The sequence below is a fragment of the Corvus moneduloides genome, chromosome 2 (genome assembly GCF_009650955.1).
Source record: "Corvus moneduloides isolate bCorMon1 chromosome 2, bCorMon1.pri, whole genome shotgun sequence".
Classification (NCBI taxonomy): domain Eukaryota; kingdom Metazoa; phylum Chordata; class Aves; order Passeriformes; family Corvidae; genus Corvus; species Corvus moneduloides.
In genome coordinates, this window is record NC_045477.1 from 106,517,718 (window position 1) to 106,589,806 (window position 72,089).

Below are 72,089 nucleotides of genomic sequence, written 5' to 3' on the forward strand. Positions count from 1 at the left end.
AAGATAAAAGTTTCTCTGTTCTGGGCTATTCCATGAAGTATAATCTGTGCATCCAATACTGACCTTCTCATGATGGGGTTCACATGGCAGTAGACCATGCAGGAGTACTTTTCTTTACAAAATATGGAAAAGTGAGTTCCACAACCTGAAGGTTGACACAAAAATAAACTCTGCTTGTGAAGGCCCACAGTCTATAATTCCAGTGTAAGGACTAACAGCTACTGACTGGAATGCAATATTACTTTGGATATGTGAATGGCTCTTGCCTGGAATGGCCATATTTTTTTCTTTCTGACACTGTATTAATTAAATTGTATGGAAGTCTGCACCCGGACGTGAAGATCAAGTTGCTGTATGTGTATAAATTAATAGGAATAAACAAAACGGAGAAAAACACAACTATTGTATTCCTGCTTTGAAGAGAATGACTGCTTTTTCCAGAATCATTATGGATATCTGTAATAGCTGTTATATTTTGTGTTTTCTTAAAATGAAATCCTACTTTTCATTGCTGAAATAGATAAGCTTAAGATGGTGCCTTCCCTAAGAACACTGGAAAAATACCATGATGAAATGTAGCATACCAAAGAAAGAAATGATTGAATTTCTCAATTTAGACTTATAAATAGTTTAAAGGAAGGTTAATATTATGGTACTTCCTCTCTTGAAGGGAGGATGAAAGTTATAGTTATAATTTCCTAATGAAATAAGATTACAAAACACATTTGGCTGTTTTTTTCAAAACTTTCACAGGTGTCATGGCTCATCAGTTGTTAAATGCACAATACTGCCATCTTCTGTATCCAAGAAACAGCAAATTATGTGTTATTTTACATGTATGTTCTGCACAAGAACAGTGAAAGTACTACTGATGACAACTCCTTCATTTTAAAAGAGAGTCTAGGATCTGGCACATGGTTAAGTAACAGCAGAGAGGTCACGGTCTGAATATTCATTGGTCAAGTGGCAAATGTAACTGCTGACTGTAGCAGTCACATGCTCGCTTTGAATAACTTCACTGAGCTTCAACCTAAGAGGATACTCATTATGCTGTTAACGAACAGCACAGTCAATTAGTCGGATTTTGATGGAGCCTGCTGTGGTGTGCTTCACCGTCAGCAGCTCTGGCTGTTTATGCAGCGTAGTACCTCTAGGATACAGGAAATAAGCTCACACATTGTGGTTTAGGAGAATAATTTAGACCTTAATCAACAATGTACATTATTAATAACTATGCAAAACATGCCCAAATGAAAGCTACAAATACACTGCCTCCGAAGGCTGCAATCTAGCACTCGTGTCGCAGAGGAATTGATTACTGACAACTTGCGTATTTCCATCCATCATACCATGAGGGTCTGTGTGGAGTAGTTTCCTGCCATGAAATGCGTTTATAATCAGGTCAGGTACTATGCCTCAGAGACGATGATGGGAATACATCAGCAGTGTGAGCTAAATTGATCTATGTACCACTCCGGTGTGTTGCTGCTACTGCTGCTGCTGCACTGGAACTGTGACTTCCCTCAACTCTGAGAGGCTGTGGGCCAGGGCAGCCATGCTCACAGCAGCCAAGGGACACACTAATAGCTCACCTCATGGCAGGCACCGAAACCCCCGTTCCCACACACAATTCCCAACACAACCAAGACAGCTCCCAGAGCACAGGCTGTGGGCAGCCAGTCACTGCCCGGAGCATCACTCAGGCACTGCCATGAGCAGCAACACCCCAGGCGAGCTGAGACTGCACAGGCACCCAGTTACCCAGCAGGGCTGAGGACATTACACAGAATCACGAAAGGCCGAGGGAACTGGGCCTGTTCACCCCTGAGAAGAGACAACTGAGAGACCTCATCAACACATTCGAATATCAAAAGCGGGGTGCCAGAGGATGGATCCAGGGGTGGACCATATTCAGGGGGTGCCGAGCAACAGGACAAGAGGCAATGGGCAGAAACTGATGCAAAGAAGTTCCACTTGAACATGAGGAAGAACTTCTTTACTGTGCGTGACCGAGCACTGGAACAGATTGCCCAGACAGGGTGTGGAGTCTCCCTCACTGGAGATATTCAGGAACCGTCTGGACACAGCCCTGTGCCCTCTGATGGCCCTGCCTGAGCACGGAGGTTGGAGCAGATGATCCACTGTGGTTCCTTCCAACCTGGCCAATTCTGCGATTCTGTGACAAAAGAGCGTTCAGTGCACTCCCTCGCTTTTGGTCTTTGAGAGAGTTCGGTAAATGGGACTCCCCAGTGCCGCCTTTCCGTGCCCTCGGTGCCTCGGCAGCGCTCCGGACGGAGCGGCCACACGAGCCCCCCCCCCGCCACGCGAACGCGGCGCGCGCCCGGCCCGCGCGCGGCTGCCGGAACCGATTGCGCGCCCTTCCGCCGCGGGGTCACGTGACGTCCCGTCGGCACCGCAAGATGGCGGCGCCCATGTTGGTGCCCGAGCCCCCCCTGGGGAAGCCGAGGTGAGGCCGCGGCCGGGCCGGGGCCGGGACCCCCCGGGGCAAGGGGAAGGGCCCGCGGGTCCCTGCGGAGAGTCGCCGCCTCGTCCTGGCTGGGACCGCCCGAGCGCACGGCGGCCGCGGCTGAGGCCGCCCCGTGGCCCGGCCCGGCAGTGGCGCAGCTCCGCGCGGCCGGGGCCCGGTGGGGCGAGGGGAGCCGGGCTCGGAGATTCGCGGGACGGGAGCGCGGCCGCCCTGGGGGCGGCGAACGGGCCCGGAGGCAGTGGAGCCGCGGGCGGGGGGCGCTGCCGGTCCCGCCCCCGGCCGGAACCGGGGGAGCGGGGCCGCTGTGCTTGCCCGCCCGAGCTGTGGAGGGGCGGTGCAGCGTCCCGAGCCCGGGAAGGCGGCGGCCGTGGGTGGTGCGGGGAGCGGCGGAGGCCGCGGCGCGGAGCGGCATGTGCGTGCCCGGGCTGAGCCCCGTCCAGCCCCGGCGCGGAGGCTGTGGGCCAGGGCAGCCACGCTCACAGCGGCGTTCCCCGGTCGGGGTGTCCAGGTGTTTGCCAAGGCCTCGCTGCGGTGTCGTGCGGCTGGAGGGAGAGGCGAACCCCGGCACTGCAGCGGCTTGGGCTACGCTGCTCCTCCTCGCGTGCTAGCCTGAGAGTAAGGGGAGTTCCTCCGTCCTTTCCTTGGGTGTCAAGAAAGGGAAGTTCCCAGGGAACTGGAAAGGAGGTTATCGCTTGTCAGCGCCAGGCACCTGCTGAGGGATGCGATCCGTTTCAGGCAGGGACACGAGGTGAGAAGCAGCCGGGCTGGCCGGGTCAGAGGCGGAGGGCACAGGTGGGGACATTGGTTTGTGCGGGCAGGCGCTGCTGCCAGAACACGCACCGTGGTGTCACCTGGGCACGCAGAGGTGTGCAGGTGGTGAGGATGTGAGCAATCCTGAACAGGATTGGAGATGTGGGTGAAGTTCTGAGTTACGCTTGTGGAATCTTTAAAATTACACGCTCCAAAAGGGGAAGGTTTTGATCTCCCGTCAGCATTTGGTGTGGCACAAATAGCAAGAGCTGAAGATCGTCCCTCCCTATTTATCCATTATGAACTGGCTAGGAATAGGAAAAATAGAATGAAACTTGAAAGAAAAGAGCCTGATGTGAAAAGGCTTTTAGACATTAGAGGCATTTTAACCATAGTGAAAACATGGTGCTGCTTGTAGGCAGCTCTTCAAAGCTGTCAGACAAGCAAGGAAGAGTCTGGCCAAGCTTCTGTAGCAGAAGAGCAGAGCTGAGCATTGTCTGTGGGGGCTGTGGAGTGTATTTTGTTAGCTGTGCATTGGGACTGCTGCCTGTGGAGAATATCAAAGGAGAAGAGAAAGGACTTGAAATTTCATGTCCTGTAAATAAAAGACTAGAATGTGCTGAAAGGTGTGCCAAAATTGTAGGGTAGGAGATCTCCAAGCTTTTCTCCCTGATCTTATCTAGTGACCAAGTTTTAGAAGCTGAGTGAGATTTCATGGAGTTGGTGATGATGTCAAATACTGCACAACTTAAATAGGATTAGACCCCATGTGCGGTGTCTTCTTGCTGCTGCCCACATGCAAGTCTTAACAGCACAGCCACAGATTTACAGATGTCCTTGTCACGTCAGATGCTGCCGTGGAGTTACTGTTTCATATAAGTGCCTGTTAATTGTGCAGTTTGTGGGATTTTTCTATTGCTGAAGGAAATTAAGTGCACATATGACAGTAAAAATTATTTGTTTGGCTGTTTTAACATAAGGAATGTTCTCTCATCTTCAGCCATCAAAAGTACAGAGCTATTCTAAAGAAGGAGAAGAGGAAAAAAAAGCGGCAGGCACTTGCCAAACTAAGGGACTCAGGTAACTGAATTTGGTACTGTCAGTGGAACTAGAAGTGATTGGGGGTTTTTTGTTTCTTTAAAAGATATCACTTTGTGTATCTTTGTTGGCTGTAGCATCATGTAGATGTTATGTAGATGCATTGAACTTCTCATGCGTTTTTTCTCAGAAGCTGCAGAAAAAGATGAATCTGTGTCAGAGGAGGAAGAGGAGGAAGTGGAAGAAGAGGAGGAAGAAGAGGAAGAAAAAAAACTTGAGGCAGAAAGGTGAGAAATCTAGAAAATGCCATATATGCAGTAAACACTTGTAATCAATTCCATTTTGGTACTTTGAAAAGTTTGAATATATTCCATGAAACACAATCTTTATTGAGTATGTCAGGCTACACCGTCCTTTTCTCTAAAGCCTGAATGATTCCTATGGAATTTTCTCCTTTAAAGAAGATTAGATAAGTTGCAGTTATTACTATAGTAACAAAGTTGAGTTGTATTTATGACAGTTGCATCAGTTATGGGTAGTCATTAAGTGGGTGGTCTAAGTGGTGTCTGGTTTCTTTGGTAGACAAAAACTACATGAGCAGTGGTTGCTGAGAGAAGAAAAGGCCCAAGAAGAGTTCAAGCTAAAGAAAGAAAAAGAAGAGGCTGCAAGAAAGCGTCAAGAAGAAGAAGAGGTATAAAGATATAAAAACTTAGAGTTGGGCTTGGCAACAAGGTAGACTTAGTATACTACCTTTTATTATTTTGTGATGGACTCACTTTTCTTGATGCTGTTGTGTTTGGAAGCATAGGCTCTACTGTCTTTTGTATAGAAAAGCACAATGGAAAAGAAAAGAAAACAACTCCTAAAATGGTTTTTGTCAGAGATTTAGTTGCTTCTGACTGGATGAAAACTTAATGGTCAAGGAGTTGTAATGCAACATGGTAGTTTTGACTTTGACTGATTGTAAAACCTTGTTCCTTAATTTTTTTTTATTACAAAGAGGAAGATCAAAGAAGAATGGGAAGAGCAGCAAAGAAAAGAGAGAGAAGTGGCACAGCAGAAGCAACAGGAGAAGAAAGAGAGAGAGGTGATTCCTGGTGGTGGGAGGATATACATATTATATATCCTGTGACATGATCAGATGCAACAGTTATGCATGTTGAAGAGGGATTTTGTTATAATTAGCAAATGCATTAGTTAACCCATTCTGTCTAAGTTACTAAACTATTGTTCAGTGTTAAAGAGCATCCAGGGGGTCCAGATACCCTGAAGTAACTCTTGGTAATGCATCTGGTTGTTCACAGTATGTAATTGTTTACATCAGGTAAATATGAAGGCACTGTGCCAATGCAGGTTCTGATAAGTGCACTTTCTGCATCATGTGTTAAAGATAATCCTTCCTTAATGTCCCAGTTGAACACAGTCAGTGCTGAAGAAAATGCTCAAAGAGGATATGGAATATGGAAGTACATTGCTGCTGTTCCTTAACACAGTTCTTAATCAAAAGATGTGTTACAGCTCTTCTTTACCTGACTCATCCAACAGGACGTATCTTTTTTTCAGAGCTCCTTGGGTGGAATAAAAAATGATATTGAAGATATAAGTCATTGATAACATTTCTGTTAACAATACATTATTCTTAAACTTAATATTCTAAGTTTTAGAAGTTCAGTGACCTGGATATAAGATGTCCTGTACAGTAATGCAGTGTGAGGACTGGTCTTATTGCCACTGAAGAGTGACTGCAGCTTTCTAGGATCTGGTCATTTTAGATTCTCCACAATCACAAAGTTTCCAGTCATTTCACTGGGAGGTGTGTTGTGGCTGTGTCTGGTAGCCATGGCAGGAGAAGAGCCATGAGCAGACAGTTCTGTCTCTCTGCAGTTAATAGTTGGTTGTGCCACTGATTATGTAACAGTTGAATAAGAGGTGCCAAAGAACAGCAGTTGTTGTATTTTCTGTCTTACTCCCTCAGGTACTGAGTGTCCGTTTCTCTTTTTGCAGAGTAGGGAGAGAAAATGATGCTTGTGTCCTTTATTTAGGGTTGAGATATAGTTTGAAGAGAGTTGAACCATGATAACAGCAAGATTTTATTCCTCCCCTCTGTCCACGTGTCTGGGTTTGCCAAGCCTTCAGTGGGATAACTTGTGTCCCTGAACTAGATGGACGCAGCTTTCTTTTTTGCTTGGTTGTTGGATTCTTTGCTTTTTGTTTTTCTGGGTTATTATTTACTGGGATAGTGAGTTGTTGGCTCATAGAGGGCATTGACAGGCACCCAGAGGGAAACTGATACCCAGCTAAGAGTGGAGTCACCCATTTTAGCAGCAGAAAGTTAATTGGTTTTGCCTGTGTCTTGAAACAGCAGTTTATTCAAATTGTAACAGTGATAAAAAAACTAATTTTCCTCCCTAAAATGAAGAAATAGGTTTTCTGGTTTGATGGATGGTGGTGGTTTGAGGCTTTTTTGGAGAGGGTGAAGGAGTGGTTTTGGCTTTGGATTTTTGTTTGTGTGGTTTGGGGAGTTTGTTTGTTCTGTTTCATTTTTCTTTATTAGGGTGGATAATATCTGACATCCTTGGTGATCAGTACCAGATGCTGTCTGAGTCCTCATCTTGAATTACATTTTTAATTTTTATTTCCTCTTTTTTAATTTAATTAATTCTCTTTCAAATTAAATCGGTCCTAGCATATTTTCTTGTATTGATTATGTTTAAATGTCTTTTTCCTAGGAATTTCATAGAACAATTTGTTAGAAGTAGTGTCCAGCCAGTTTTGGAGAGTGATACTGTTTTACTCAGCCCGCTTAGGAAGAGGAAGGGAAAGAATATCCTCATTGCTTTCCTGTATTTGGAGAGCTAGATGTGGTTAACTTATGATGTTTAAGTTTCTTAAGAGTTGCATCTCTTGTTTCAACAGAGGCTCACTAAGCATTGTGTTTTTCTGTGTGTTCCATAAAATGTGTAAGTTAAAACATTTAGTGCAACTAAACCATTATGGACTTAACTGTAACCAGGCTGTGTACTAGAGCAGGAGACAGATTTAAGCATCGATAGTTCAATGATAGTTTTAAAAAAGAAAATTAAACTTTGACATTGTCTATCATTTAGTTTGGAAAATAATCTACATGAGGGTCTTGTCTGATGTATCCTTTAACAGCTTTGTAGTACATGAATTGCTACAGAGCCAAAGTAAATCTCTTGTTTTTAAAGCAAACTCCATCACACTTTCATTATACATAATCACTGAGCATTGTAAATTAGGTTCTTAACGAAAGAAACCAGATGTTTTGCGTGTCCTCAGGGTTTTCACTAGTCCTGTGTTTGCACCATTTATAGGCAGCTGTGCAGAGGATGCTGGATCAAGCTGAAAGCCAGGTATGCTCAGAGACTTTTTGAAAAAAGAACTGAAAAGTGATTTAATTTCCATCCGGTGTTTGCCTTCTAGCATGTTGTCCATCTGCTCTCGAAAACCTAAAGGCCTGAATAAATTTAATATATAGTGGCTTGCATGAGCTGTAAACAATTATTTACTGGGTGGAACATAATTAAGCATATTTCTGGCTGGTTGGTGGCAGTGCAGTTGTGCATGCTGATGACTGTTCAGGAGGTCTGAGTCAAAATGAACCTGGAAATACTGCTGGGTGCTATTAAAAAACACTATGCATGATGGTTTATTTGTGAATTGTAATTCTAAATAAATCTGTCAGTCCTGGGTGGCCAGATAAACTTGTCTTTTTAAGCAGATGTCAGGCTGTAAATAAGAGGATTCAGTGGTAGAGGAGGGCACAGATCTTTAAGGAAAAGATAAAAAGGTGGGGGAGGGAGAAGCTTAACTGCTTGGATGTCTGGAAGAGCATGGATCTCAAGCTGGCAGTGTGTAGCAAAAAAACCTGCAGTTTTCATTTGAATCTTAGAAATTGCCTTAAAGAATAATATGGCTTTTATCCCTGTCATGTGGTTAAACTTGTGAAGATTCTTGCTCTGTTTAAACCACTGCATGAATCTGAAAAAATGTTTTAACTTAGTTATCCATTGTTTATTGACTGCCATAGCTACATTGGAGTTACATTTGGTTCCAAATCATGTTTAAACAGTTCTTTAGGGAATCTGTTTCATAAGATGGGTAGGAAAGTGCTCTGAACTGCTGCCTGCCCAGAGCTCAAGATGCATTAGCAGTCATGTCTGTGAAGGAATAGTCAGAAATGTGGTATGTTAGAGACTGCATTAGAGTATCAGTTCAGGGTTCAGTTACTGCTGATATAACAGGGCTGTTCTGGTGATAGAAAATTATGGCTGCAAGTCATGAACAGAACTGGTAGCTAGGTCAAATGCTGCTTGTGAATAAAAAGAGTTCTCAGTTGATTTAAAATGAGAACTTAGGCCAGTCAGCTTTACAGATTATTTGGTTAGAATGAAAATTCCCTTTTTTAAATATGTGTCTGGGTTGTAGTCATTCAAGGCTTGCAACTTGGTAAAGCCATTTTGAATTATAGAAATCTTAATGATCCAAGATGATCAGTGTGGACACTTTTACTTCCAGTTTTAACTATGAATTTAATTTTTTTAAGTTCTGGCCTTTAGCAGGTTACTTTTATTTTAGCCTTTTCTATATGCAGTTATATACTTAACAGTGATGATGCTGAGCTTTGGGCTGTTGCAGAGAAAAATAAGTAAATAGTTGTAGCTTTCTCTCTGCCAGGTTATGGTGGTTTTGGCTGGGGTAGAGTTAATTTTTTTCATGGTGGCTAGTATGGGGCTTCGTTTTGGATTTACACTCAAAATAGGGTTGAGAATGTGGAGATGTTTTTGTTATGGCTGAGCAGGGCTTACACAGAGCCAAGGCCTTTTCTGCTTCTCATACTGCCACGCTGGTGAAGAGGCAGAGGGTGCATGGTAGGTTGGGAGGAGATACAGCCAGGACAGGTGACCCCAACTGACCAAAGGGATATTCCAGACCATTGATATCATGCTCAGTATATAAAGGGGGGAGAAGAAGGAGGAAGGGGGGGGGAACATTTGGAGTGATTGAGTTTGTCTTCCCAAGTCACTGTTACACATGGTGGAGCCCTGCCGTCCTGGAGATGGCTGAACACCTGCCTGCCCGTGGGACACAGTGAATGAATTCCTGGGTTTGCTTTGCTTGTGGGCCTGGCTTTTGCTTTCCCTGTTAAATTGTCTTTATCCCAACCCACGAGTTTTCTTTTACCCTTCCATTGTCTCCCTGATCCCACTGGTGGGGCTGTGAACAAGTGGCTGCACGGGGCTTGGCTGCTGGCTGGGATTAAACCACCATACAGGTGTACAAGGCAGAAAAACAATGCTTTAATTAGGTTCAGCCTGCTTTGTAGAAACACAGTGCTCACAACTGCATGTGAATTTAGTTAGTTTTATTTCTTTACTTGTCTCTAACTTCTGTGTACTTTAATGTTTCTTCCACAGCTGGAGAATGGTGTGAGTTGGCACAACCCAGAGCCCCCAGAGAATCTGGGAACAGAGAAGGACAGAGCGAACTGCCCATTCTATATTAAAACAGGTTCCTGCCGATTTGGAGACAGGTAATCCATTGAATATATACCAGGATAGAAGTGTGTTAGGGAGATGAAAGGGAGGAAACTTAATTAGGTCATAAGCAAACGGAGGAAAAATTGCCACATAAAATACTTCCGTGGATGTGGATGTGGATTGAGAGCAGAGCATTGCCTGGCTGGAATTGAGCTGTTTATTGTTATGGCATGTTATTGATGGTGCATTCTGGCTGTGTTCTGGTTACACTGGTCAGAATGAGTTTTCCTTAGCTTAAACGCCTGCCAGAATGTATACGGTCTGTTATTAGTACAGGTTTGATATGTCATATGTTAGATTTTTTTTATTTTCTAATTTGCATCTGTTCGAATCCCAAATGGACTAAAGTAAATTAAGGTAAATCTGCACAGTTGGGAAAGTTGTCACGTAGCTTCCAGAGTTCTCACTATTTAAATGTGCAATACATTCATTCATGATTCTGGTACGCTGACAGGATGCCCTATTTCAGGAGGGAAGTGTAGTAAAAGGCAAGAACAGAGAAGCTCGTCAGGATGATGGGAGATGAGCAACACCCCTGTAGAAGTGGCTGACAAGTCCAGATTCTGCTTTCAAAGAGGGAGATGGAGGAGGGCTGTGGTAGATGAACAGCAAACTCAGGAGTAGGGTGGGAGTGATTATTTGCAGTTTAGTTAGGTGTCTCTGAATGTTTACCAGCTTTGAAAAAGAAAGGACTTTCTCATATGAAACAAATGGCAAACGTGTTGCCAGAGGACGTAGAGGAAGCCAGAAGTATAAATGAGTTTGTGGAGTACATGTTCATCACCGACCAGAGACAATGATGACCCAAATGCAGCTTCTGGCTGGAAAATCCCTGATTTTTTTTGTGCTAAGGAGAAACAACAGCTTAGCAGAGAAGTACTCTGATATTTATTACATGAATCTTCAGCAAAAACTTCTGAGGTTATTTTACTAACTTATATCACTGAAACATGTGTGGTCCAGCTATTGTAGTTTTCTTTATCCTAGGAGTAGTTTGTTCCAGTGTGATGTATACTGTGGATAATTACAATTCAACTATATGGAAGCTTCAAGTTCACATCTTTTTTTCTATTCTTAAATATGTGTTGAATTCTATAATAAAAATTTCACCAGCTATGTCACTGTAGACAGCATTCTTTTTCAAATGTCTAGGTCTTTGTAATCTTCACAGTGTTTTTGTTTCAGTGGTCTTTAATGGAGATAGCCTCCACGGCTTATTTATGGATTGCATAAAATTCAGTTTTGCTTTGAACTTTGCATTTGAACTATGAATAACCCTTGGAAAATAAATACTGAGAAACATACTCTGCCCTTCTTCTTTTAACCCCTGTTGATCTCAGCTACCTCTCTTTCATCTTCTTTCTTTTTCCTCACATACCTGCTTCCTTCATAATCTGGTCATTGTAATGTCTAGTGCTGTCTGTGAGTTGAAGGACTGGTACAGCTAGGGTAGGACTGGAAGGATGGGTTGGAAGGAGTTGTGCAAAACTAAGAGCCAGTGTTATCAACAAATAACTGCTGAATCTTGTCTAAGTTCACTATGTCTTGAAGAAGCTAAAACCGGCTGAGTTTGCTACTACCAATTTCCCCAGTAATTCAAAACCTAACGTTTTGCAGTAATGTTGGATTCTTGAGTCATTCATTTTCCTTGGGGTTCCTTTTGTTCTGTCATGTGAATGTATCGTTTTATGTACAGACAATATTGGTTGGGTTTGTGTTCTATTGAAATTGAACAGCAAAAGGAGGCAGCTTCTAAAATGTAAAAAAATAATAAGCATCAAATTAATTGTCTTCTGGTTTAGTTTTGGGTTTGGAGATTGGATTTTTTTTTGTTGTTTGCTTTTTGAAGTCTAAGGTGTCAACCAGAAGGTGAGAGTCCACTTCTGACTGACTGGGTGCAGAAAAGCTTCCTAGCTGGAGTCTAGGTTGTAGTTGCCCATTTTGAGACCTGACCTCCCTGCAGTTTGTCTGTGCTGTCCAGTGACATAAAGAGACTACTAGTCTGGATGTTCTTCTGATCATGTCATGACAAGGAGAAATGCGTTGGAGAGTGTATGACCCCATTGCTTGGGGACATATTGCATGGGAATCATAAAGCACAGTGAAATAAACATGGAGAACATCTGTGTTCTTACTGAATCTAAAGGTGTGTAGGGGAGAACTGTATTTCAGCATGTTGGTAAGGTAGCCTGAATATGATGCATGGTGAGGGAGACCTAATACTTTTATGGCTGCCAAGAAGATGCAGATCAAGATAAGACTGACTTAGAAGAACCTTTGTAATTGTTTCATGTGGTTTCTTGGTTTTTTTTGTTAGAAGTGGAAAAATACCAGTCTTGTACTCATCCAGATGCAGGTCTAAATGTGCCATTCTTCCCTCACTCCTGCTTTCCATCCCTATATGATGAAAACAACTTCAGTAAAAGTTGTTCAGTTTGCAAAAAGAAGAGCAGGGACTTGCTTTAAAATCTCTTTATAGAAAGACTCCTGACAATCTTTTAAGCCCTTCAGAAAATGGGGACACATTAACCCTAGTAGCCTAAAAGAAATTACTTCAGTGCTCATTGTGACACTGATATTGATAGCTTTTGTAGTTGTGGTTTCTTAAGCAAGAACGTGTTTGTTAATGGCATTAAGAAAGCATTAAGGTTATGTACAAACTCACTCCAAAAGATTTGGTTTAGTAATTGTAATATCTTGATCTTCCACTAATGGATTTTCTTTTATAGTAACTGTAAGTGAAAATGGCAAATGTTTGAAGCTTTCACAAGTGTTTTTTCTGCTGAAAGTGCCAATCTTTCCACTTCTCTTTCTTCACTACACCTGTCCAGGTGTTCTCGCAAGCATAACTACCCCACATCTAGCAAGACACTGCTCGTGCGAGGGATGTTCATCACTTTTGGCATGGAGCAGTGCCGGAGAGACGACTATGACACAGATGCCAGTCTCGAGTACAGTGATGAGGAGACCTACCAGCAGTTCTTGGAGTTCTATGAGGACGTGCTCCCTGAATTTCAGAATGTGGGGAAGGTGGTTCAGTTCAAGGTATGCATCCAAGTATGGTTCATGAGCCTTAAGAGAAGTTCTGTCCAGCATGCCCCAGCCAAAGCCTGTGTACACTAGGGAACTATGCAGCCATCCTTACAGCAAACTGCATCTCTCATGTCACCTGTAAACTTGTCACTACTCTTACAGAGCACCATCTTACTCTGGGTGAATCTTCTCTCCCATTCCCCTGAACTGTTACAAAAGCTTGTGCTTCTATATTGCAAGTTATTCACACTGCTCAACAGTCCACTTATTCCATTGTTCTTTCTTTTCTTACCCTGTGCTAAGCCCCAGAGGGTCCACTAAGACTGTTAGACAATATAAATACATCTGAGCTACTGTATTTGGGCCTAAGGAATGAAATAGTGGGGTATGAAATGTATTTGGAGTGTACACCCAAACAATGTCATTTTAGGACTGGCTGAATAAAATAAAATCAGATTACAATGAACTGAAAAGATAGCAGATATTTCAGTAGGATGAATTACAGAAAGGTAAGTTACATAAATCGTCTTGAGATTTGTCATCCATCGTTAGTTTGTGCATTTGGTTTGCTGAATGTTTTGTACTGATTTTTTTCCCATTTATATTATGATTTCTTATGGGGAAAAAGAGGGATCTGTAAATGGAGACCTCAGAGATGACAGATGTGTGTTGACAGTCCCATGTTGCCCCAAAATATGCAGCCTGGATGGTGCAATCTCCTTGTATCAGAATCTATTGCAGCATCCCTTTCTGTTTGCCATTGCTGAGTGTTTTCCTGAAGTCACCAGGAGGCACATAGTGCCTTTTCTCCTTTTGTGTTCGTCTACTGACAACTGCCTCAGGACTGAGATAGCATTAGCATTTCAAGCAAGATGAAAAGTAGAAAGAGTGAGTTTTCAATAGTTGCATTATGAGCTTCATAGGTAAGAAACCTTCACTTGTTTGGAGGAGTGGAGTATCCCCTCCGTATTTTGACTCATGGGATATTAGCAGGCTGTCCTCTACTAGAACACAGGATGCAGATTTCCTATGGAGCATGGCTTGAAAAGCCTTATCAGCAAAGTCAGGTCCTTGGCTTTGTAGTGGCATTCTGTGCAGCCGTGCTAAGCTGCACCTGCTTGGGTCCCTGTTAGTGTGGCATTTCGTGGCTTCTTAGACAATTGTGCAACAGCAAAGTGATTCTCATGGACATTTTAACTACATTAGAGATGCTACGGAATGACATGTTGGCTGCAGGGATCTTAACTGTGACTGAGCTGAGACTCTGTGACCGTTTAGAATCAGATTATACACACCTGTCTTTCAGCTGATTTCCAGTGTAGTCCAAGGTTTTGTTTTGGCTGTTTTTTCTGGGAAGCTGCTCCAGAATCTGGAAGATCCTGATAAAACACTACCCTAGAAGACTAGGGTTCTTCTCCTACCCAGAAATGGCTATGGCAAAATCATTCTCACTTGTTCTTGTCTTGACATTGTTTATCTCAAATAGTTTGACTCCTTACCCTGTAATACTTAATTGTACAACTGCTTGTTATTGTGGCTGAAGCCCTTTCCTGATCCAGCATACAAAGAGGTATTCCCTGAGGGTCAGCCAGGGTTCAGGGATGAAAGGAGCCACTAATCTAGTTTGCTGCGAATATTGGACAAGGCCTGCAGGCAACAGAGGCTGGAATTGCAGTTCTGCCCCGGAGAACTGGGTTCCACCTGCTTGGACCTGCCCATCTCAGAATCTTTTGTAACAAGCAGCAAGCTTTTTCAAAGGTAATGTTTATATTTTTGAGAGCTTTAGATATACTTTGAATGCTAAATCATTACAAAAAAAGGTTTTTCAGAACTGTACAGTGAAGGATGGTGTCTTCAGCTTTTCGAACCCAGTTCACGGGATGCTGTGAAGATACACTCCTCTAGAGTCGCTTACTGTAATGAATCCCTCATTTCCACTTGAGGATACTACTAACTGTTGTCAGAGCAGGATTTGGATGTTGCATAGTAGGGTTGGCCCAGACAAGTGCAAGACAATGGAGTACAAGCTGTCTTGTGGACTAAGTGAAGCCAAGGTCCCAGATTTAATCAAAGCATAGTGCTGGAAACAGTCAAACGTAAGCCAGAAAGGCTTTTTTTCTGGGGTTTTTTTTTTGTTTTTTTGTTTTTTGGTTAACACTGTATTCAGAAGAAAATCATCTCTAAATTGATATGGATGAACTGTCATAAATGAGAATTGCCCATCTCAGAATGTGTGAGCTGCTGTACAGCATAAATCTTCCACTGCCCTAACTTCCTGTTTCCATCCCCTCAGGTCAGTTGCAACTATGAACCTCACCTGCGAGGAAATGTGTACGTCCAGTACCAGTCGTAAGTACTCGCAGTCTTACCAAGCGTTAGAACTGAACTCCAGAGCTGAGTCATGAATGAGAAGTGTTTGTACTGTCCATCCACTTCATTCTCATAGTGTAATGGGAGCTCAAAATTGGTGTCTGAAATAACTGTGTGATGGTAATGCTGTCTGTTGTTTTTACTTTTTAAAGGGAGAAGGACTGTCAGGCAGCTCTGGCTCTGTTCAGTGGACGATGGTATGCAGGCAGACAGCTTCACTGTGAATTCTGTCCTGTGACGAGGTGGAAAACTGCCATATGTGGTGAGTCTTGGAAAAGAGAATATGTGTTATTGAAAGAGTACTCACTCATGGAAGTGAAAAAGAGGGATTAGTCTGTAGCTTTCAGATCTGCCTAATGTTGTATTCATTTCTGTTTGGAAGACAAAAGTGCTAACTTGCTTGTGTAGATCCAGGAAAGAAAGGGAGTACTACACCATGTCATGTAAGTGTCTGAATTGTTCTAGTGGATTTACCATGGTCTAGAAATGAAGGTTTGGATTATAACTTTAGAAATAATAATCTTAGGGTGAAACTACAGGAAGTGCTAATTTATCTGTTGAGAAGCAACAGCAGTTTCTGGACTATCAACGGTTCTTAGCAGTAACTATAATATTTGACTTACCTAGATTTACCTTCTTACATTAAGGTATGAAAAATGAAGTTTGTTCTAAACTAAAACCAAATCTTCATAGCTGTTAAAAAGCTAATTCCAAGAAAAGTACACAGTGAAAATTAATCCTGTGTGAATTAAATTGATAGGTGGTCAGATGCATGTTCTTCTGTTTGGAGAAGCAAAAATTCCGATAATTAAGTTTCTTCCAGTAGGTACATAATGAAGAAAGAGATTTAACAGGTCTGGTTCATAAAAAAGCAAACCCTAATCTGTTGCAGGCTTATTTGAAAGGCAGAAGTGTCCGAGAGGGAAACACTGCAACTTTCTTCATGTATTCAAAAATCCAAACAATGAGTTTTGGGAGGCCAATAGAGACATACGTATTTCTCCTGAACGGACTCATCAGTTGTCTAAAAACTCTGAGAGGAGAAACAGATCGAGCCATCGTGACGACTATTACAGCCGGTCCAGGAGAAGGGGCAGCCCCAGCCCCGACCATTCCTACCGGAGAAACGGAGAGTCTGAGAGAAAAAAGAATCGCCGCAAAAACAAGAGGCGGCGCCGGTCGGGGAGGTCGAGAAGTCGAGAAAGGAGGAGGTCTCACAGCAGGGGCAGGAAGAGGAGAGGCCGCAGTCGCAGCAGGAGTCACAGTCGGACACGCAGCAGGAGCAGAAGCAGGAGTTCCTCTCGATCCAGGAGCAGGGGTAAAAAGAGATCAAGCAGCAGAGGAAAAAATAGTGAAACTCCCAAAACAAAGTGAGAATTATTTTCAGAAATCACTAATTGATAAAAATAGAGCTGACAAAGAAATCTTTCCAATAGGGCACCAGATATATTTGAATTTCAAATAAAGTGTTCTTGCACATTAAAATGTTTCTTCCTAATAAAGGAACATAGTTTACTGTGTGCGAAGCTTGAGAAAATTAAAAGTTTTACGTCCTATAGAAGGTGTGAATGTCAAGTACTCTAGCTCCTCTGTCCCTCTGAACTGCTGCAACACCTGGATGCACACTGAGTACAAATAGAGAAGTGAAGCCTCTTTGGTATATGCTTATTTCTGTTATGTGTGTGTTAAGTGTTTACTGTCCCTGTAAGGAGTTAGTACAGATCAGCCAGTGTGCAGTAAATTCACACCCCAGCACACTGCAGATCCAGGTCTGTGTAGATGACTGCCATTTGTATTTTTCATCTGTTTATGGGAAATCTCTTTCTAGACAAAGAAAATCTAATCGTTTTATGAGTTGGAGAAAAGGGATCTCAAAGACATCACTGTTTGATGGTACAATACTTGGCCAGTAGGAGCTTTTTGGTCATGAGTGTTGGATTTTTCTCTGCCCTCACTGAGCTGCTGAGCTGATTGTAGGGATTGCAGTAGACTAAAACCAAGTAGCAAGTACACAGAGAAACAAGCAGTTTATTCAGTACCTTAATCCCCAAATAAGAGTGGAGACCACGGAACTGTAATCCTCGAGTGAGGTTAGAAATACTTTGCATACCTCTTGGTTGCACACCATTTTTAGGTGAAAACAACCTGCCTAACCTGTGCTGGAGGGGTGGAAAGTGTCCATGTGGGAACCAAAGATGTGATTGTGAAGGCTCAATCAAGATGGCTGCAGAGTGGCTGAAGAAACTGAAGGGTTTATACATGAAAGAATACTTTTATGTTTTTGGGAGAGGAGGACTTGACTTAGAGCCTTTTAAAGTTTATTTTACGAACAGTTTAAGGCACTTTACTGCCTTGCTTTCCTACAGCCAAGGTGAAGAGTAGGGTACATAAAAATGAAATTACTGGGACAAAACCCTTTTGAAATGACAGCTATATTAGCAAAGTACCTGCAGTTAGATAAATCCTTACCAGTATTTTTTCACTTTTATTTAAAAGATTTGTGCTGCTAGATGTACTGTATTTCACATGGCTTATCTTCAGGTTTTTAACTTGGGCACCTCAGTGTCCTCAGACACTTGGAGAGAGTTTGTGGCACTGAAGGTGCAAGTGCCCTAATGGTCTGTAGAGATAACTCCCTTTAGCCTCTCCAAAGAACTGGGCTCCTGCCTTTAGAGAATCAATCAGACCCCATGTTAGAAGCCTAAAGTAGGCATGAAGTGCTCCCAAATAGGAATTCATTACAACTCCCAACACTGTAACATAAACTCCCTTAGAAAATCTGGGTATCTGACTTTTACCAGTAGCATTCCTCACAGCAAGAATGTTTTTCCCCAGGATAGTTAAGATTGAGTGAACATTGCTTCTGGATATTATATATATATTTTTTTGCTTTTCTAAATGCATACTGCACCTAGCATGCTGATTATACATTTTTCCTTCTTTCTTCATGTGTAACTTGTCCAATATGGAGTAATCCAACAAAAGTGATGTTCAGTTCAAACCCGACTTTCACTATATATTGTCATAACTGTAGGCAGAGCTGTAGCTTAGTTAATTTGATTAAATGTTTTAGTTATTAACAGATGTAGGAGTTGCAATTTAATAGCGTAACTTTTGAAATAATAACTTTTTTGAAAGGCATATTTCAAAGGATAGACAGCACTAAGTTTTTGATTCCATTTGAGAAATTTGTGACCGCCAGTTTCTTACAATGTACCTTTTCTCACTACACCTTAGCAACCAATTTTCCCTAAAGTTTCTTTTTTTTTTCATAGATGCTCAGTTATATCTCGCTGGGTCACTGGCACAGCATGTAGCAAACTGTGGTTCAGTTCGCCACCAGCAGGCTGGTAACATCTTCCATTCCCTGGGGCTGCCCTGCTTCCCACAGCTGTGGTGTGAGAGCTGACTTGTGCCCGTGCAGGTGCTGTGCATCCCGCGTCACAGGGCCGGACGGCACGGAGCATTATCCCAGCAAAATCGGCTGTCACGAAAAGTGCTGGAGGAGGTGGTGGGAACCTGTGACCAGTCAGGTGAAATATGCAAACCAGGCCTCCGTGGGATTACAAACTAAGTGCCCAGTAACACCGATGTGAGAATGGGTAATTAGGCTCCTTGTCCCCACAGTTTTGTAACAGGATCTGGGAAGCCGAGTGGCTGTATTAAAAAAACAAACAAAAAAAAAAAAAATCAAAAAACCAAACTTGCTCAGAAATGCATGTAAAAATTAAAATATACTTTATTTCTGCTACTACAATGGCTGAAGCTTCAGCTTGTTTTTCTTGAGGTCTGGACCCAAACGTGCTGGCTGTATCTGTGCAGTGTAGGACTGGTAGCTGTGATTGCCCTTCACTTTCACACACAGTTTATTACACAGAATTTGAGTGCTGTAGATCTGACATTTAGCTTGCATTTGTTAGCATGAAACCTGGGATTCTACCAGTTTCCTAACTTCGGAGTTTGTATTTTTCAGTATTCTCTGCTTCATAACCTTAAGTAGTGTTATATGCATGGTTTTGTGTTTCCTTATTATTATCTGAGTGAGCTATTTTATTCTGGAGAGACAAACAGCCTAGAAGTTTTTTAATGTAAAGATTAATTATTTTCTTTCTCAAAGGGAAGAAGCCCCAGAAGAACACAGAAAGCATTTAAATTTGTAAGGAATAGCCTGTTCCTATTGCGTGTTATTCCACATAGTCACAGAAAAGGACCTTGTAAAGTGAATTAATAGGGGCCAAGTTTTGTTTTGACTTTAATGACTACTTAAAAGCAGCAGCTTTCAAAATACTTTTTTTCAGTTGTGAATTCTGCAGGGATCACAAAGGTGCTTTGGAGTAATTCTGGCATTTACACAGAGGTTCAGGGTGGCAGTGCCAGAGCCTGCCAGATGCCCCATTTCAGTCACGGTGGGGAGCAGGTGCTGCTCCTGCCCTTCAGTGGAGGAGGAACTGCCCAGCCAGGCAGCAACACTACCTTGTTCAGCAGCACAAGGGGAATAGTGGCAGTGCAGTGGGAACCCCTGTAGGCATGGGCACTGCTGCTGCTCAGCAGAATTAAGGCATCAGGGAACTGGGCTTGCCCCCTTGCAGCAGAGTGCCTTCCCTCCAACTATAGCTGGTGGCCACTTCTGTGGGATTTCATTCCCTGTCTGCCTGTCCAGAGTAGCCAACCCCCACAAGGGGTGGAGGAGGGGTGGCACATGTCTGTGTGTTGAATGCAAGGCATTTCTTAGGGACACCCAACAAGGCCTTCCCTCTCTGCCCTAGCCCTTATCTACGGGGTACATTGTCCAAAATGCATCCCAAGTGACTCCTCTCCCAGTTTTATGCCCTGTGATGGCAGCATGGCTGTTTTGCATCCGGTTTTGTATTAGCACGTTCAGTCTATCGGAAACTGCCCTCAGGTTTACCAGTGACATTCCTGTGCACTAAATAACTTGGTTTTTTCTAAAGACATGCAAGAGCCTGCTAAAAGATGCTATTGCTTCCTGTCCTGGATCAGCACTTCTTACAAAACATGAAACATGGACGTCTATGGTAGTTAATAACCTAAAAGCTTCATTTACTTTCTTACATCATCCAAAGAGTGCAGCTCATTTTGCTTTCACTATAAGCTTGCAATTAAAATAAACCCCACTTATTCCACATATACTCCTGCTCAGCACTGATGTATCAGGTGAATTCAGTATCTATGGCTGAAAACCAAAACTGATGTGACACGGACAGGGAATACTTTGTCGAGCCATGGGACAGACTGCAAAGCAAGCTGGACAACCATAACCCATGGTACGTGGGAACTTGACAGAGGCAGCCACAGGGTGACCATCATTGTGGCCTTACCCCAAAAGGAAGAGCAGATGTTTAGGAAGGCCGCTTTGAGTTGAAGACTTAAGTCAGTGAAGTTGAAGACACTCAAGACAACAATCAACTTGCCTGAACAATCCAGAAGTTCTCACTTATTATTTAGCTCCCCTCCCCCCACCAAACCCTTCCCCACAAGACCAGAAATTCAAAAACCAGAATTTCATTCCAAATTAATTTCAGAAATGCCCAAAGATGGTAATTTTTCCCCATGCTTTTGCTGATAACATCAAGCAGCAGTTCAGTTCTTTTAGAAAGGTGGAGAACAGATTCATCTGACATATTTTTGGTTGAGACCAGGATTGTAAACGTTGTATTGACTTGCTCAGAATTCTATGAAAATAACTGAATATTCAGTCTGTATTATCCAGAAATCTCTCCCAACATGTGGTTTAATTCTCAAATGAAGTGGTACTACCCCATCAATTTAACATCCACTTAAATAGATTTCATGTTTAATGTGGCAAGCTTTCCAAAAACTTGCTAATTTATTGCTTTCTCTACAATTTAAATGGATGTAAATAACTAAACTTGGACACAGTATTCTCAACATTTTTTAATGAAGTGCTCAAGAACAGGTTAAGCACTGTAATAAAATACCCTTTTTTTAAGCCAGCACTGAGTAGCCTCTTCTTTCCTCTGCAAATACAGGCACTAATTACATATAAACACAGCAATGGTGTAAAAATGGACATTTATTACAACTAAACCAATGTGACAGACAGAGGTCAAACAGTTTGTCACAATCACAACGAAGCTTAATCCAGCCAAGCACATACAAGTGACAGTGTAAACTTTAAAAACGTGTTTAATACATATAAAATTGCTTCTGGTTTGACTTAAATCCATTTTAGCACTTTAATCTCACACACAGGGTCCTTTTGCTACCCCTCTACCCTCACCTATCCCTGCCCGCTGTGCACTGGGGAAATGCCCTGGGACAAAAATGGTCTCTGGTCATCTGGCATCTGTGTGCAAATCCCGCAGTGGGCATCCCTGGACAAGTTCTAATGGCTTGAGTTCACAGGTATGGCCCTGGCACTGCCACAGGAGTGGCACACAGAGCCTGGCCCTGGCTGGCCGTTCTGCTGGCACAAGTACTGATGCTGCATCTGGATCAGGGGTCTTAGAAGTGGCAACACCGCACTCTTCCTTTGGCTGGGTGCTACTCAATTGGCTCTCCAGCTGGCCACAGAAGTGCCAGTGACCACTGCCAGTGCTAAACTTGGTGAAAACATGGCACTAACTCAGGTGAACAAGCCAAAACTCCTAGAGGGAGGGATCTGGGACGGGAGGGCAGGGACGGCAACCCCTCCATGGGGACAGGCAACAGAACTTGGCTACTCCCAGGCCTAGACTCCCACTGTCTCCTCAACACCACATATGGATCATATTTCCACAAGTGAAACAGGCTTAGTTTGTAATTACTGAAAGTCTGCTCAGAAGTGTCAAAATATATTGGATATCAATTTACATGATTTGTAGTGAATATACTATGCAAATCTAATGTTTAAGAGCTCTCACTGCAAATTAGCTGGTTCAACTGTACATCACGCAGGAGTTTTGTAAGGAATGTGGCACATATTTAACGTGTTGATCAAGAAAAGCAGTTAAATGACTTTGACACTTGATGTGTCCTAAAGGTACCTATACACCCAATAAAGCATAACTATAAAACACCAATGCATACAAATTAATTGGTAGACTTTGAAAGAAAATAATAAAAGGTTCCTTCTGTAAATCTTCTTCTTTCTCATCTCTGAAAGTATTCAATTTTCATTATGCCTCTCTCTATTCAGTTAGAAAGCTGACATCCTTTCCTGTGTTCATAGTCTAAGCAAGCTAATATCAGACCTAAAAACAGTCTCCTTATTCAGTCTGGGTTGGTTTTCCTTTTCCCCTACATGCATTCCCTTTTGAGTATAGTAACTTGCACAGTTTTGCTCAAGGTAGCTACACTAAAATACACCTTCACGTCTAGTGAGTTGATCAGTTTTCTTTAAAAAGCAGTTATCACCTTAACAGTTTTTACCAGTTTGATATGCAGATCCTGGCAGGATTCTTTGGTATAATGACAAATTCAGTAGTAAACAGGTATTTCCAATCCTTATGCTACAACTGAAATAAGCAGAATAATCACAAGTGGTGACTAAAATGTAGATGAACAAATTCTTTGGTTGCATGAACAATTTCTACACTGTAATGTTTCATATTTGGAGTTGTCCATGTAGTTTCTTTTCATTTAGATAGACTATGCTTATGTCATAGTAATACATTTATTTCCTGAAGTCAAGTTTACTTATAAAAAACAGTAGACTTACCGAAGTCAAATGCAATTTTCCTATAAATGCAGTGAAGGGAAACACTGAGTCAATTTAAATCTAATTCCCTTTCACTTATAAATTCTGAACTTAGGTTTCTTGTTCCCTTTTCAAAAAAAAGTATTCTTCTTGTAGGCCTGAATGAAGCAGCTTAGCAAAACAGTAATACTGACAAACAGCATCTTACACCATTAGCTAAACATTACAATGAAGGCAGTGAACATTTACAGTATGAAACACTGAGATGGTATCAGCTGAAGAGAAGATTTATGTCAATCCAATTTCTTCAAGTACACTACGTGGGGTCTCTGCTTCCTACGGAGGGAAAATGTGAGACAGCAGTAAATGAACACTGTGTTTGTATTGAGCGGCACCGCACACGAGTTAGTATGGAAGATGCTGAATTGAAAAAGCAAGCTGAAAAGACACGAAAACATGGAAGTACTGCAGTTTGCAAACATGGTATTAGCTGCACTTTTCACAGAGCTGTTAAATAGATTGTCATGGTTCACAGGAATAGCTGGTAGATTTTATTGCCCTTAAGCGTAATAAAAATAAAACAATTCAGATGTACCAGCAGGGAACAAATCACAACTGAGTTAACAGAGATAGGAACTGGGGAGGGACTGGGGAAGGGTCTTGCAATGGAGTCAGTGAATTTTTCAAGGGTCTCAAAAATCTGTTAGGGAAGAACGAATAAATGGGTGAATCAAACTACTGATGCAACTAAGATACAGTATCCCTTCAGATCTTTATAAAAAGTCTTTTTTTTCTTTTTTTTTTTTTTTTTTTTTTACAGTGATCACATGCTTAATTCATCAAACCAGGTCAAGGTACCTTGGTATGCCTGGTGTCAAATTGATCCCTTTTCAGAGCAGGAGGAGTTTTTTAGAACAGGAATTTTATTATTCCACACCAGGCATAAAGTTTTAGGTTAATTCTAATCTTAGAAAGCTTTCCTTAGATTCAGAGGAAGTTGTTTAGTACCAAATTCCAAAGAATTACCATCAGTTTTGTATTCATTACTTCCATAGCATCTGAAAAGAAATAGTTTAAACTGGAAACATTAGGCTGACCTTTACCATAACTATTAACAATGCCCTACTAAATAAAAGGGGATACTGTGTCTATATCAAAACAAAAGCTTTAATATCAAGAGTATAAATAAACTTACTTTAGCATCCTAAAACAAGACATGTCATGCAGCAGAAAAAAAAAGGCAGATAACAGTTAAGGCAGCCAACTAATTATTTTTCAACTGCTTTGCAAATATTTATTAGAAAAATAATGTTGGTAAAATACAAAATTAAACACCTCAAACCTTGCAAATAACATCAGAACACTGTCTCTATCAACCTTGATTATGTGGCATAAAATTATCAAGTTTACGATCGTCATTCAGCTCATGTATATGGTGATTCAGCAGTGAAGGAACAAGCTATGATACTTTAAGGCAACTTCATTTAGAAGTCAGAGCTTGGAACAGGCCACCTCTCAGCATTTTGAGATGACTTCTAAAATCCAGCAGCAAATAAGAAATTACAACAAAAAAGCAAGTTAAATCTGAAAACAAGATACTTGGTATATTAAAGATGTAGTGTTGGCTTGGCTTTTTTCCCCTCACTGATGCAATATTTAAATATTCTTAGAACTGCACTGACCTTGACAAAGCCAGACAGGATGGCAGGATTAAAGATTTACATGTGTATTTTACCAAATCCCCAAAAGGAGGCACTGACTGAAGAAATGGCTATGTAGCATTTTTAATATAACTTTTTGTATTATATTCCCAGATTACTTTGTTGCATTCATTTTAGAAGAGACACACCTCCCCTATCCACCAAGGTAAGGCATTTTACTCAAGAAATCCTACACTGTTAACTAACTATGGCACCAGAACTCAAGAGCATTCTAAAAGAATACAACTTCTCAAGCATTTAAGGCTCTTCAAAATATTTGAAATAAATTCCCTTTTCAATTTTAAGTTCATTAGACAGCAGTGGACACTTAAGAGTTACTCAGGAGCGAAACAGGATATTTACAAAGTTACCTGAAAACAAAGTTCTTTATAGCTATGAAGAAATACAGAGCAGTGCTGCCACTGTCTTTAGAGCAGTTTAGTATTCCTGTCTTCACTGCCAATTCAAAGTCTTAGATGATTTTCAGCAGGCATATACTTAAACACTAAATTTCTTCAAGTACATAAAGGTCATTTGGCTAACTATTAAAAGCAACCTATTTCAAGGACATTAGCTACTTGTCCACAGATACATCACTCATACAACTCAGACATATTTTAATTTTTTTACTACTAAAGCAGTAACCTTGAGGCAGATGTTCCTTCTTATGTGCTCATCAACAATATAATCTCAAGGAACACCTAAGGCTAATGTCTTTTGCTAGAGGAATAACTTCACCAATTACTACTTTTAAGAAACAAATAGAATGAATTTTATTATGTTTTGTTCACATTATTTGTTTTAGTAAGTGTCAAACATTTTATGTAATTCTTATGTAAAACACTCTGCGGTGTTATATACTACCTGCAGCTCAGAATCACCCAAGGCAAACAACACAAATTTGAAATATCAGAACACAGATGAGGAAAAAGTCATTCACATGAGACAGAAGTGCATGCAATACTTTATTTCAAACATGCCAGAAAAGCTAATTCATTACCTAGTCATTTAGAAGCAAGCAGCTGTATACAGATAACAAGAAAAACAGCATCTCATTACAGCTCAATGCACAGCATTTTAAGCCAACAGGCATGAAATAATGCAGGCTAAAGCAGCATTAACCAGACATCCAAACACATTGTTAATGGCTCACAGGAAAAAAAGGCAAACTTGGAAATGGAAAACCACTCCTATGATCTTATTTTCTAAGATTTCAGAATGCTGCAAATCCAATCCAAATCTTTTGTCTAATCCCCTAAATCTCGCACTTTTATGTCAGTTTAACATTTGGAAGGTAGTGCATTACCACATATAGTACATGGAAATTGTTTGTTTGTGGTTCATTTTATAATCACCTCCTTGATAATAATTCATGGAAACAGTTTTCAAAATCAGTATTGGTTTTAGGTTACAAACAGGATGCATTACATGCCCTCTCACTCTGCCCACTTTTCAACTGAATCCACTCACCCTCGTGGCAGTATTCCAATACACAAGGCAGCCTGCACTTAGAACTGGAAATGCCAATTTAAGAAGGCATATTGCAAGTATACTGTTAATGGACTTAGATCTTTCCAACCCTAACCATTAATGGTTGGACTCAATAAGCTTAGAGGTCTTTTCCAACCTTAATGATTCTATTATTAATTTGTAAAGCAATGATCCTGTTCTCGCTTTCAGTGGCAGCAACTGCTAAACTACTCAAGAGAGTGTTCTGAACATCTAAATACAAATGTTTTCATTTCAGATTTACCCATCATTCTCTTTGACCTAATCAATTCTGCCTCCCTCCTTTTTTGTAAGGTCAGTCACACTATTGTGCCAGTCTTCAGAAAGGGACAGTGGTATTTGCACCTTTAATTAAGATGCATGGTCTACACAGAATTTCACTCAACATCATTTAATACTTGTGTGTATACACATTTCACATGATACTACTCCTTCACTACTTTCTCTGTAAGTCTTTTAACTTCACCTACAGACTTTAAGTGTATGTTTACATACTACAACAACCTATTTAAAAGATAAACATGGGTTGAGTAATGTTACACTATAGGTGTTGCAGTATATAGATGTTTAGCTCAGAAAATGCTACAGAACTTTTAAGCATAAGACTTCAAGCTTACACACAATAAAAAAGTTAAACCATATGCCAACAAGCACAAGTTTTGTTGAAATGAGACGTGAAGAGACAACACTGTAAAACAGGGGGAAGAGGAAAGTACAACAGCAGAGAATGGTTGTGGCATTCTATTAGATTCAAGATGACTGGATTCAGCAAGCTGATGATAATGTTCTGTCATGAGTAAGTCACAGGTCTATCTCCTCTGAAATTCTGCATGCATGATGAATGAAGCCATTTAGTACACTGGTACATTAAAGTATTCATGACGTGGCTACAAAAGAAATGTACATATTCTTATACATAATAGAAAGGTGGACAGATACGCAAGAAAACAAAAATATTATCTCACTATTGTATCTCTGACATTAAAAGGACATTTGATACAGAAATACAATATTGTATTTTTGACTACTCTAGATTTCTAGGGGGTGAGGGTAGTGGGGAGAATCATCATTTTACCCCCCCATACCTGCATGCTGTGTCCAACACCACACAAAACAACTTCACATCATAAATACTTGATTGCATAAGCTCAGAGTTTCTTCTTAGCCAAAAAATGTTTCAAGCAGAGATACTGTTCCAGAGATGGACCACCCTATCTATTACTTGTCTCTGCATCAAGCATTGACTGTTGGCTTCTGTCAGAGACAGGCACAGGGCTAAGTGGCACCTGACATCACCCACCACATCTGCTCCAATAAAACACACATTTAGAGGTACCAGGCCTCCAGAACATGGCTGTGAGCAGCACTGCACCAGGGTACTACAGCAGTGGCATTACTGGTGACAAAAATTACATTTTGTAGAAAGAGGGTCTGTTTAGAAAAAGGGAGGCATCTGATACACCTCTCAAAGTTTTCTTTGCTTTTGGATTATGCTGCTGAACTCAATACACTCTTGCATGATTGGCATGAATGTCAGTATTCAATTTGCTGAAAGATGAGCTAGAAAGAAAGCAACACTCAATTTTCTTATCAAAATCAGTGCCCTGAAGACAGATGACATTTTTAATGGAGTAACAGCAGTTTTGGAGCATCAGCCCCATATATGCCCATTAAACTTTTCCTGGGATGAAAGCACACAAAATCTACTCTCTGCATGTCAGTTTCCATCTTTGATCCTGTACCAATTACAATCTTCAATCTATTTTAGTATCCCACTTCCCAGAATGACAGAAGTTTTAGAACAGAACTGAGAGAGTTCCCATGGACTTCTAAAACTGTCTCCTCGGTGCCATCTCAGTTTATTCACATGTCCAAGCTTGCATGTTTTTAATTTCTATTCTCAAATTACAAAAAAAGCACAACAAAAATGTCCTAGAAGTTCTACAGTTTTTACAATGTTTTTCAATATCAGTAATCTGAAGATCATGTCACAGTAGTTTAAATTATTCTGACCAAGCTAACTACAAATCCAGTAGTTCACAAAATAATAGCACCTATACAACTCTTTAACATTTGCAAATAAGTTTTATGATGCATGCTATAACTTTTAGAATTCAAAAGAATCTGGTATATAATAAAGAATTACAAATGTGAATTTTAACACTTAACACCTCTTGCATGGCTTAAGTAAAAAGCGTCAGTCTACATTAAAAACAAAATGCTGAGGCATATTCCTAACTGGAAAGGCATTGCATGATGAGAGTGTATGTTATTAGGGAGTAGAAGTCTTGACTAAAAAGAATAAAGTACTAGCTTTAAAATTCCTGGAGCCTCCACAGACAAATATTCCCAGGGAGGTCCCCGCGGAAAACTCCTGCTTTACTTACACTGGTGGACTGTTCATGAAGACAACTGAAAAACAGGCATACTGGAATAATCTAAAATGCCAATTTTTATCTGGGAAATATTTGCATACACGTAATTCCCCTCTTCCTTGAAAAAAACTCATGCCTTCCAGTGTTCACCATTGGAAATGTGGAGCCAACATTTGGCGTTGGTGTCTTCACTGAAATGCCTGTCAAATCTTGCAACAAATTTCTCCCTGATTTTACATTAGATCTCTGGACAGACAGAAGGAAGAGCGAGAGCCGTTCATTTTCTGGCAGTCTTATGCGGCCAATTACAACCCACTGTTGTTGTATTCAAGGATTATGTGTGTACACAATCTTTAGCACCCTCTTTTGCCTGGAAACACTGACCATGTCCCATTTTACATAACTGCAAACATGAACAAATAAGGCCATGAAGTGTTCACATTCATTTCATGTTTATCCACTTATTACCTTTTCAGTACTTTCCACACTTACACAGTCCTGGGGTATTCCTCACCCTGGCTTGTACTTTTAATGATTTACAACTTGAGGAATTCACTATCTTTGATGTTAAAATCACGGTACACAAAATAAGATGATTGACTCAAATTACTGCTGTGGGATTAGTGCCTCATCTTCAAAGAAACTTACTGTTTACTGATAAAGCAAGATAGATTGTCAGGTAACAATAGGAAGAAAGTGGTTATTTCACTCCTGGTGGCTTTTTAGTTTACAGAACTAAACCACTAGTGTGGTAAACACTACCACAACTAGACTAGCAATGAACTGACCTTGTAGAGGTGAAACTAAAGGATTCAATGGAAGACAACAGTAATGGAGATACAAAGTGATAACACAGCAATGTAAGGAAAACAGTGGAGTTCCCGTGAGGCCTCTGTACCCCACCAAGGACATCCGGGACCGTCCCACACAGGGCCTGGCACTGTGGGCAGCCTTACAAACAACCAAAAGGAAAATGAAGTTTTGACAAATTGTTTGCCATCACAGAACTGCGGTGAACAAGGTTCAACTATGATTGACTTTTTTTTTGTGTTCCCCACTACACTATCTCCAGAGCAGTTGGCCTGCTAGTCTAAATACCAGAAAATACAATATGGGGAAGGAACAGTTGTCAAATTCCACAATCAATATCTACACTACCTTGCCTTCCTTTGGTGGGAACGTGCAGACCTCAAGGACGTGCTCACAGGCTCAGATGTTGTCTAAGATAACAATCTAGATCTAATGAGTTTATAAATTAGTTGATCTAGAAGCTAGGAGGAGGCAGTGATATCCTTACAGCACAATATAATGGCAAACTAACATGAAATACCACCTCTGAAAAATCATCACTGAAAAATTTGGATGTAAACTGGTTATCTGACTTTAACACATAGGTCTTAGATCCTAGTATTGCCAGAAAAGTAACAGCTCTACAACACAAGCTGCACACTGTGGAGTTGCAATATTTTAAAGTTACTAGAATTAATCTTTTTCAAAACGGCATCTGTGTTTACAACTCATTTTTAAAAGCTAATAATACTCTGAAATTGTCAGCCTGAGTCACTGGAGATATTTTAAATCAGAAAAATGGTACAGTTGATCTGAGTAAACAGAACTATTTAGGCAGTCCAACCCAAATGACATCTTCTCAGCCAACTCAGTCATGACCCAAACTAATTAAAAATCATAACCAAAATAAAATTAGAAGGGACTTCATTTAATCCAGTCCCCCAAATAGCATACCTGTAACTTTCCTGAGAGTTATTTCACCTATTAAAGGCATCCAGTAATGCCTTTTTATTGTGCTCCAGGCAATCTACTTAAATGCTACATTATCATCTCCACTGCAAAATTTGCCTAACATCTACCTTGAATTATTTTCTTGCTGCAATTTGAGGTATTTTATGCCTGTAGTGGACAAGAGAAGTGTGTTATTTCCTCAGGCAAGATAGAGAAATTATTTGTGTCTACACCAAACTGTCTCAAGTTCAGTGTGTTGTAGGGCTGCCGTGTTACTGATGACATCTCATGGCAGTGACATAGACTTCGTGAATTCTTGGCACGACTTTTTTTTCAGGGGAAGTTTGCTTAGGTTATTGTTTTAACTTCTTTCCCATCAAAACCAGCACAAAGCCTATGAAGGCAAGGCATGTTAAACTGCAGACAAAAATTACAGCTGCCACCTTTTGATAAAGAGTTGGCTTTTTTCCTCAGTCAGCATCTAACAAAAGCCTAGCTCAAACAACAGACAAGATGTGGGACCATGGAGTGTACAGAAGTTTGGGAAGAAGCAGGCTATGGGGAAATCAAGAGTGGAGGATGAGGGTTTCCATTTAGAAACATGAAGTTTTTGCAGTAGGAAGAGATTAACATTTAACAAGCACTTCCTAAGCAATGCTTCAGAAGCAATTACTTTTACACTCTACTTCTGAATCGTTATTAGGAAATATTTCTAATGAACGGCTGCTTTAGGACGTTGCTGCTGTTCACTTGCCTTTTCAAGGATTTCAAAACAGGAGAGTAACTGTTTCCCAATCTTTGGTTAGCTAACTGTTCAGAAACTTCTATTAGATAGAAGGGTTTGGGTTGGAAGGGATCTTTGAGATCATTTAGTTCCAACACTTGTGCCATGGGCAGAGACACTTTCCAACAGGACAGGTTGCTCAGGGCCCATCCAGCCTGGCCTTGAAATTTCCCACTAAGGCATTTTTGTTGTGAAATTCTATTTGTACTTTCAAAGAAGAGCAAAGTGTTTTCTCACAGAACCTAGAAATGCTTATGAGGTCTTGAACATCTTCAAAGACAAGTATTAACTATGATGCTCTTACAAAAAAAAAGAACAAAAAACCAAAAAAACCACAAGCAAATAAAAAGAACACTGCTTCATCAATGCTAACTCCTAGTCAAGATCTTGTCTGCAGCTTCGTATACAGAGAAAACAAACAATCTTCAAGATGGATGCAAATCGGTCAACACAATTCTCAACTGGAGTATGAAACAGCAAGTTGTCCTGCAAATGTTATTTAGCAAAACGTCCTAGCACATGCAGACTTCGGCTCTAAAACATCACCTCAACAAGGCCAGAGCAGAGGGGTATGACAGAAGGTCAGCAGCAGCCTGCCTGCCTCTCTCCCAAAAGCAGAAGTAGAAAGATCAGCTGAAGCTTTGTGTGCTATAACCGGATAATAGTAGCTGCTTCCTGCCTCTTAGCTGCTACTCTGATCTGCCGGCTCAGAGGTGATAATCGCTCTGGGAGGCTCTGCTTCTCATGTACCAATCAGTTGCTATGCAGCGAGCCAGGAACAATCAACAGCCCAGCCTTTAGCAGTAAGGATGGTTCTAAGAATCCATCAGAGGCTCCATCACCAAAACACAAATGCTTTAAGCACGTATTACAGCTGAGTACTTTGTATTGTGAAGCTAGAGCCAAAATTATTAAAAATCACTGAGTTCTCGAGCAGATAAGCCAACAGCATCTGTATGTTTGGCAAACTGCCAAACTATGCACATAAGGATTCATTAATGTTTTCTTCCAGCACTGCAGATACAGGTTTGCATTGTTTATTCTCCTTTGCTAAAGGAAGCATTTCCTAAACTGCAGGGCTGTTATCTTTGAAAGGATGACCAGAATATGCTGCTGCAACAAGCCATGTCACATCCAATATTATTCAGCTTCCATGGCAATGGCATTTAAGCATCCCCCTTCCTTCCTGGTCCTGCAGCACTTTTCGTTCTTACAACTGTTTGGACAAATGTTTGCAGGCGCAAGTTATAAACATGGAAAAGAAAAGCTGCTGACTTTATGTTTTTAGAAATGAGAAATTTGAATTGGATCAGTTTAAATGGATCTGAAATCCAGTTCTAGAATGATCATAAAAATAGTTTTTCTGGCACACAGGAAAGAGGGAGAAAAAGGACAGCTGAAAACTCCAAAAGTCAATACTGCTGCTGAAAAGCTCCTTGCTACACTCCTATGACTCAGGCCAACAGCAGGGGTGCAGCATATGACAAGCAAATTAGAACCTACCTATGCATGCTGACTTGGGGGTTCACAGCAGACAGTCAGCCAGGACAAGGTGTGTGGAACACTGGCTTTTTAAAACACTTAGATACTGTGATTTTTTAAAAATAGCATGTAATTTAAGCTGCACTATCAGCTTTAGCAAAAGTCCTGGCTTGCCAAAAGCAGCTGCTTTTTACTTCCCTTTTCAATGCCACTTTCTTCCTCCTGGCACTTCCCTCATGCTCCCCTGCATGAGCTCAAGTTTTAGCTAACAATCTAGGAGCCCCAGAACCACAGGGCAAGTGGATCAACACAACACAAAGGTGGCAGTGGGAATGGATTCAGCTTTCTCTACAGGAGTCACTGTCACCATGCATTTGGGTGATGAGCAAACTGTGTCCTGACTCAAGATCATGACTTTACCACTGTAAAATGCTCTCAGTAAAAAGCAGAATTTCTACACAGTACAATTTGAATGTACAATATAAAGATTTCACCTGGTTTTCCACTATTACACAAGTCTTACCATAAATTTCACCACATTCTCTATGGAACTGACTACTTCTGAATACGTGGCTTATTACAATTGCCACATGGAACATGTAGTACTCAACACCCTAGTTTACAAGAAACTCTAAAACAGCCATCCAAAAAAACAAATTCTACTCATTCTGGGCTTGGTTATGCCTCGTAGAGTAACAAGGATTAAAGTAATTTGAAGTTGTATAACCTATTAGTTAAATATCAAGTTAATCCAAGCACCAAAGCTATGAGTCAAACTCCTCCCCTTGCCCGAAGGCAACCTCCTTTACCTCAGGAGATCTTTCTTTAACACAGATGATCTTCACTCCTATATACAAGCTGCAGCTCCTTACTGCAGGCAAACTATTCCCCATCTCTTACTATGTGCAACCATCTATTTGTCCCTCTCCACTCAGCCCAGCAGATGCCATCTCCCTTTCTCCATATTCTGAGGAACCACAATAACCTTGTAAATTAAGGTCTGAACACAGCAACTAGAATACTTCACTCCTTCCAGGGAACAGTACAGGCCAAGAAGTAGCATTCCATGGGCATCAGATAACGTCACTGTTTAACAGGGACAAAGCACATTTCTTCAGCTGAAACTATGCCCATACACAGAATTCACCCAGGGACATACTGTAGACAAGTAAATTGGAGCTACACAGAATTCTCTAAGCCTGAGCTTGTATGTGCCAGAAGTGGTCTTTGTAGCCATCTGAGACCCAAACAAACAAACAAACAAAAGATTAGGACTCCTAAGTAACAGCTCTGTTTGTAGCATAGGTCCCAAACAATATAGGTAGCTTTTTAAAGTTCTAATTGCAAGGGAAGTTTTACAGGCACAGTTTAAACTCTAACCTCACCATGAGAATCACACTCTTTGTACATGAACTTGTTATCATGAAGAGCATAGAAAAAGCAATAGAATTGGGGGAAAAATGTAGGAAGTATCAAGCTTGAGCATGTAGGTTTTTCTCACAGCTGTTTCAGAGTATGTCCAAGCTCATACAGGAAATTGTTTTCAACAAATGTTGTTGGCTGCCCTAATTCTTCAGGTCTAATATCCAAGCAGGTTATTGGCTGCTCCCCTCTTCCCTACACAGATCAATGGCTGTATCATACACTAGGAAACTCTTAAATGGTGAAAATACCCATACACTAACTGTGAATTTGGTTTTGAACATGTTACAAATATTTTTGCCTACTATAATTATTTTCTTTTATCTAGAAACTAAGTCCTGATATTTATAAAGCTGCATGTGAAATTAGATCTATTACCACAGTTCCACATTACAAAAGCCAATTTGTTTACTGAACTACTTGTTTATCATTATATCAAATAAGCAGCAGAAGAATTAAGTTTTCTCCAGCAAATCATTTTCATGTCCGTTTTAAACTTGCTTTATGCAAATTAAAATCTTACCTTTATTAGTAGGACTGCCACAACGTACTCCACTTATGCTTTGGACAAAAATATGTTGCAATGCACTATATATGCAAATAAGCTTTGTTCTATCATGCAGCATCCGGCATTTGATATACAGTCAATTGCAGCAGCACCCAGTCTTTTTAGGGCCCATTTTCTTTGCACAGCAGATGTAAACAGCTCATTTTCCAATAAATACATGTTTACATGGGCTGATTGTAAGTAAACAAAGCCAAACATCTGTTTAGTTATTAGCTTTGGTATCCATTTCTCTAACTTGCATTATCCCACTTAATTATCAACACCAAAGAAAGCCAGTAGAAGTCAGACATTTCAAGTTGATGCGGTTAGTACATAAAAGGAAAATAAAAGGAAACAGTCAAAGCACTCTTCAAAGACCATCATGCAAGTGTTGCAGAAAGTTAAGCCCATCACCCATTTTTTGTTTACCCTTGCAAGGACTTAATTACACGTGCAGCAGTCTTTGCATAGCACCCATTTAATCCATGCCACCAAAATGGTAAACTTGGTAGTTACCAATCATTTAGATGGGTCAAAAGGGCTAATGCCTTAGATTGCTCTTAATCATAAGATATCCTCAGACAAACCTCCCCAGTCTTCATTCTGGCTCTACAAACAAAATCAAGCAGCAGTGAAAATGTAATACCAACTACTAAAAAAAAAAAAAAAAAAAAAGCAAACAAAAACTCAACATCCACCCAATCATGTACAGCTTATTTACATTTAAAACAAGACTTAAAAATATTCTAAACTATATATAAAAGTAAATTCAGTTATTTCACTCAAATCTGTTTCAGCTATTGTTGTTCTTTAGGTTAATATAGTTTTAATAGGTCTTCCTAAAAGTCCACTGTTAAGAAAGCAAATAGAAATGCATCAGAAGAAAACATCTGTTCAAAGACTTCAAGTAGATGCATTAAAAAAAAAAGTTTATTTTTCATTTCTTAACCAGAGTAAAGGATAATGGTACCTTAAAAGAGTAAGTCGTAGAGAGTTCTTTAGAAAGCTTCAATTGTGCATGAAGGAATATTAATTCAAAGATTTAATTTTTTTAAAGAGACTTAAAAGCAGTTGCTCATTATTAGAACAGATTGAGAGTGTAATAGAATAGGATGATACCAAATTTACATATATTTAATTCAGTGATTAACTGTCACATAGTATTATTATTAACATTGTTATTAAAATAAGACTTGTTCCATGAAGAAAAGTAAGTTTCATTCAACCTATCATCCTTGAAGTAATTTAAACAATTTAATTCAAAATTCATATTTATTAAGTCACCTTTGTTACTTGCTGGGCAGTCACTTTCATGTCACATTGCTTAGTGCAAAAAGTTCCACATTTTCACTTTAATCAATTCATCTGTTAATCAAACATACTCATAATTCTCAAAGAGTTGTGAACAATAGCTCTTCTCAGACTTTTTTTTTGCCTTTTAATATCAAATTTTCCGCATAGAATTTAATATACACACTTTCATTGTATCTTGATACCCATCACCACTTGGCAACAAAAAATATAGCTTCTCCCTTAAAAGTAAATAAAAGCCCTAAAACACATACCAGCAATGTGCCCCAACATCTGTACAACAACAGAGAAGACCACAAAGAAATGAAAATCTAAAACCAAATACAACAGGATGCCTCCTGGGGACATTTGTATTCTTCTCACCTAATATTCTCTGGCACTCTAAAACCATCTTCAAAGGAAGTGAAAATTTTAGAAAGGGTAGTAGCACTGCAACATGACACATCATCTCAGACAACAGAGTAAAAATGGAATTTTCTCCTCACAATCTCAAGATCCAAACATTAACATTGCTCTTTTCAACATTCTGCCACATCCAATGAAATTGTTCTACTAAAATGCAGATTAATGTGAGCATTCAAGAAAGAGCACCTGATTGTGAAGATACTCCTTACTCTCAAGCAGCCTCCTGCAATTGTTCACTGAGTTTACTGTATATTAATGAGAAGCACATGACTAAACTCCTGAAAACAGCAATGGCATATGCAGCAGTGCTAAATATTTCATTGCATCACCCTGACACAGTGCGTCTAGTGCTAAGGACAGGAGAACATCCCTGAAAAAGAATCTATCTGTTCAGTGTACGGAATAAATATACCCTTATTAGAATTATGATCTACAAAGAGTTCAGTGTGTTGTTAATATATCCTCAACAGTTCTACAAGAATTGCTTATATCAGTAAATGATCAAGTTCACAGTTTGCAAACTGATCAGTATTGGAATTCTGAGGGAGTACTGAATAGTTACGAGACAGCAAGGACTGCTTATGCTAATTTGTCTTACTTAAAATTGAAACTTTCTGATGTTTCAATTTGCAAAGCTTAATGAATGCATATTTAGCACTTATGTGGAAGACTCCTTCCTCAACTTGTTGAGTCTTAAGATCATCTCGTTTTTATTTCTTTTGATTTCTTTAATGTAGTAGAATTAGCCACATCTTACTTGTATACACACTTAAACAAAGAAACAACAGCAACAAAAAAATCAGACTGAGCATGGGAAGAGGTCAAAGCATGATATGCTAACTTCCTGGATACTCAGCACCACCTTTTCAACAAGTTATTTAAATCTGCAAGCATTAACCTCCTCTTCCCCCATTAGTACATGGGAAAAAAGAGATGCAGGTTCTACTATTCATTTTCTGGAATACTTCCTATTGCTTTAAACATGAGAGTATGATCTGATAAGTATTTGCAGGAAAGCCTATTCCACAGTGCAAGAAAGACAGTTTAAAATTATCTATTAAAAATACAGAAATACCAAGGTTTACAGAGCTGTCTGCTACTATTAAATTCACAATCTTCAGAGGGTTGTTCCTAAGAGCTGGATGCAACACTCCAAGTGGGGTCCCTCCAGAGCAGAGTAGAAGGGCAGAATCCCCTCCCTTGACCTGCTGGGACACTGTTACCGATGCGGCCCAGGGTACAATTGGCTTTCTGGGCTGCAAACACACATTGCCAGGTCATGTCCAGCCTCTCACCCACCAGCACCCCCAAGGCCTTCTCAGCTGCTCTTGATCTGTTCACCCTTCAGCCTGTACAGATACCAGGGATTGCCTTGACCCAGGTGCAGCATCTTGCACTCGATCTTGTGGAACTTTGTGAGATTCCTATGGGCCCACTTCTCCAGCTTTGTCCAGGTCCCTCTGGATGGCATCCCATCCTTCGCATGTGTCAACTGCACTACTTGGCTTGGTGTCACCTGCAAATTTATTGCGGGTGCACTCAATCCCTCTATGTCATTAACTAAGACATTAAACAGCACTGGTCCCATTACTGACCCCGAGGAACACCGAGTCATTGACCACTGTCCTTTGGATGTAACTGTCCATCCATCAAATAGACCTCTTGAATTTAGAGAGAACAATGTTATGGGGAACTGTGTCCAGATAAATGACATCGGTAGCCCTCCCCTGGCCCACTGATGTAGTTGCTCCATTACAGAAGGTCACTGGATTGGCAGGACTTGCCCTTGGTGGAGCCGTGCTGGCTGTCCCAAATCATCTCCCTGTCCTCCACATGTCCTAGCACAGCTCCTAGGAGGAGCTGTTCCATGATCTTCCCAGGTATAGCAGCGAGGATGACAGGTTGGTAGTTTCCAGAGTCCTCCTTTCCACTCTTTTTAAAACTTAAGTACAAAGCTTCCCTTTTCCCAGTCATTTGGGACTGCATCTGACTGCCATGACTTTTTGAGTATTATGTAGAGTGGCAAACACTAACAGCACTATAACCCCCCTCTTCTATAAATACATGTTCAGAGATTGAGTTCTGAAATGCATTTTACAAAAGCATCGCTACCAAAACACTACAACTTGCTCTTCTGTGAATTGGAAGGGATTTCAAATCCACAAAAATCATAGCTATTTCCTAATCCTTAAATAATGAACTAACAATCTATCACTTCTCATTCACAGTAACTCATAGATCCCCATATATGTACCTTCTAAAATGTAATTGTCGATCATTATCTGTGCCTAAAATCAAGCTGATGCACGTCTTTAAACTACAGTGACCTACCGACCAACAAAGCTGACCACCTGAAACCGAGATGGAAGTTACACATGAAGAGCACATGGCAGTCAAGGCAGTTAGATGTCCATGATCATAAAGATTCCATTATTTATTCTTGTTTCACATTCAGAGGAACACAGGTACAGCCAAGGCCAATAATGCCACTGCCAACTTAGGAAGTCTATTTCAACAGTCTATATTTAAGAAAGAACATTAAGTGAAGGCTGAATTAATTGTATTCATAATGGTAAGTTTCTCAGGCAAGTGGTAAGAAACAGCTGCTTACAAAGGCTGTTTCCTAAACCAGACAAAATTCCTTATACTCCCACCCACTGGAGGCTTAAATATCAGAATTTTCTTTTGTCAATGCTAATGACAAAATGAAGGAGTTTTGGCATATCTCAAAGACAACCTAATACCTACTACTATGCATACCTTCAAACCTATGGTTTCCAATAAGCACATTTCATCTCCAAGAAGAAAATTCTCACGGCATATGCAGGAAATTCACCAGTTTCATTTCCAAAGATGCTCATTCTAAAACCAAAAGCTTTAATCTATGAGCAGCTCTAAGCATCTAAGGCAAGTCAGACAACATGAACACTGTCAGCACCCTTCTGGATATAGGATGAGGCAAGGGTTTGAAATAGCAAAGAAAGTAAGGTTAATTGATAGCTTATCTCTTATTCTTCATGTGGAAGGACTAGTAAATACTGCCTGAGGCCAAACCGCAAGAGCCTAAGAAAAAAAAAAAACCACTCACACAGCTTTTAGTTTTTTGATCATTAGTGAAGTAGTGACAGAAAAAAACGAGTGATTTATGGACAGACTACTGGCCCTTTTATTTAGATACCTCTTAAAAATATAGATTTTTTAGTATTTAGGTGTTCTGCAATCAAATACTAAAAAAAATATACAAACATCCTACAAAAGAATAGTGGTAGACAAAACGGGGATAATTTCCAAAATACTTTTCTAAAATTTACATAGGATAATCAACAAAAGCCATTTTCACTCATAGCCAATGTTTAGGAAATTTTTCTTACTTCAAATGAAGATGAGCAAGTCTGTACAGATTTGCTTTAAAATATATACATGACTGCTTGGTTTAAATACTAGAATTATTAACTCCTTGATTTTAGTACAGTAAATGACCAAGCACCATACTGAATTACTCAAGCCATCAAATAAAACAAGAGCAATTAGACTTTTGAGAGAAATAAATCAAATCCTCTCTTTTGTATAAAAGATCTATCATTGGTGGTTTCATGCCTTAAAAAACTCAAGAGTCACAAAATCACACATAGGGTTATCTTTTAGCTGTTTCACATGTCACATGTATATATTTAACTCATGCAACAACACACTGCATCTGCTATTTCTCTCAGTATAACTGAGTTGCTCACACAACCAAAAACCACCTTTTCAGCAGTGCATGCCTTTGTAATCACCAGTTAAGTATTTAAAATCTCTCTAGCAAACAAGATATAAAATTATCAGCAACATGTAACAGCATTCTTTTGAACAGAAGCATTTCTACAACAGAGTGACAAGGAAGTATGGAAGTACTGGAGTTAATGACCTTTTACTACCCTTCATCTGGGTACCACTGCTAGTATTGATGACTGACTGCTGATAAGTCATAAGGTGGTAATAAACATGGGGGAGGGGTGAGGGAATGAATACTTGAACTAAACACATTCCTGAAGAACTACAAGGAATGTGAAGGTGAGAAGGGTTTTAAAAAGTTAGTGTGTTTCAATCACACAAACTGTAGCAGTTAGTGAAGGGACCTCACAGCACCAAGAACTTAAACTGAAGTAGATGCTCAGACATAGAAGTACATCCCGGAAAACCTCCACAGAAAATACAAGTAGGCAAGGCTAATGAGAATTAATTCACCACTCAGCAATTTGTGCCTCTGCATATTTTCTCCTAGCATTACACAAATAGTCACTTAATGTATCTGTAATGATTTTCTTTTGTGTAAGTATTCTGCACAGCTCTTCAAGGTACTTCATATACCAATGCATGTAGCATTACTAATTAATAATGTTGTATATTTAATTAATAATACTGTGTACTCAACTATATATATGTGTATATATGTACATACATATATACACATATACATTCGGCAATGAGTACTCCAGGCCAAATAAACACTTTGTTGCACACAATTAAAATCTGACATAGTCAAAAACAAATACATGACAACCCTGCTAGAAATACGTTTTCAATTTTGAATCACACTATGTTTCAGTCTGGTAGTTTTGAAGTATTCTGGGAGGCAGAGATCAACTCAAAGTACCAAAAATTCTCCAGATGTAAGAAACTATTATTTTAACAACTCTCTTCATGAAACTCAGCATTTACATAGCAGCAGTTGATACAAAACCAAACTTTTACTGGAAAGAGGCCAAATTTATTGGAAGCTCAATTTAAATAACCAGACTTTCTACAGGGTTTATAAACTAAAAGTCTGGTATAGGGTGTAGTTTTATACTAGATCAACAGTCAATATAATTAAGAACCAAACAGAGACGTCCCAACATAGGACTCCAGTGGTGCTGTGATAAACTGCTACATTTCAAATTAATCAGAATTATTTCATAAACCTTTGCAACTGAAAATCTCCTAAAGATGGAGAAAGGAAGAGCTACTAGGGCTAGGAAAAAGTCTCACATTGAAAAAGTGGTATTTCCTTTTGCATAAGATTTTTAACTTGAAGTTATATTAATATGAAATAATATTCTCTGTAAAAAGAGAATGTTCATTGCTTGGAAAAAAAAAATTAGCAATGAATTCCTAGAAACAGAACTGATTTTTTCTTTAGAACAGCCCCACAAAAACAGTGAAAATAAAATTCAGAAACTGTAACAATGAGAAAGAATACAATAATTCTACTTTATGTACAATTAACTGCATTTGCAAGAGACAAACTGGAAGACTTTAAGACAAAAAACAGATTATTTTTCTCCCCTGTTTGTAAACTCCAACAGGACTTCTGGTTAAGATAATTCCTTCAAAGACTAAAGAAAGACTTTAAAAAATTGAATCAGAACACAAGAAGAGGTGGATGCATTTCCTTTCTAGAAAAACAGGGTAGCAAATTAGTGTGTAATGGCTGTCCTTGTTCATGACAAGAACTTTTAACATGCAGTGGATCTGCCTGTACTCTGAAAGGATTACAAACACAGCTGCTAGGGTAAAGAACACCGTGTGTTTCCCCATCCTACTGATATTTTGCCCATCAAAAGACTACCAAGTGGAACACAGAAGGCTTGGAAGAGAATTAAGCAATTAATTCACAGGACAAAATACCAAATTGAAGGTTCGCATAGGGGGAAAAATAGAACAACTTGGATCTATACAGAATCTAGGCAGTAAACCTCAATCCACTTTAAAAAATAAAGGTGTACCATCCCTGTTAAACCATATGTTCACTGACTTGCACACAAGACTGATCATTCACCAGCACACGAGAATTTTTGGATTTCCATTTAGACATTCAAGGACCTTAACAGTGTACAGTTCAGTAAGAAAAAAAACCAAACAAAATTAAATAAACCCAAAATAACCAGCACAGGATGGAGAAATATGGAGAAATGATATTAAGTTTCTCTATACCACTGAACCCCTTCACATCAAATGTTTTTTTAAAAAACAGTAGACATGCAATCTGTCATTCTTCAACAGTAGTAACAACAAAAGCATTCAAAGTGAAAAAACAATGTTCTTATACTTTATTCTGTATGTTTCTATGGCACAACTATTACTGTTTTGCCAGCTTAGACATGTTCCACAGTAAGCAGCCTATAGCAGAAAAGCAGGTCTAAGAATTAGAACTATACCTGAATGAGTCTCAAAGAAGAGAGTCTAGCTTCTGGATTTCAGCAACGAAACAGTAAAGAAGTGAACATGCATCAGGTATGACAAAAGAACTAATGGTTAATTAATAAAAAAAATGAAAGACACATGAAGAACACTAAGTTAAATTAGCATGATCTACAATTATCTAGGTATAAACATAGAACAGCCACTTGCATTTACTAGCAGAACACGAAGTCACAGTAGGTTACAACATACGCATGCCAAACCAAACAAAAAGAGCAGCTAACATCATCCTATTGCACACTTAGGACAACTAGCTAAAACCACATGCTAAGCATGCTAAAAAGTACCTTCTAGAAGCTTAGAGCAACAGGTGGTTTTCGAGTCACAGCCTACCATACTGACACTTTGGCCAGAGAAGCTGGATTTGCTTACCTCCTGTAAAAGATCTGCTTGTTCGATGGCTTTAAGGACATTTTTCTTGGAAGTCTCCTGAACTTCCCCTCCTAAAAGGAACTCATCCAGAATGAAATAGGCTTTTTCAAAATTGAAGATGATATCAAGTTCACATACCTAAAAGGAACATCAACCGTTATTGCAAAGTGGGAGGATACTCTCACTTGAGGTATACCCTCTCACAAAACTTAATTTGTTCACAGCTTCACCAAACTTTACCAAACCAAGACATCAGGCTGAGGCTGTAACCTTGTAAGGACTGGGGCAACAACAAAAGTCAGTCCTTGGAGGGAAAAAAAAATCCTATTTTTTGCTTGAGTTAAAAACAGCAACAGTAACCTCTGAAAAATGCTTTCACTGTTAAAAAGGGTTCCATTCACAGCAGTCTGTAAGACGCAGCTCTTCAAGAGGCAATAGAATATTCCCTATAAAGCTCTCTCCTTGGCTGCAGTATGCAAAGGTAGCTTACACAATCTTACAGAAAGATATGAAAATGAATAATCTCACATTTCTTGTTCAGTCTGTGCATTCCATAGTCAGAAGGACTACAAATGAAGGCAGAATGAGCAGCAGTTCTTCTAGGAGTGCTAGTGTACATTACTACAGATGTTTGTGTTTGCTGTCTGGGTAGGCAGATGTCTCTCTTGTCTTTCCTTACCGTTCCTGCTACTTCACAACCAACTGCCTCCTTTGGAAGCAGATGTAAGAAGTGCTCACACTAGAGCAGGGCCAGGAAGAAGAAAAGCTTGCTGCTAAGAGTAAGACTTTATCTGACCCCAAGTGAAACTACTGTGAAATGAAATAAATACAGGCAATTAACACAGGATTAATAATAGTTCTTCTCCAAATCAATAATTTAATTTTATATTTTAACAGTTATAGAAGAGCATCAGTTTAGTTTGGCCAAGCAAGCCACACAAAATATATTAAATGCACCTTTTCAATTACTAATTGGTTATGTTCTTGTAAAAGTGCTGTGGGCAAAAAACAAAATGACAAAATATAAAGAAACTAACTCACACTGCCAAAATACTTGTCAAGAAGTTCTACATAGCGATGAATTATTTCCAGAGTTATTAGTTCATTGTCCTGATCTTCAATAGCACAGCAGAAATACAGGCTTGCGTATCTGTAATAACAAAATAATCCTGATGTTAGCATACAAGCATAAGCAAAATGAATGCACTTGAGGAGTATCACATTCTCGGCAGTCCTTCATATTCAAGTTCAGCATATTGTTACTCCAAATCATAACCAAGCAAGTCCTACTAAGGAATGGCTGAAAGACCAGAAGACACACATGTACAAAAGAGATATATCTCCGAGTCAAGCATGACTTCACTCTTTGCCATCCTTTAGCTGACAGAACTAAAATAGCCGAAGAGGTGGTTGGAAAACTAAATATCTTTGATTTTGTGGCATCATGGGAAAGTTCTGAGATAAGATACTTTCTCTTCTCACCGTAACATCCATACATCAGTATATTAATCAACTGATCCAATGTTAAACTTTCATCATATAAGCTATACACAGATATTAAAAACCATAAAAAATGCCTCAAGAAAGATGAACTGAATTAGCAATTAGGTTTTGGTCTATGTAGAGAATTTTAAAAATTCAAGAAACTCCAAAACCAACACCAGTGACATACACCCCAATTACTACTAAGTCAACAGCTCAATTCCTACTAACTGTCCTGGCATCAGACTGATGAGAGGCCATCAAATAGTTTCTAGCAATCCATTTCCATCTAGGAAGACAGGGAATTCTTAACTTCAGCTATAATAGAGTTCCACTCTAACAAAAAGGCCATCCAATTCTACTGTGCTCTACCATATATTTGTTCAAGGCATGTTTTAAAAAAGCTGATAAAAAAACAAAGAAGGAATGAAAGCTGAAAACCCCATTTAGTCCCTTCTAATGTGCCAAAACCATATGCTTTTCAGTCACACATGGTGCAAACCAGATTTCAAGTACCACCTGTTTTAACTGCTAATTTACATGAACCAGAAACAGCTTTTGTTTGCCTCTTTAGGCCACATAAAGCACTCTCGAGTAGCCAGCCCTACTGAAAAAGAAGTCATTCAGATGTGAGTGCCAAGTTTAAAGCGCATATTTGTTTCCCATACAGAGAAATCCATGCAACTTTTAAACATTACACATATTTTATCAGCTGGGACTTGTCAGACTTTTTGGCTAGAAGTTCTGAAAAAACCCCACTGTATTTTCACTTTATTGAAATTTGTCTCCTAGATGCCTATCCAGTACCATTTATGATCTGAAAACGTCCCCCCTGCTCCCACTCTGCTCTGAATCAAATTGCTATGGCTTCAACACGAAAGATTAATCAGAATAGCTTCTATACAAATCTTTAAACTACTGTAAAATATTACTGCCTATCCTACCCCCAAACATGATGGGGGAAGAGAGGAAGACACCTCCAGTGAAGGACAATACTTTTGTTCCCTCACTCTTTCATCTCTTCACCATGGGGATTCATCAGCTCATCAGAAGTCCCATCTGAGCACAGTTTGTTTGATTTTACAGAGTTCTGTTTATGCCTCACTAATTTTTCAAGGACATTTACAGTCATTGTAGTAGCTCGCAAGATTGAATCTGTATAAGGAACCTAAACTAATTTTAAAAGCATTGAAAAGAAATATCATAAAGAAAAAAAATGCTTTCAAACCTACTGAGGAATTTATAAGTCAAGCTCCATGTTATATTTCATTGCATCAAAAAAGAGCATTGACACATTATTTCACATTTACACTAACCACCAGCACTCATGCCAAATCCATCTAAACAAGGCTTTCACCACCTTCAGATGAGCAGCACTGATTACGATGAAGTGCAGCTAAACTGTTTCCTTACACTGCTTAAACCCAAGTTGAACCACATACCAGCAGACCTTATCAAATCAAATTTGACTCAAATATTTGAAGTTTATCCACACGGGACAGTTCCTCTGTGCTCTCCTAGTACTTAAAAGAGTCTCTCTTGATGCACAGAACTATTTTACAGAAAAAGAAGGGGGGAGGGGAGAGAGAGAGACCAACAAAAAATACTTCCCCAGAAAATGGTCTGCTCTCAGTGTCCTCATTTAAAAGAGAACACAACATACTTTCAGAAGACCATATTTGGCAGCTAGCAAGTAGACTGCACATTCAAGCTCTGCCAACTGCAGTTCTGGAGAAATAAGACCAAGAAACAGAAATTACTCAGTGGGTATCAACACAAAATGGAGGCCTAGGTATCTATTATTATATGCAGAGAATATTTTTGTATTTATTTTTTAAGTAGCAACCATGACTAATAGATCACTACTCAACAAAAAACCCGAAATGCACATTTAATAAGCCTGAATGGCAAATGGCAGAAGAATTTAAACAAGTCATACCAAAGGGCATGAGCATACTACAAAGGAATGCTTCAGATCCAAATCCTCAGAGGCAATAGTTTATTACAATTTTTTTCCTCTGCAGGAAGGGCTTCAGAAAAAAAGTGTCCACTTATAATCCACAGCAGACACTGGAAGTTTTGCCAAGTGTAGAAGTTTACATGGACAGTATCCACACGAAGACGAGTAGATTACTTGGGCTCAAGAAGATTTCTGCTCTGCAGAAACAGTTTCTTCCTAATGAGCCTGACAGAAACCTTTCATATGCACCCAAATAAAAGGCAAACCCTGATAGAAAAATATATACACAAAAGTAAATGAAGTGCAGTCTGTAAGAAACATTCTGCCTTTTTTATTCCTACTGCAATTGTGGTCTTTTTTTATCTCATTAAATATTATTAAAATAATCTTCAGACTCAGCTGCTTACTCTCATTTAGGAAAATATTTTATGATAAATGTCGTCCACTTATCAGAAAGGGGTCCAAAACCAGAGAGACCAAAAAAAAGTTTGGACAAAATCACCTGAAAATGCAATAAAGGACTGAAGAACAAAAAGGTAACACAGTGAGTATAAATACTTATGCAAACTGCTGCCTTCAGACAGATGGCCTCAGGATTTTTTTTTAATAGGAAACAAATCCATGTATCTCCCCCCAAGAGTTGCAATAATTCAGTAGTGGGAAGCCTCAAAACAGGCAGGCAATGCTTCAACAGAGTTCTCATCTTCTGCTCTCTGAACAGCCAGGTTCAGTAACTGCTGAGAGATCAGGTCGCTGGAGGCAGAGCACAACTTGCAAATCCTACCAGCTCAGTGGTGCTCCCCTTCTAGATGAGAGAACACCTGCTTGAAGTCATCCCTGGAAGTTTGTCACCAGGTAAACCTGCAAACAAGCCATAAGTCTGTCAGCATCTAAGTCACTTTGCATGTAGATCCTAACTGCAGAAGTTTAAAGCTTACAAAGTTTGGCACCAACAGAACCGAACTCTGAAGGACAACCAGGAGGCAGATAAGTGCTTAAGGAGTCCAAGAATCTGTGGTTTGCTGATAGTTGACCCAATGAAAACTGGGACCACCAATAAGCTGTGCGTGACAAAACATCTTTTTATTGTCCCACAACTTTACACATTGCTTTAATAAAACAGGAACTTCTGAGACTCCAGCACAGAGTCTACCAAAACAAAGCACTTTTCCAGTTTCTTATTTCAGCAAGGCTATAGCCCCCAGCAGTTTCGAAATAAACAAGAATACTGCTATTTCTCTAAGAAAAAGCTGCTACTTCTTGATAGTGAGGTCCTCCTAGTGCCACACAAACTAGAACCCTGTACAAAGAAGACCTGATCTAATTAAAATTAGCAACCCCAAGTATCTAATTCACCATAATCATTGAATTCAGCCAGTTTTACAAAGCTACCTGATCAACACCATAGTAATACTTTTACGAGGTACAACTAGCTGCCAAGTTATATATAAGAAAAAAGAGGGATCATGCCAACAGTTGGGAACATCCCAGTGGCCACATGGCTGTACCTTCAGTTCACAGTACTTTAAGAGGCACAATACCAGCACAATGGGCTCTTTCATAGCTTCTTTCAGGGGAGGGAGGGTAGAAAGAAGGTTTTAAAACTTATTCTGCTGTAAGTCCTTAATATGACCTCTGATCATGGTTATGGCGTGCAAAGCAAAAGACAATTGCCGCATCAAGAGCAGCAAAAGCTATGGTAGTTTCATATATTCCAAATACAGTTCCAAACTGACACATAAAAGCAAAGCCACAATCCTCAATCAAATAACTAATCAACAGTAACTAAGTCCCATGAATGCAGTTCACCAAATGCTAACAAAGTAAAATTTATACAAAACAAGTTTTTCCTCCAAGTTCTGATTTTGCCTGCAACATACTACACAATGAAAATAACTTATATTGCCAGAAGATAAAATAGTGAACAGAAGAAGTTTTCAAAGAAAAAAAAAAATCACATCCTAAGTTCCTTTTTTAGCAGAATTAGAAATGTTAACATTGAACACATTTTTTCTGCCACAGGGGGAAAGCTGCACGAACTTCTACCCTATATGCTCCAAACCAATACGTTACTTTTCAAATGACAAAATGTGAAGAGCAAACACATCAACTGTGTTTGTTAAGTTTCTAATCAGCTGTCTGCAGATGACTCCCCCTCTATTTTCATAAAGTGTAATTGTTGTTGGCTTCCCATATTTCATTTTTTATTTTCCCAGAAAGTCACTTCAAATCTCTGTGCTTCTTGAAGTCAGAAGCTCATGTCCTTTTTTTAATCTTCTGGTGTCTATAAGCCTGAAAAACTATCTTCCAAACCAGCTACAGAATACTTATAAGCCAATTCACACACCATGACCAAAACTGGGCACCCCTCCATCTGTGTTTTGTAGTGCTGAAGGAAAAAAATTTAAGACGACAATGACTGAGCCTACGTTGCAACCATTATAAATGCTACAAGTATGAAAGCAAAGGGAAATAAAAGCTACATCACGTACGTTTACATGAATTTTAAGATCTATTTCCTTGAAGATTCAGAAAACACCCTATAAAGGTGAAATGCTACAGAGCAAAGGAGGCTAGTCAAAATAGTCCAGCAGTCTTAATAAATGTTAAGTATCATAAGGAAGCTAAAGCCACTGTCCTGCCAACTTTACATTTTAAGTTCATTTTGTTCTTGCAAAAAGGTACAACGATGAGACCTTGAATATACTTCTAATACTGCCAACTTTTGAGCTGCAATATCTAGGTTCAAGTCTCCTACATGTGAACAATAAACACACTCAAAAAAAAAAAACCAGCACTTAAATTTCAGCAATTTAAGACTCATAATAGAAATAGGCACATACTTTTATAATTTATATTGAAAAACATTTGCACCAGCAGGTTCAGATCCTTCTCAGCAATAGATCAGACAACAACAAATCTTAGCAGAGATCTTCTAAGATGAGAGGCTCAAGAGGAATTGGGAGCACCTTTTGCAATTTCACAACCACAGAGTTCCTTCTGGCACGTTTCTCTTTTTGTAGCTGAAAAGGTGGTGGCTAAAAGTCACCCTTTACAAAGAAATCATACTAGTTGGTACTCACCATCTTTAACTATGGTGCAATGATGGGAACAAGTCCCACAAACCTAAGAGCTATTAGTGTTATCAGATACAGAAATTTAAACTATCATCCCTTATACCTAGTCCTTCTGCTGATGTTTTAGTCAAAAAAAAAGTTGAGATGTTCATTAGCTTGGTACAAGCTCATCTTTAGCAGTTTCATAGGCTCTCTGTGCCAGATTGGTCTGCAGAGAATGAAATAAACTACTGCAGTCAGCTGTGCACACCAGCAGTCCAGCAGACAGACTGCAGTATTTAGACCATTTTTAGCCAGACATAGAAATCTCCAAGCAAATTTCTTCATTCTCCTTGACCATGGGACCCACAACACACCACTGAGATGCAAGAACACCACAAAGTTCAGCAACTCAAACAGTCCTATCCAAATTTCCACCAGCTCCCTAGACACAAAAGGACGTGGCAAGTAGTTACTAACAGCAATAAACAGGGAGGGAAAGCAGTTATGTGGAATCATCCCCAGAACAGCCACTGCTGTTCAAAGACTGGGTAAGGAAGGAAACAGATTGGCCTATTCATGCCTCATTTTTCTGATTTAGTCCCATGAATGCCCAGCTGAAAAAGCACTTGCAGGCATTATCACTGAAGGAAGCACAGCAAGTGTCTGAGCAAGCATGTCTACATACATGTTCAAGAAGTTTTATGAGGAAATCAAGAGGGAAAAGAAAATGTGTATGCTATCAGCACAGCCTCATGCATTGTTTCTCCTCCTTCCTCCTCATGTTGAATAACTACATGCATTAGACAGACCAGCAATACCCCCACACATGTATTTACACAAACCAATGTATATATGAGAGCAGGACTTAAAACATCTAAACATATTTGATACTACCCATTTGTTGTCCTGGAAAAGAGTTACAAACGCCTCATTTCTGGTCCAGTTCTTTCTGTCCTATCTAAAGGGAATACAACAATATTTACTGTAAGGCACAAATTAACTACCATCTCCATGACAAAAGAAGAATGAGTAAACCTTCTGAAGTTTACAACTAACCAGGAAGAGAGATAACTCAAGGCTTTGTGGCACCACCTTCAGCTGGAAGAGATGCAGCCTACCACATCAGAAGGAGGATTACTGTTATTTCTGGAGAAAAATTATGTTCACACCACTCCATTGTGATATGTTCTAAAGATCAGAAAAAGCTAAAAAATTATTGCCAAATACTCCTAGAAGGGTTAGGGAACAACTAAAAAATGAAATTATTGCAAAAAAAATTATACAGTACTTCCACCAAAAGAAAGCTAGCCATGATTTCTTTCATTATGAAAAATTCCGTTCTGTACTTAGCAAAAAAATAAAAAAATCCAAAAAAACAAACCAGGTACTTTGAAAAATTATTTCCTTATTTCTGTGAGCCTTTAAAAGCAAGTTATATTTTCAGGTGATTAACGAAGCCACTGCTTGATGTAAATATTTGCAAGATTTTTATCACTTATTACATCTGAAATGTGTACAAACATGAAGCATGTATGTACTGTGTGAACCTAAACAGAGTACCAAGAAGAACTGCCACTCCTTATGAAAGTAGGAGGAAAGCTCATTTCTTTTCTTCAGTACATTTCTAAATGCATGAGTGATTTTCCACACATGAATGATTCCTGCTTGGTTATCAAATTAGATTCAAGGGAAAAGTCAGTCTTCTCTGTAACCAACAGAGGGAAGGAAAAAAAAACCCAACAAAACAAAAACAACCTTCATTATTTTCTTGCTACTTTATACACCGTTTGTAATGTATGGCAATTACGAGGTTAGTGAGACAGAACCACCTTTTGTAGACAATCTTCAGGTCTCTCCATTCCAGGAAGCTGCACATTTTCGGTTTGCGGGCTAATACTGTTTGAACAAGTTCCCTTGTGATTTTCTTCTTTTCTTTGTCAGATAATGGGACATACCACTTCTGGAGTCTCAGTTTCCCCTGGCGACTAAAAAGCAACATAAACTGCATCTGTTGAATTGGAAGGAGGGGAAAAAAGAAAAGCATTAATCTCAGTCTCCGAGTTTCGAAAAGGTCTCTCTTGCGAAAAACCAAACAAGAAGAAAGACGGACATCCAAAACCCTAACTACATTATCTATTTCTATAGCACTGGCAGATGTTACACAAGATTTGGAAGTAGCAATAATACAATGGATTCTGCTGAGCAAGGTCAGCCGAGCCAAAGGCAGAAGAAAGCGCACACAAGTTTCAGAAAGGGGTGTCAGAACCATCGGCTGGCGAGAGAATATACCCCAATTTCAAACCAGCCACGTCCAGCACCAGTATGATTTCACTTGCGTTTTCTACCCAAAATGACAGAAAAACAACACAGCACATTTTTCCCATACCCAACCTCATCTACACTTCACCAGATTAAAGCCTTACAGGAACAATCTGCACGTAAAACCTTTCTGAAAAGCCTCGGGATACTTTAAAAGACATCAAACCTCCCAGCGGAGCGTCCTACGGCACAGAAAAGCCCAGTCTTTTCCCACGTTAAACAAAAGGAGAGATTAAGTGCTTTCCCTGCGGTCCTATGTTCCAGGTCTCGCTTCCCCTAAAGGAGTGATGTTGCAATTATATTTTAAGAGGAACTTGCCGGGCTCTGTTTTTCCGCAGCTGTAATATTAAATGAAATGGCTTGGGCTTTTTTCTTTTGCCTTTTTGCTCGAAGTTGTACGGGGCTGGGGAAGTTTCCCAGGCAATATGATAGACATGAAATACGATGCGAAAGACCAGCCTGGTCCCGGGCGACAAGCGTGACCAGCGCCAGCCGCGACGAGCGGCGGCCGCGCCCGCAGCAGCTCCGCGGTGCCAGGGCGGGGGCAGAGCCCCGCGGCCCCCGCAGCCTCCCAACATCCCGCCTCGCCTCCCCGCCGGCCCCAGCACCGCCCCGGCTACCCCCTCGCGGAGCGGGCGGCTCGGGAGGCGAGCCCGACTCCGCGCGGCTGTGCTCACCGTGCCCAGGGGACGGCGGAGCTGAGGCGGAGGAGGAGAAGGAGGCAGCTCAGCCCAGACCAGCACCCCCGGTGCCGCCGCCGCGGCCGCTGAGCGGGACTGAGGGAGGGAGGGGTCGGGAGGGGACGGGAGCTGCTGCCGTCGCCGCGAGCGCGCGCGCGCCTCAACGGCCGCCCCCCTCGGGCAGGTCGGGGGCGGGGCCGGGCCGGCGGGGGGGGCGGGGCCGAGATGAGGGGGCGGGGCCCGAGCGCCTCCGAACAAAACTTTATCAGCTGCCGCGGAGCGGGGGGACCGGAGCGAGCTCGGCCGCCACCCAATCGGAGAGCTCAGCGCACGGGCGGGCGGGAGGAGCGAAGCGGCTCTGGACCAGTGAGAGGCAGGAAAAGGCGGGGAAGGCGGAGCTGGTGCTGGCGGCAGGAGGGGCTGAGCAAGAGGCGGGGTTTAGGTGCCCTAATCCGCGTGGCCCGAATTGCGATAGGGCAACGGCCGGAGCGGCAACAGCCAACCAGGCGGCGCGGTGCAGATAGCGGTCCGTGAGCAGCCAATGGGCGGGCGCGGCACGGAGCCGGGGAAATGACATCAGTCAATCAGGCGCCCGGAGACTGAGGCTCCTCCCCTGGCCCCGCCAGCCCCAGCCGGGGGTAAGGGAGGGGCGGCAGGGCCGCGCATGCGCCGCGCAGTGTTTGCTTCCAGCACGTGCGTGCCCGGGGGGCGGAGGCTGAGGGGGCGGGAGCGGCGGGGCGGGGGCGCCGCTTGAGAGGGATCGAGCTTGTGAGGGGATTGTCCGTCTGAGGGAATTGTCCGTGTGACGGGACTGTCCCTGTGAGGGGACGGACCCTGTGAGGGGATTATCCCTCTGAGGGGACTGGGTCTGCGAAGAGGTTGTCCGTGTGAGGGGACCGACCCTGTGAGGGGGTTGTCCCTGCGAGGGGAAGTTTTTCCCCTAAAGTCACCTTGATTGCGAGCTGCAGTTAGATTGGCAGGACCAGCTGCCGACAGACTTAGCGGTGTTGTGTTTCACTAATGCTTGGTTTTAAAATTATCATTCATGTGTATCTACAGAGGCTTTGAGGATGAAACAGCTCCGTTTGGGGGTTTGGTTGGTTGGCTGGTTTTGGTTTTGTTGTGAATTGGTTTGGTGTTAAAATTCTAATGCAGGTGGGCTGAAAACACATAGCGAGGTGTTGAAAGAAACAGAGCGGTGTCACTGCAAGCCAAAGTCGGAGCACCTTATTAAAAAAAAAATGTTTCAAACGCCTAAAGCTCTCGGCATCGTCACTGCTCAGCACCACCCCCCGGCACTAAATGAACAGCAAAGCTGACCTGACCGGGCAGATCCGATAATGGTGTGGCAGTGACCGACAGAACCCGCGAAAGGGTCGTGCTCCCACCGCAGCTTTCCGTCAGGAGCAGCTCACAGCGCCGCAGGATGTGTCACGCTTTTATTACTTTCTATTATTGACACTTTAAATAAGCGCCCATTCTTCTGGCTACGAAACGGCTATGGCAGCAGAAACCGGCGCTGGAAATGCTTTTGTGTAAAAATGTGCATGGTCTGAAAGGAAAGCCAATTTTCTGGCATTTCAAGGAATGCTATAGTCAATTGTACTTGAGGAAAACTGAAGATGTATTCCTGATTTTATAGAAGAGGTTATAATTGTAAGAGTAAAGTGGCATGAGGACAAGGAGGCGTATGTGAAACCAAGCTGAATGGATAAGGCAATTGCAGTATTAGAGGTCGTGTAGAAAATGAGAACTGCTGTTGTAGGGGCTTGTTCCTGTCACATTTAATGTTCGTTGAGCAGCTGTCCCGTTCTCACGGTAACCTGCCTTTCATCAAGCACAGGAACAGTTGTGCGTGGATCTGTTACCTCAGGGAGTCTGCCCTTACACCAGGGTGTTACTTTGTCCTCAGGAGTTGCCACACTTTGCAGTTCTGCTTGTTTCCTGTGAGGTTATTCCAGCGTCTAAAATACCCTGTTTTTCAGAAAACTTTTATAAACTATCTCTTTCCTAATCTGCACTTGCTTATCTTTGAATTCAGCATAATATATTCTGTGATTCTCTGAGTGCATACACACTTCAGGGGCTTTGAGACCTTCCAAATCATAGTTTAAGACAGCAACCAACTTTTATTTCTCTTCACCTGTGCAACTTCCAGTTTATTAGCATCGTTATGGTAGTGGGAGCTCCAAAATGAATTTCTGAAGGAGTCACACCAGACCTGTGTTATGATTTCTCACTTCCCAACTCAGTGAAATATTTCTGCATATGGATCAGACCACACATTTTGCAAACACATAGTTGATTGAAATCAGACGAACTACCCAGATGGTTCAAGAAATGTCTGTGTTTTGATGGCATAAAGTCTCGATTCGTTTTTTCTTTTTTCAATCCTGTATATTTTTTTCTCTTTTTTTGCCAGATTTTACTGCTCATTTACAGTGTATGATGTCATACAGTTATACAAGGGCAATTGTTCCACTGCTTTTCTCCCTTCTATCTTGGATGGATTTCTTCAGACAGTGACCTGGTATTTCTTCATTAAATTTCCTGAGCAGAATCACTCTGCTATATGCAGTTTCTGATGGTGTGATAAGGCATGTGAGACCAGTGCTACATCAGGTGTGGTGGAAACTCTAGCCAGGTCCAACTTGGAAGAAGCTTTCTGTCTTCCACAGCCTGTCCTGCCTCCTCATTCCTGTTTCAGACACAGGATGAAATGGTCTCAAGCCTGCCGGGATTGCCACTCATGTGATCATTCCTTGATTCATTTCTCTCAAAATGACCCTGCTTGTTTTAATAAGTTCAAGGCGAGATTCCATGTCAGTTTTGGATGATCTAAATATCAACTTCTCCCACCCTCTCCTTCCATTCCCACATCCATGTTCCCATCTCTTTTCCTATGCTGGCACTTTGCTGTGTCTCATATTGCCAAGAAGGCTGGTCTTGGCTGTACAGGTGACTGAGGGAGTTGGCTTCAGGACTGAGCACCTGTTTTGGGAGGCAGTGACAGAGGTAATGCTGTCCCTTCTGTTAGTGCTGTTTCTTTCAGGAACTTCAGAAGACTGTTCACATTTCTTTTCAGTGTTGCAATTTGCAGTAATTGTCTCTCTTAATACCAACTGCATCATTTGTTCCTGTATGAAATTATCCTGTCACTTACCCATTGAACTAGCAGTATACTGAAATAGCTGTAATTATTAAATTGATAGAGATATATATTGTGCTTACAACAATATCTTTGAATATTCCACAAACCAGTGACAGTGCAAATGGCAATGCAGTCTAATTTTAGACATGACACAGTGAGTCTTCTGTCCATTAGCTTTTGTTCATTGTCTTATATCCAGCTTGATGATAATCCCCTGATTAATTTTGGATGAATTTTTTTTTTAGCTGCTATAGTTGTAGAATCCTTTGTATAGTTGCAGAATCCTTTGTATTCCATTTTAGATGTAAGGCAAGTCTTCGGGGGCTATGTTCATTGACCATAAGACATTTGGGGTTCTCAGCCAAGAGTTTGCTTTGTAAGTTATTTCCAGCATGACTTGAGACACAGAAGAGAACTGCCTGGAGCTGGGGGGAGGGGCAGGAAGGAAGCTTACAGCAAACAAGATTAAATTTGCTTGGGTTTGACTGGTATGGTTTATGTCAATTTTGGTGATTTTGTTTTTTTGTTTGCTTTTAATTAATTAGACTATAGTTGTTTTGTCTGGAATAGTGGATCTTATACAAAAATTAATAAGACCAGCCTCCTGGCATTTGGCACTTCATGCGTGTTGTTATTGCCAAAACTGAAGCTCAAAAAGAATTTCTTGTGTTTTCGCTATCAGCCAAAATGATGGGTAAATCAAAAGGCCTTTATAACATGAACCATTCATTAAATTCCAATGGAAAATTTGCTTACTAAATTTTAGCAGCTTTTTTTTTCTCTTCACACAGTATTTAGTAAAGAAAGGGTTTGCTCCTGCCTCCCTTTCAGCCATCTCAGCGCCTTACAGAGGAGAACATACTTTAAGCGTACATGCTGTGTTTTTGTAGTCCCCTACTGAAGTAGGGCATGGGTGTGTGAGTAAGACTCATTTTACTGTTAATTTATCTTCTCTATGCTCAATATCAGACTCCATTTTCATTGACTGAATAACTGTGGGGTCATTATGAAGGCATTAAGAACTGAGTTACTACCCTTGGAAGTGATTAATGCTGGATTTTTGCCTCTTATGCCTCCAAACAGGATGTTACGTTATTATATGCAATTCCCTTCCCTGATGTGCTGTCTGAGCACTGGCCAAGCTAACAGTGTGTTAGTGTCCCACTCTGATTCATGCAGAACACTAATCCCAGTTGAACCAATGGAAGTAAATATGAGACCATAAATGACAGTTTTCATTTCTATGCTCCTTTTTTTTTTTTACCTGGAGCAATCCCTCTTGATGAAATACTATTAAGCGCAATCTAGTAGCCTGATTACTAGATGCTATTAAATCATCAGTTCATGACTGGTGTCCTTACCTCTCTGTCTTTTCTGTGTAGGGGTTACAGGTTTGCCTGTGGGAGTCTTCAGGACGTTGGAATTCTTTTAAATACAGCTGGTTTCCAGCAGACACATATGGCTCTCAGGAACACAGATGTCAGGTCACATGTGTGATAGGCACAGCTCCAAAACTTAGGTTCATCCCTAAGGCTGAATTTTCAGAGCTGAAGGAATAGTTTGAAGCTGGAGTGTGGTCTTTCAGCCTGGTTAATGAGAATTACAGTCTAAACCATGCCTTACACAGGTCCTTTGCTTTGGAAAATAAAAATATGCTTTTGAAAGTATCTGAACATGTAGAAATGGGGTAAGGGAGTATGGTCGATGCCAGTCAGTGAGGGCTTCCTGTTAGTTACCGTGTTTATTAGCCTCAGCCTGGTGCAAGACACAGCAGCCATTTGAATAGGACATGCATCAGCCAGCCGGCAGCTAGTGAGCTGCAGATTTCTCTCTTACTTAGGTCATGTTCTTACTTTTTGCTCGTCCATGTTTATGTTGGAGTAATGCTCAGAGGCCCCAGAAGTGAAGAAATAACTGCACTGCAGACGTTTATGAAGAAGTTGTTATGACTGCGAATGCTTCTTCCTGCTCCGCTGCTACAAACTCTGCCATAGTGCAACAAAGCACTGAATGGTTTCTGAAGGAAATGTGTGAGGAAACCTGAATTTTTAGCTTCACAAAGAAGAGCCTGGGAGGAATGGAGAGAGGAAAGGAGAGGAGGCTGGGATTTCTGAGACTACATCAATAGTTTAAGAGTTGTTGAACATGTATCTTGCTCATCCTTTGGCGATCCTAAGAACGCAGTTGCTGCCACTGCTGTTTCTGAAGTGGCTGATGCTGCAGGTTAATGTGCTTGCTGTATCCATCCCCTCATCTGAAGGACTATCTGGACAGGCTTGTGTAGAAGGACTCAATTTTTCCCAGGATGAAGAAATTTTTTTAATATACCAGAGCATGACTTTGGACAGGACACCTGAGAAGTCAGACATATTCAGAGGAAGACACTGCAGTAGGTTTTCTGGTACACGGTTTGGTCATCCTAAATCCACTGAAGTCCTCATTTAGGCATCTACGTCCACTTCTGTCCTTGCTATAAGACAGGCCCAACTGGTGTTCCTGTAAGGCATCTTGATCTGTGTGGAGACAGATCTAACATAGCTTAGGAGGTACTTCCTTTTGCACCAAGGAGATAATCCAGTTTCCAACTTCTGACTTTCCCGGATTGGCACATTGCTTTGTGTAGCCAGGAGATATGGACTTCCACAGCAAGTGTCTTAATTTTCAGCATGTAGAAACTTTTCATGAAAACTTGGAAACTCTTCTGACTCTGAGATGGCAACCTGAAACCAGAATTTTTCATGTTATAATCAAACTCATAAATCTCCCAAGCTTCCACACTGATTCTACAGTATTACACTAAGCTTTCATTTCAAATCACTCTGGAAGATTCAGTATAACTTCCTCTGTTGTTTTAAAGAAAATGTATTGCATGATCTGCCACTACCATAAAGAGGTCACACAATCTGTAAGGTCTCCAATTACTGCCATTTTCTTCTTTGGCTGAAGTGTTTTAAGATTATGAAACTGGGTCAGTCAAGGCCTATAATCCATTTACTGTCTAGTTTTAAAGGCTCAAGAAGAATTTAAATGATGCATAGACTTTGTGCTGGCTGTGTCCACTTGTGACAATTTTATCCATGCAAATTCTCATTCAAGCTGCCTAGACTCCCTCTATTGCCATGGCTTTGTGAAGCCAGTCTTTGCAGTGCAACCGTCGGCCTTCCATAAAGCTGCAGAACAGCAATGCCAGCAAACATCTTTGCCAGGGGGACATGTGCATCATTTACCTGGGAACTTGAGGTTTTGAAGGATTTTGAAGATCTAAAGTGCATATGAAATGAGTGTGATAAAGCTCAGCATTATAAATGGGAATGTGATTTTATAAACAAAATCTCTGTAAACTGTTGACGTTTTCTTTTTATGCTTTCACATCCACATACTGAGAAATACCAAAATGTGTGTGTTCAATTGGTCTGGCCAAGATCATGTGTGCGATCACACAGAATAAGGATGCTGTTTGTTTTTCCTCATTGTGCCTCTGGGTTTCTTGGTTGGCAAGTGAACTGATTTTGAACTTGTTTTTTATATTCTCTAGGAGGGAGTGGTGTTTGGGATACTTCGCCTCACTATTTTGTTTCACTGTTCACAAATCAATGAATTTCATGAATGTGTGTTGCCTTTGTGTATTTTGTGGCCCTGGACTTGTTCTTTGTCTTGTTTGATACCTTATCTTTAGGTCAGTTTGTTCTTTCTCTTTGTTCACATATCTTTTTAACACATCCAACTGCTTCTTCTGGTACTTTCACACACACACAGAAAAACTTCCACTCACACTCCATTAATGCCAATCTTAATATTTTTTCAAATCACTGCAAAAGAAACAAGTAGGTCCTCCTATTTTCCTGAACACTTTGTTCAAGTGCAAGCCTCACTTTTTATTTAATCTATACAGCAGGATATTGAATATACTTAGAAGCCTGTGCCAGTAAGAAGGGACCCCATTTATTCTCTGAGTTTAGGATTCTGCACTATTCCAGAGGGTCATTAGTGGAACAGAGCCAAAAGGACATTCAATTATTTGCTCAAGTCTGAAAGGCCAGTGTTTCACAACTACAGAGCGTGCTGTTAACAAGGATGAACCTTTTGGCAGTGTATCCTTTCTATTGCAAAATACTTGCTGTGTGGAACCTAAGACCCTTATTACAAATTCATTAATGGTTTAAATGCATCCTGGCAGCTTTCAGAAGCATTGCAATCATGTGGAAGCAAGCAAAGAAATAAAAAGATCATTGGTTTGTGCAAAATAATACAGCTATGCTCATATTTGATTGAGTTTTTTAGTAGAAAAGGAATACTTGAACTTTTTTTGAAAATTAAAAGAAATTTCTACTACATTACATCTCACCAGTTGATTTACAAGTCTTGTTCACATGAGATAACTCAGTATAGATCATCAATAACAGAAGAAAGATGTCTAAAATGAACATGGTCCTTGGTTTGTTGGAGGAGCTGTAAAATCATGTTGTAAAACATTACCCGTTGTCAGAATGTAACACTCTAACACAAAAATCTAGCTTTCAAGAAGTCCTTTCATTTCTTTATAATATTTTAAACACTCTCCCCAAGTTGTGGGTTTCACTTAGAGCACTCTTAGTTTGGAGGCAGTTTTTGTTACAAAGGTGTCAGAAAGGAAAGTGGATCTGAGAGTGAGCAGCATTTGTTTCCTTGGGGCAAAATGATAGTGGCAGTCAACAAGTAATATTTATTGTGGTAGATGCTTGAAGAAGTATCCAATAACAGATTTCTAGTACAGTTTTCATAATAATATTTTTCCCATTAAGCATCTGTTATGGAAACAAAAGAGATAGTATGTGATCACAAGTCAGAGAGAAGCATTGAATAGGATGCATTGAAATGAGGAGTGTTGTGAGTAACATGGTTGACCCTGACGTAATGCCAAAACTAAAGATTCAGACTTTCAAAATTCCATCTCTTATTTCTATAGAGCCAAACACAGCTGAGCTTTGGATAGGGCTTCCTTCTGCAAGGAGATCAACTTTGTCCCACTTGCTCGGATTTGCAGAATAAATTGATGTAAAGAAAGCTTATAATTAATCTCTCTAACCAGTCTTCCATGGAAAATTTAAAGTTTAACTGTTTGCTTTGACACTGATAAATGATATCAATAATAATCATCATCATCGTTGTCTTTAGAATTAGGCATCTTCCCTCTCCATTCAGTCATGAGTAATTTACATGGAGGGGTACCAAAGAACAGTGTGGTGAAATCACCCCCAGGTAGCTAAACAGTCTGAAAAACTTAAGCCTTTGCATAAACTACAAGTAAATTAAAATAAAATTCCTCAAACAAGAGACCCATGCCTGAAACAGAGCAACAAGCCTAGAAATATTTAGGTTGGTTTATATTTATTTACGAATGTTTGTAGCAGATGGTTACCAGCATTTCATCAGTGTGGCTGTTTAAGCAACTTAAAAGCTGTAACAAACAGCCCAATTTATGTAGCAGCTCTCCTGCTTTAGCCTACTCTTGTGTTACCCAGAATGGCTCCCATTACAATTCATCACAGCTAAGTAGCTGAAAATGGAAATCGTGCAAAACCAGGAAAGCAGCATGGTTGTCCAAAGCTAGAAATCAGTGGTTTCCCCATCACAGATGCTTGCTTTGAGTGATACTTCTGTGCACAATGGTTTTCAGAAGATTTCTCACTCTCTTATGTACACAGTGTACCTGGGTTATTAAGACTTGTAGAGATTACAGATGCAGACACTACCTTAGCTGCTAGTTAGGTATAATTTACCTCACCACTTTCTTTTTAAGAGAGCATATTTAGCAGATGAACTAAGCTAATCTGCTCTTTCCCTACATTACCCTCATTTTCATACAACAGTGAAGGTGGCTTGGATGAGGTGATGGCTGACAGGTGAAGGTAGATAATCAAATGGGTGCTATGATACATATTCGTTAAAAAATACTGTCTGAAGAAAAGAGATACAAATGAGGGTCTCAGCTTTATTTCCCCCAAAGAAGGCCTCACACGTAAGAATACTGCATTTAGAATTGTCATCTAGAATATACAGTTTTGTATACCTCCCAATGAAACAGAGAGATGGGCTCCTCTCTCTTGGATACCTAATTTGTTCACAAATTCAAGAATAAAGATTATCTCTTCATAGGCAGCTGGATGAAACTACTTGTGATGCCAGTGTAGATAGAAGAAAACATCAAATTTATCACCATAAAAAGGATGGACAGTATGAGTAAACAGTGATTTAAAAATGGAAACAGGAATGTTTGCTTTGTAAACATTTATTGTGAAGCTGACTTTCCTCTTTCTTTTCTAGAAAGTGGTAAGTAAAAGGATGGTTGCTGGTTAAGGAGAATGTCACTGCAGATGGCTCCGAGAAGAGTGTATCACCATCATTTCACTGTGTGACTTGGCCTCAGGGGCTGCCTGGTGTCAGAAACCTATGCTCAGCAAGAGCTCAAAGTGTGTACGCACATCTGTGTCTGAGAAAGTGTTATTGACTGGACATTTGCAAATTGAGAAGTTACTGACTGCATTCATTTGTTCCTTCCTGGGAAAACTCTATCTACAGTCACCATGTGCAACATCATACAAACCAGGTGGAATCTGAATGGGAAATGGGTGTAGTTTATGCTGATTTAGTTGATTACGTTAAAATTACTACGATGCTGAGAATAAAAGGGGTTTTTTTGCTTTTCTGTTTTTCATCTATATGTGTGCTCAAAACAACTTTTATGAGAAAATCTCCTAAATTAGGAGTGATGTGCTTTAAAAAGTTCTTTCTGTGTGACTTGGCACATTCCAAAGCAAGTTTCATTTAAGACTAAGCTGTGCATGTTTAGAGCCAATGCTTGCAGGGTATATGCCCACTGTACACTTTGCTGAGGTCCTCCCTCAGAGCTGAGGAGCTCTGAGTTCACACATTAGCCCAACATGGGAACATTTCTGTTGGGGCCCTTCCCCCTGCCATGTAGCCCTGGGAGAGGGGCCCTGGGGGGAGACACGGGGTTTCCCTGCCCCTGCTCAGCCTCGTTCCCCATTGGTTGGTTTGTGTTCCCTGGGCGGGCAAGGACCCTCGGGTCCCATGATTGCCTCAGTTCCTCGGCAGATCCCGGCCATGCGGCTGGAGAAATAAACATCTCTGAAACATCTATCAAGAATCCGTCCATGTATATTTCTTTTCCATGGGCCTCGTTGTCTGATACATCGTGTTGCAGTATCTGCACTGTAACACATTTCCATGTCACAGCATGACTGATGCTCCCATTGACTCATTATTGCTGTACCCGTTCATGTGTAGTGGAGCACGGAGCCCGTAGCGCTCTGTGTGCCAAGACCTGCCATTGTGCCACCCATGGGAGCCCTGGCGTGCCTGGGAATGACAGGGCTGCGGGGCAGGGATGCAGGGCTACTGACACTGGCTTGCCTGAACCCTCACTGCAGATCCAGCCAGTCCTAGAAACAGGCACTAAGTTAGTTTTGAGTCTTAAAGCAGCTCCAGAGTGAAATCACCAGACTGAGAAGGGGATGATGGATGTGTGCAGGCTGAAAACTGGCTGGGAGCCCTGAATAACTCTCCAGCGTAGACATCAATGCTTTGGAGGAGACTTTGGCAGCATCTCCACTTACCTTCTACCAAGTGCTGAATCATCCTGCTCAGCTGGGATGAGCAGCACCTGGCCAGGGGAGGAATGCCAGGGATGCCACTGTGCTAAGGGGCTGTGCCTGACTGGGGCTCAGGGTGAGCTTTGAGGTTCAGGGTGAATTCAAGGGTTTGGGACACTCTTGGTTCCTGGATGGGAGCACAGACGCTCTCCCACCCATGCAGGGCACATGCCTCCAGAACCAGGCAGAGCCAGACGTGCAGGGTCTGTATGAGAATAAGGCAGATTCACCAGACACCAGGCAAGCAGATTTATGTGGCTTCTCTTTTCTCCCTGTGCTGCAGAGAGGAGCCAGCACATTGCCGTCTCTTGGGAAGCAGAAGCTGTGGGCCTTGCTGCTGGTGGATGCAGCCAGTTCTGTTAGACTTTTCTTAGAAGTTCTTGGTAATGACATATTTAAATCAGATTACATTTTCGTTAGTGTTGCCACTTCTGGAGAGAGAGGAATGCCGAGTACTGATCATTATTATTGCTTTAACAGATTGTATCTGTGCATGGCTGCCACCTGCCACTGTCAGTACTGTGCTGTAAAGAGAGCCCTGGATTTAAATCCTAGTGGTGACCATGTTATCAGTTCCGCATTTTTAAAGCCCACAGAAATCTGGACCCAAATTTTGGAATTTAGAAATAAATACAAAAGAGGTTTCCTTTGCCTTGTGGTTTGGTTTTTGGGTCTCTATAATCCATATTGGCAATTTTTCATTTTTCTTTCCAGGGTAGGCTAAGATTTTAGTTACAGGAAGAAGGGAAGGAAGGGGGGAAGAGGGGAGGAAAGGACATAAGAAATGAAGGAAAGGAGTGAAGAAGGGGAAGGAGAAGAGGGAGAAGGGAAGAGAGAAAGGGAAGAATAGCGAGCAAGAAAAAGAAGAAAAGAACAATAATTTCTATAGAACAATGCCAGGAACTGTATCTTTTAGAAAAGTAACCAGTAAAATAAGTTTCACATAAAACCAGAGACGATAATTCTGTCAGGATGTGACTTGCTGAACAAGTGCAAAAGGCAAAGGAAATGAATATATGTTATCTAGCAATAGCTTGTCAGCTCCAAATTATCCATGCCAGCATGGACATTAACAGGGTTGTAGAGCCATCCCATTCCCTCCTCATAAATTCCATGCCTTGAATTAGTGAACTTGAGATTTCTTGTCCCCTTAGAACTTATGATTCTTGGGACTGACAGCAGTCTACGTAATGGGTCACCTTGCTGTTTATTTTATTTTATTTTATTTTATTTTCTGAAATGAGAGCTGGGAATTCAGACTTTTGCACTCAAGTCTTACCTTTACTTTCTTGGCTATTGAATATGCAGATGCAGAAGGACAGAGTAATTTGGGATCTCTTCTGGTTTTCCTAGCTGGCTGAGGGTCACAGACATGATATCAGAAGAGGAGTGGGGATCCAGGAATAATTTCTTGGGTTATGCTATGAAAGTACAAAATTATTTTCTGGAAAAGACAGTGCTCTGAGCTTTGTCTGGATGCCCAATGTCCCTAAGACTTGTCCAGGCAGTCACCTGGGTCAGCATGAAATACGGCATAGATTGTTTGGAAAGTGTGGCTTTGAATCCTTATGCTGTGTAAATCCCTACATTCAGCAATTGAAAAAGGATGTTCAAATTTGTACCAGTGGCAAGTTTGTCCATGTCTTTAATTTATAATCCAAAATCTTTGTCACAAATCTGGAGAAAATTACTCCAAACTTTGATCCTCAACACTGGGAACTGTTATCATGTGAATCTGAACTGTGAATTGGCTGTGGTCAGAGGTTTGTGATACACATTGCTTCTATTTTAAATGTGTATGGAAAGAATGGATTTTGTAGTTGAAAGCCTGATAATGCTGTTATCCTTGTTCAGTTTTTTAGCACCATCTGTTCTTCCCAAGTGGAAATTCCTGACAAATCATATGAGCAAAAGCTTACTTTATTTCTCTGTGCAGTAGGCGAACCATTAGAATTACCAAAATCTGGTTGGGCAAAGAAATATGTTTATAAAATGATTGGTTTAAGTCTTTGTTGTCTGAGAAAATGACTTTTTAATGTACTGGCAGCTGTCTCCCTCTGGCATGTTTTCAGTTTAACAGTTTATGTGAGAGCCAGATCATTTGTTTCATAACTGTCTGTAGTGTAACAAACGGCACTTTTAAATCTCCCATCAGCCCACATACCATATAAATGTTATCTGTTCCAACTGGGATACTTTTCCGATCAGTGTTTTCTTAATTGTGCCTGAAAAATGCTTAAATAATATGGTCACATGATAATCCTCTTTTAGGGCCCACAGAGTCATCTGAAACATTTGGATGTTTTTATTAGGTCATTTTAATTTAGTCAAGGAAGCATTAATGCTGAGTAAATAAATAAATAAATTTATTTGCTGAAGCAGTTCTACAATGCTTATTTAAATCCTACCTAGAAAAAAAATAGCATTATTTTCTGGTCCCTAGACCTTCCAAAACCTAGTGTGTTAGGCACTGTGCAAATACAGTCTGGATGCTTACAGGCTAAATCAGGGTTTCATTGCTTTCAGATATAGGAGCACTGGGCTTCATGGTCTACTTCTTCCTTCTGTATCCTGTGGTGTTCAGCAGACCCAGGCTGGTTTTGTGAGTGCAGAAGTCTGCACAGGGTTAGCTGTCCATACTTCCATCCCTTGGGCATCATACAGGACATCCTTACCACCACTTTGGTGCAACACCTGCACCTTAGATTGAAAACCGCATTCTGAACACTGAAATGAAGTCATAGGAGGGGCAACTGGAAGGGAAACAGAGAGAAGCTCTCTTCTTTTCCATCTGAAGTGGTCTTTTGACATTATTTTATCTCCTTAACTATATGCTGTGGACATGGAAAAGCAATGTCAACCTCGGACTAACATTTCTGTTATTGGCAGTGTGGTGCTCCCTTTCCCTGTTCCATAGGGAAAAGAGAAGACTATAGGCCAATTGATCTGTAGCACAGTCTGATGCCACCAATACTCATTTGAAAAGGGTTCCTTACATCCTTTTGAAGAGATGTTACTGATTTTACTAATTGATTAGATCCACTCATTGTGGAACCAGAGCAATCCTCAAGCACCTTAAGGCTTAAAGATGTTCTTTAATTATAACAATAGGATTTGTACTGTCTCCTAAATCCCATTCTTCAAATAAACTTTGCAGCCAAGTTAGGAAGGATCTACTGTAAGTCGAAAATTTTCCGGAAAACCACACAGTAAATGTTGCCAGTCTCTGGTATATTTCTGAGGTGCATGTGTGTCCATGATCTGTCCCCAGGCTGTATGCATTTGGAACTGAAACACTTACTCTGTGTCACAATAATGTGCTTATGGACCATGTAAAAACAGAACAAATATTAAAACATTCACAAGTCTTGTAGCACAAATGAATAGATGCATAAGGAGGGGAAAATACAAGCTGTCCCTAGAAAGAAGTGTCTGGATAAAACATCTCTAACGGAAAATGTGTCTGGAGGGTGGCTTTTTAGGTGAAAAGCTGAAGCCCCATTAAATAAGTATTTGTTGACAGGCTGCTGCCATGGGCAGGAAAGGTGGTCTTCTGATGTGTGGCTTCTGAGATTTTCACTATAATCTGTAATAGTACTGGTGTGACACCAATATGAAAGGCAGGATTACCAAGGTTGTACTAGCTGTGCTTCCTTTCCCTTCCCTTCCCTTCCCTTCCCTTCCCTTCCCTTCCCTTCCCTTCCCTTCCCTTCCCTTCCCTTCCCTTCCCTTCCCTTCCCTTCCCTTCCCTTCCAACAACTGCCAAATTGGAACTAACTCTGATTCAAGGCAAAGGCTGGATGTCATGACTTCGTTGGACCCTGAGAGTTCTCATTGCACTTAGTGTTGACTGTGTGCTGGTCACAGCTCTAGAGAAGAATTCAACAAATGGAGCCACATGAGGAGTGTGGGGATAAAGGGAGAAAGAGAGTCAAGAGGGCTCTTTTGGCAGGAGTTATGATGAATGGGAAGATCTTTTAACCACAGAACTCACCATGTCAGGTAGGCTGATACTCAGTGGCAAAAGAAGCATAATGGTCAGAAAGGGAGCTATGGGACTTGTGTGAATATCTTAGATGATCCAGTTTCAACTTGAAGAAATACTAAGCTGGGGAAGTACATGTTGCATCTGTTATTTAATCTATCTCTTCGAATTATTTGGATAACCTTAGTGAAGATCCACTCATTTTGGAATCTGAGAAGCCTGCATGTATTATATTCTATGTATGTCACACATTTTTTAGAACATGGATTCATATTATTGAACTTCTGGGAAAACATTCCATGTAAGCTATTTAAACTGAAGTTGCACCTGTATTTCCCTGCAGATACATAGTAGCTCTCATCAGATCATTCCCTCTGTGGGAACCAGAGTGGAAGAGAGACACCTGTTCATCGTTGGTGCTTGCTCTAGTTCAGGCACCAGAACTCAGTGTGCTTCCAGATTTGGTAAAAGGTAGAAGCTGGGGTAATCTTTGGGGCTAAACAGTTCTATTGTGAAGTCCCAGCTCTCAAGTGTTAGTAAATGAAGGATCTGCTGCCAAGACCACATGCAAAGATCTCAAATCTGGCTCATTTTTGCTTCCACGCGGCTTGGAAAGCTCAGACTCATGATATATAGGCAAAACAGTCATGTCTACCTGAGCAAGATCCAGTTCTGAGGAGCTCTGCCAACATAGTGGCATTTAGTGTGGGCTTTTCTCCACGTGTCAGGGGTTTGGTGCAGCACAAGATGGAACACAGCTCTCCTGGGTGAAAGCAATGCTGAGGAGAAAGCTGAAATTAAGCCACAGTACTAGAAACAAAAATATTAATAAATCTGAGTGCAATTTTCATGATTAATTTTATCCAAAAAAAACAGTGCTTTGAATTGTGGAAGCTCTTGCAAGATGCTCTCAGCTCTGAAGTGTGTTCTAAAGTATTTTTTCTTCTATTCAGATGGCAGTGGAGTGTCAGGAATGTCACGTTCTGTGTGTGCAGATGTGTAATAGCATTCGTGATCTTCCGTGATGACACAGGTTTTGTTGGAGCTCTCTGACTATAACAGATCTCAAGTAAGTGATTGTTCTGAGTAAATTGTCTACACTATTGTTTTCCCACTGCAAACAGAACAGATCCATTTTTAAACAGGCTGGATAAAAACAACACAGAATTCATTGTGGGGAAAAAAGGACAATTTCAATTATATTTTCCCTGATATCTCCTGAACACTTCTCTTTTTTTTTTTTTTTTTTTTTAATTTCAAGGTTCTTTATATTCAAGAACAGACAAAGCTTTGGAAAGTGTTTCCTCCCACTAATAAACATGGGAATAATACACAATCATTCACTTAATGTTTTGTCTCTTACGCAGCTACAAAAGGGGCAGAGCTTGGGAAAACTTTGATAAGGCATTTCTCCAAGCCACAGTTGAAGAGAGCTGTGCTTTTGTTTCTTAGATTTCAGATGCTAATTGCAGCAGGATACTTGTCCAGTGCATTAGTGAAAGCCTTCAGTAGGACAAAGGTGCTTCAGCAGTCAATATTCACGGTTGAGCAGATGAGCTGAAGCCTCAGTATTTTACTGGGGGACGTGATGCTGTCTGCCTGATGAGCTGTTGTGGGGGGTTCATGACCTCTCATGGTCATTAGAGGGCCCATGTAAAATTTTGTGAAGAGGCACTGTCAATCCAATACAGATGATAGCAGCCTGACTCCTGAAACTCTCACTGGAGCTTCAACCATATGCATATTTTTGCTGTCTTAGATTATGATTTACAGGACATTTACAAGATGCTTCACTTCAGAGCAAGCAGAACAGCAGCAGCAAGTAGGGCAGCGCCTGAGCAAGGTCTCACGTACATGTGCCCTTAGAGGAACAGCCTTTGGAAGGACTATGATTTACAAGACACTCTTGTCCAAATAGGCTGATGTTTCGGGGGATTTCACAGGCCAGTCTATCCACCTTTCAGCTCATCTGCTTTCTGTGCACTTGGCCCCACTCCCCTGCTCTTGGGGCTGCCTGTAACCTCATCCACCACCAGCACAGACAGGCATGACCTAGGCCAAGAGGGAGATTTCAGGCAGCTTCTGCCTAAGCAGACAACTGCTTCTTCCTTACCATGTCCTTCATCCCATGGCTCCTGTTTAAACCCTAGCTGAAACCAGATCGTGGTGAATGTGCTGATGCTGCTGCTGCCATGAAGCAGAGGGCAGTCTGGAGGGAACCCTGCTGCCTTTTCTCTCCCTCTGCTCTTGGGGGCACATTCCCCAAGGCACTGTGGTCCCTGAGGTACTGCTTCTGGTGTAGTGTTACTCAGGGAAAAAGCAATGTCTAAGGTCAGAGAGGATCCGCACTCATGTCCTTAGTTAATACAGTGCTTTGAGACTGGAAAGGTTCTATTTAATAGGACACATAAGAAATAAAAGACATTTATTTTCTAGAGCCTTCTGTTGTAAACTGCAATGTCAGCTAAATTGTGTGTAATTTTAAATTTAGCTTTCGTACTATATCAATTCCAGAGCCAGTCACATTTTCCCTGTGATAATATTACTAAAGTAATTCTCAGCTGAGCCATAGCTTTATTATGTGTCTCATCACTCTTTGGTAACTGGAAACATATCACAGATACTATGCATGTACTGGAAATGAGGAATTATAGGAAAGGGTTGTCTCATCCTTGAGAGTGACAAAGTATTTTCTTGTTAAGAACATTAGCCACAGACTGTCTTGAGGAGTAATTCACAGTCAAAAGGTTCTCAAACCAGTTTTAGTGATCCACCTTCCCTTTAATAGCCCCAAAGTGCCTGCATTATGCTCATGATGGATTCAGACTTTTTTTTCTATTTCAATTGCAGCAATTAAAAACATTAGATCACAACCACAGTTTGGGTAGGGTGAGAGGAAGATATGCTTGTTGCTCCACATTTCACTTCAGTCTCATGCCAGCCCTATTCTGGGCAGCACTATGAGCGAATGCCCTGTCCAAAATGGTTTTGTTTTACTGAAATGCCTATCACTGTTTCATTGTGTTTTCAGCAATATTCCTGCCCATTGCTGGATGTTCCTGTGAGAACGAGATGCCATCTTGTGGTTGGATTTTCATCTCACAAACCTGACCTTGCTTTTCCAAGAAACTAGTTCAACCGTCTTGACAGCTTGAGAATGCAAAATAACTAAACCTGCATTTTTGAATTTCATTATGAGCTCAAGTCCTCCACTAAGACCTACGGACTTTTACAATAAAAACTGGATAGTTTTGAGGTAAAATTGACTGCTATTAATCATCATGTAGAATCTGACATTTGGAGATAATAATTTTTAAGTGATTGAAATAAAATGCTGATATGGGCATATTCTTTTTTTCCAAAGTGGAGCAAGCGTATTAATTTTGGAAAGTGTAATGATTTTGTGCAGCTGCTTGGAAAAAGGTGGTGCAAGCATTTTTCAAGAGAAAGCTTATGTTTTCCATAATTTAGAATAATATAAATAGCAGTTAGGACTACCTCATGTTTTCCACCCAGCTTCTCAACCTCAGGTTAAAAGCTGAGTAATAAGAATACTAAAAACCAAAATCTGCCTGGGGTATATAGTTTATAGACTTTGGGAATTCTTACTTAAATATAGATTTTTGTACAGCTGGTTATTCAAGAATTGCCCATAAAGTTAAGATCTATTGCTTTTGAGATGCTGCTCCCAGTGCTCTGATATATTTTCTGCAACATAAAGATCCACTTTCTTATTCCATCCTCTTCAGTAAATGAAGGAAAAGCCAAGGGTATGATTGTAGAAATCTTCTAGCAATAGAGGATAACTGCTATCAGGGTTTCTTCACAACAACTTTATCATGAGCTCTGTAGGCAGAACAGTAGAGCCCTAATTATGTCAGAAACAACTCCAGTCTCTGGAACAGCTGAGGAATGAAAGCAATAACATGGATATGATGCTGCTTTACCTCCCGCTCCTTTTGGGCTACAAGTTCGGTCCAGCTTGGTTCTGAAAACCAGTTTACATCTATTGGACCTGCCCTCAGGGTGCAGCTGCACACAGTCTGCAGACAGACAGTGGCCGTGTGGGGGCTAAATGGACTCACGGGCATGCTGACCATGGACACGTGTCTCTACTCAAAAATGCCCAGAAACTTCCCTGGGAATCAGGACTGCCTGCTGTGGGACAGCCCATGTCTATGCCAGTATCACCACCTGGCTGGCAAATGGAGGCAGCTGTAGGCACACTGCCCACGAGCCGTGGCCACCCTGCTGCCTTCACTGGCAGACTGTGCCTGGAAGCTGCTCTGGGGAGCATCGCTCAGCCACAATGGGAGCCGGGGCAGATTAGGGTAGACACCTGTGGTCCTGTACTCAGGAACCTGCTTGGATTGACTAGGTGGACAAACATCGAGTAGTAGAGGAGCTATGTATGCGGCCAGGGGAGGAACAGAGCAACATGGGAGTTTCACAGACTGTTTGTCATTTGGTGTAATTCTGTGCCGTGCACAGGAAAAAAACCCCAGACCTGAGGAGCTTGCAGGATGAGGGGAGAAAGGCAAAGGCTCAGGGATGGAAACGCCTGGCCAAAGCTGCCAAGACAGCCTTTGGCAGTGCTGTGACCAAAACCCACCTGTGCAAAGTGGAACATGCAGCCAGCACCTGCAGGTGCCCCTGGCCCAATCAGCACCTGGCCTTGTGCCCCAACTGAGCAGACGGATGCAGGGAGGTCTTGCCACTTCCATGTCATGTCCACCTGCATGCTGGAAGGCGGGTGATCCAGACGAGTTAGGAGAGTGGAGGAGTGGGATGCTCTCCCAGGCCAGCCATGTAATAGCGCTAGACAACACATGCTGCTACGTCTTAACTGGTGTCAATTTGTGGAGGAACATAACAAGTAAAAGTGTGAGTGTAAGCAGAGGATACAGTGAAGAAAGAGCCTCTATGCTGCTGCAAATTGATTTTTTTTTTTTTTTTTTTTGCAGCAAAGAGGCTTTTATTCTTACTGCATTGCAATGAGGGCTTCAAAGCCCATTTAAGTGCCTGTTTGCCT

The 72,089-nt window shown here is 40.8% G+C and overlaps 2 protein-coding genes across 7 annotated transcripts; one reads left to right on the plus strand and one right to left on the minus strand.

Moving 5' to 3' along the window:
* Nucleotides 1-2,366: 2,366 nt before the first annotated feature.
* On the plus strand, nucleotides 2,367-19,358 carry ZRSR2 (zinc finger CCCH-type, RNA binding motif and serine/arginine rich 2). Its single transcript, XM_032100711.1, is given in 12 exon segments — nucleotides 2,367-2,467; nucleotides 4,239-4,318; nucleotides 4,467-4,563; nucleotides 4,859-4,970; nucleotides 4,973-5,092; nucleotides 5,277-5,363; nucleotides 7,612-7,650; nucleotides 9,715-9,830; nucleotides 12,669-12,882; nucleotides 15,164-15,219; nucleotides 15,393-15,502; nucleotides 16,133-19,358. Coding segments are annotated over 12 exon segments (1,560 nt in total). The 5' UTR covers nucleotides 2,367-2,420; the 3' UTR covers nucleotides 16,615-19,358.
* A 1,919-nt stretch (nucleotides 19,359-21,277) lies between these two features.
* AP1S2 (adaptor related protein complex 1 subunit sigma 2) lies at nucleotides 21,278-52,407 on the minus strand. Of its 6 annotated transcripts, none has more exons than XR_004238455.1 (7): nucleotides 52,267-52,407; nucleotides 51,100-51,278; nucleotides 43,811-43,919; nucleotides 42,770-42,907; nucleotides 34,976-35,068; nucleotides 24,096-24,104; nucleotides 23,154-23,236 (listed from the first exon to the last, which is right to left on the minus strand). XR_004238455.1 is itself a non-coding variant. In XM_032100710.1 (7 exons), exons 2-5 carry the CDS (start codon nucleotides 51,276-51,278, stop codon nucleotides 42,366-42,368), a joined length of 447 nt encoding a protein of 148 aa, XP_031956601.1. In that variant the 5' UTR covers nucleotides 52,267-52,406; the 3' UTR covers nucleotides 23,174-23,236; nucleotides 24,096-24,104; nucleotides 42,355-42,365. The 6 variants fall into 6 exon arrangements, 5 of the variants coding, with proteins under 5 accessions (XP_031956596.1, XP_031956599.1, XP_031956597.1 ...); XM_032100710.1 differs by lacking the exon at nucleotides 34,976-35,068 and adding an exon at nucleotides 42,355-42,386 and having other exon boundaries at nucleotides 23,174-23,236; nucleotides 52,267-52,406; XM_032100705.1 differs by lacking the exon at nucleotides 34,976-35,068 and having other exon boundaries at nucleotides 21,278-23,236.
* Between the last annotated feature and the right edge of the window lie 19,682 nt (nucleotides 52,408-72,089).

Coding starts and splice junctions, on each gene's coding strand:
- AP1S2 (XM_032100705.1), bottom strand. CDS start 51,278: ATGCAGTTTATGTTGCTTTTTAGTCGCCAGGGGAAACTGAGACTCCAG. Junction 43,920..51,099: donor CTGAAGATTGTCTACAAAAG/GTGGTTCTGTCT, acceptor TTGTTATTACAG/ATACGCAAGCCTGTATTTCT. Junction 42,908..43,810: donor TTGACAAGTATTTTGGCAGT/GTGAGTTAGTTT, acceptor TGTTCCTTTTAG/GTATGTGAACTTGATATCAT.